General features: G+C 35.3%; 1 protein-coding gene across 2 annotated transcripts; it reads left to right on the forward strand.

Annotated features, from left to right (window-relative positions):
* The first annotated feature begins 7818 nt into the window (after positions 1-7818).
* LOC8288287 (polyglutamine-binding protein 1) lies at positions 7819-32996 on the forward strand. Of its 2 annotated transcripts, XM_015722593.3 has the most exons (12): positions 7821-8059; positions 8125-8159; positions 8270-8348; positions 8543-8621; positions 9234-9430; positions 9702-9740; positions 14155-14314; positions 15930-16146; positions 18297-18410; positions 30873-30998; positions 31157-31208; positions 32382-32996. In XM_015722593.3, the coding sequence occupies exons 1-12, from the start codon at positions 7946-7948 to the stop codon at positions 32532-32534; spliced, it is 1365 nt and encodes a 454-aa protein (XP_015578079.2). In that variant the 5' UTR covers positions 7821-7945; the 3' UTR covers positions 32535-32996. The 2 variants fall into 2 exon arrangements, with proteins under 2 accessions (XP_048236229.1, XP_015578079.2); XM_048380272.1 differs by lacking the exon at positions 18297-18410 and having other exon boundaries at positions 7819-8059.
* The last annotated feature ends 39093 nt before the right edge of the window (positions 32997-72089 follow it).

Genomic DNA, 72089 nt, shown 5'->3' on the forward strand with positions numbered 1-72089 from the left:
GTTGTTGTCAAAAGTAATCAGGGTGTAAGCAACTCCTACTTCTTGTATAACCATTCCTTAAAAAGAGAGAAGAAAGAAAAAGAAAAGAAATAAAAGAGAAGTAAAAATTAAAAATCACAAAAAGAGATGCCTGCTAAGTTAAAAACCCCTAAAAGGGGCGGTTTAGAAAAAAGCTAAGGCTAGCTTACTAGATTGAAAATCCAAAAAAAGGCGATGTAAGCAACAATCAAGGTGAAATGGCCTGCTGGATTAAAAACTCAAAAAGGGGGGTTTACGTAAAAAGTAGGGCAAGAAAGCAAAAAGGAAAAAAAAAAAGAAAAAAGAAAAAGAAAAGAAAGAAAAAAAATGAGGGTATGGCTCACAGATAAGTGCCAATAAAAGGCTTTTGCCCCATCTTTTTCTCATGCTTGAAAAACGCAAATACCTACCAAGCAAAGCACGGTCCCTAAAGGCTAAGTAGCCAAGGCAAGAAGCAGGATTCGACTTCATCCCATCAGACATACATCAATAAAGTCATAAGGCTTGCTGCCAAAGTACTAGTGTCCATACCACTAAAAGTAGTGAAAATCTAACCAAAGTTTTGGGAAGCTGCAACAAGGATAAACTATAAAAGGTTAAGTCTACATCGAGCACTCAAAAGCATTAGATCATGCCCACACTTAGAAGTTCTCGCAGTCTCTACATGACACCGCCCTTCTACCTAACCCAATGCAAGCATACCACATATAAATTAGAATAGACTCATGCATACATAAATAAACCTATGAATACAGGATATCTAAGGGCTTAAATGCTTAACACTCATAAGGGCTCGGACACAGGCTTCAACTTGTGCGGATTAGGATACCACGTAAACGAGCAATCTAAGTACAATCCTCTTATCTCCATTCGATATGGAATGCTTAGACTAACCAAGTGGAGCAATAGATGTTCCATTTGTCCTCTTCCTTGCCCTTTTCAAATGAGCCTTCTTCGTATCTATCCTAGCTTAAAATGCGTAGTTCCAACGAGTATTAAGATTTCCTAGTTTCATCCCCCTCAATCCCCTGTAAAGTAGTCCTCTTTAGAGTCTTCCTTTCCTAAAGCCTTTCTAATTGAGGCCTCTTTTTCTAAGGCGCTTGGAGATCCAATTTAAGTGGAAGTTCCTATTGGAGTGGAGTCTTTTACCAGGCGTTGCGCCTTCTATCATTTTATATCCGATAGAATTTGTAAAAAAGGCCCCGACTTATTTCCAGAATTAGAGTTCGATCGCAGCTACCCTTTTTTTTAGGATGATCAAGTTCCTTGCCAACTATCAACCCCAATCTCTTTTCATTTGTTTTGGGTATTATATTACCAAACCTAGCCTAGCCTTTGTCAATTACACTAAAGCAGAGCACCCAACTATGGAAAGACCCCCTTCCTTTAAGGGTTAGGTTAGTCAATTCGGCTTGAGACGCGTTCGTTAACAAAACTGCCAGTTTGTTTGGCATCCATGCCCCCTGCCCTTCAAATAGTATGCAAGCCTTTCAGCTCGTACTACTCACACTCCTAGATTTTCACGGCACCTCCTCCAACATAGTGTGAGCTGGGAGCAGCTCCAAAAAGCGAGGCCTAGTTAAAAATTCACTTCAACAACATCAAGAACACCACAAAAAAGTAAACTATGGTTGTCCATTGATCTAATCATAGGTGAAAACCAATCCTTCATTTTGCCCTAGGCTTAGAAATTGTAAGTCAGGCTCCCTTCGCCTCTCGGAAGCAAGAAAGCAAGTAGCAAGTTGAAAAAGCCCTTTCTCTTTTTCATAATAATAAGGTAAGCTTCATAGCTCCTTCTCATCGAAGTTATTTCAAAAAGACTTGTCCTGGTAAGGAAGAAGGGGAGAACAAGCACACTTGGAGAAATAACCTCAAGCCTAAGGAGTCCCTCCTTGAGGCACTATTGTCTTTTTCAGGTATAACACAAAGCTCGACCATGACTCATCGACCTCCAAAACACTAACAACCACCTTCAATAAAAGACCTCGGCATCACGCTTGAGGTACCTTCAATAAAAGACCTTGGTATCACGCCCGAAGCACCTTCAATAAAAGACCCCGGCATCGCACCTGAGGAACCCTCTAAAAAACCTCAGCATTGCGCCCAATGCACTTTCAACCAAAGACCTCGATGTTGCGCCTGAGGCACCTTCAATAAAATACCTCGGCATCGCGCCCGAGGCACCCTCAACTAAAGACCTTGGCATCGCGCCTAGGCACTCTCAACTAAGGACCTCGGTATCACGCTCGGGGCACCCTTTGAAAGACCTCGGCATCATGCTCGAGGCACCCTCTAAAAGACCTTGGTATCGCACTAGAGGCACCTTCAATAAAAGACCTTGGCATTGCACCCGAGCCACCCTCTAAAAGACCTTAGCATCGCGGCCGAGGCACCCTCAACCAAAGACCTCGGCATAGTGATTGAGGAACCCTTAGCCCGACACCTCGGCATAGCGATTGAGGAACCCTCTAAATGACTTCGGAATCGCGCTTGAGGCACCTTCAATAAAAGGCCTTGCATCGCACTCGAGGCACCCTCTAAAAGACCTCGACACTGCATCCGAGGCACTCTTAACCAAAGACCTTAGCATCATGCTTGGAGCACCTTCAACCAAAGACCTTAGCATCATATCCAAGGCACCCTTTAAAAGACCTTGGCATCGCACTTGAGGCACTCGTAACCAAAGACCTCGACATCGCGCCCGAGGCACTCTTAACCAAAGACCTTAGCATCACGCCCGAGGCACCCTCAACCGAAGACCTTAGCATTATGTCCAAGGCACCCTTTAAAAGACCTCGGCATTGCGCCTGGGCACTTGCAACCAAAGACCTCGACATCGCGCCCAAGGCACCCTCTAAAAGACCTCGACATCGTGCCTAAGGCACCTTCAATAAAACACCTCGGCATCGTGCCCCAGGCACCCTAAAGCAAGACCTCGGCATCGCGCCTAGGGCACTCTCAAGCAAGACCACAGCATCACACCCGGGGCACCCTCAACCAAAGGCCTTTGTATCGCGCCCGAGGCACCCTTCAAAAGACCTTAGCATCACACCCGAGGCAGCTTTTAAAAGACCTCGACATCGCGCTCGATGTACCTTACGAAAAACTCCTGATATGGCGTCTGCGGCACCTCCTAAAGGTCCACGGTAATGCACCAAAGCATCTACTAGAAGACAACAACAATTAAGGTATTATAACTCTTGCTTTGATCAAACTAAAACGCTCCATAAAAGCATTTTTCCAAGCATTCCTCCTCCAAAGCAGGGTGCCAAACTATTATCATTAGAAATCAAAGACTAGAGTTATATAAAGCCCGATGATTTAAAGGTTTAGTTGGCTGTAGAACCGAAAGCCAAAATGGAATTGTAGCCCTGACGTCTTAGGAAAATTGCCCAAGGAAAAATAAATATTAAAATGAATAAAAATACCACTAAAAATAATGGTGATGGGTTTAGAAGATTGTACTCGCGCTGGATCAGTCTAAGCTCGCACAAGCTCAACCTAAGCTCATGCAAGTCTGTCTAGATAGCGCCCGACCTATTACCTCACGTGTGCCTAAGCTAAACGCAGGCATGCTCAGCATGAACTCGCACGTGTCCAACATGTACTCGCAGGAGTCATGTAGTTGACCTAGGGGCATGGGCTCTACATGTGGCCTTACGCTTGCTCACCTTGAGCTCGCGCGTGTCCAGCTTGAGCTCGTGCGAGTCCTCATTATTACCTCGTGCGAGCTCAGCCTGAATAGAGGTTAGCTCTTAGATGACGTGTCGCTCATTTATTGGATGTTTAGTTTGGGCAGGATTTTTCCCTCCAATAGACAGGAAACGTTAGGTAAGCTCTATAAAAAACAAATGAAAGCTTTGTGACAAAGGTTGAAATTTTGGAGATTTGAGATTTGGTGTCAAAAATTAAGAGCTTTTGCGAAAAGGAGAATTTTTTAATTGGTTTTAAAAATTTATTGCTAAAACAATTTTTTTGGGAAAAACACAAAAATATAAAAATCTCTTCTTTGGGCAATTTTTCTTAGTGAAAGGTTATTATATTTAGAAGGTTAATTCGTTCTCAAAACAACAAAGGTAGCCACTTAAGAGTAAAAATTATTCTTAACTCCATTTTCACTTTCTTCATATTCATTACATCTAAATTTTATTTATTTATTTTTCTTCTTTTATCTTGTTTATTTATAATTGTTACTCATTTTATTCAATCCCATGCATTATCATTTTTAATTTTTATCCACGCACATCTTTCTATATAATAATTTTATTTAAGATAGACCTCTGCCATTTTTTATCTCTGTCATCTTCTAGGTGGGTTGAGCTCATGCGAGTTTAACATGTACTCGCGCGAGGTCAACCTCTTTCACTCACAGATTACTTGACGCTTCATTTATATGCTTCTACATTTTGAGTTAGATGATGTCATTTAACGGCCATAGGGACCTAAACCATTAAGCTCGTGCGAGTTCACCTTCTGCGTGCGCATGGTCAAGGAGTCCAAGGCCTTAAACTAATGTCGTTTAGCCCCTGGACTAGTGTTTGGTGTGTTATAGGGACTGAGTTTTAAGCGTGCGCAAGGTCACCCTCTACTCGCGCGAGTCTAGTGATTATTTGAACCCAAACAAAGATTTCTAGAGTTAAATGACATCGTGTTGATTGTGGTTAGAGCTTACGGTCTGACCTCGTGTGAGCTCACCATGTGCTCGTGCGAGTTCACTCTCTCTCTTCCTTAGCAAATGGATTAGCTTCAAAACGACACAGTTAGCCCTTTTTGTGTCCTAAGGGACTAATCTAGTGCGAGCTTAACTTGTACTTACGCGAGGTCAACCTCTGTGATGAGACATAAATATTTATAATTTTTATCTAATTTTGTTTCTCCTTGCTTTAATTAAATTACCTACCTCTTTAATTCACCTCATTGTGCTTTTATTATGCCTTAATTCTAATCCCTAAATACAGAGTAGTTAACCTATTGAGGTCCGCTCCCTAGGAGGACCGAGAGTTTATTTATTTATTCTTATGTTTGGTTTTGTGATTTATACTAAGGCCACTAGAGCCATTTGCATGTATAGAATTAGATTCAATTAATACTAGTTAATTAGATTCAATTACCTACTTTGATGGATTTATATATTTTCTCACATGTCAATAGATTTTCATAGATTTGCATATTCCTGCATGTTAATTAATAATTGGATTTTAATCATATTAGATTTACATGTTGATAACTGGATAAGCTGTTTTTGATAAATCTTTTTGCTTGAATCTGTTTACTCTCATATGATAGTAATTAATTAGTTTCTTTTTTTAGTTAATTATCTACTTAGATATGCTCTAATTAATTATTTGTTTTATCTGCTTTGATTAGCTATCTATTTGCTTAAGATTTGTGTACTTTATATGTTAATAGCTAATTAGGGTTCCTTTAATTAATCACTGGTTAGATATATTTGTCTCTCGTGTTAGTAGTTATTCCCATGAAAATAGTTAATTGACTTTTATTTCTTTTAGTTTTTATTGCCTGTTTGATTTTGTACAGTCTATTCTCACATGCTGATAATTAGGGTTATTCATAATGTTTTAATGTGATTTACTTCCTGTTTTATTTTATTTACTCTATTTTTATTATTTTACTGATTCTAGACAATAGGTATTAAAATTTGCTAGCCGCATGAAATTAATAAATTAATTAGGAAAAGATGATAAATTGGGTAAAATAATTAAAATTATATTAGACTTAGGTGGATTTGTCATACTAATTAATATTCACTCATTAGACAGTAAGTATTAAAACATTACCTGTTGTATGAAATTAATAGATTAATTAGGAAAAGTTGGTAAATTGGTAAATCAAATAAAATTGGGCTAGAATTAGTAGACTCTAATGACGTTGTATTGTTTACTTGTAGGGACGTATGAATTATTAATAGGGTATGAATTATTAATTAATAAAATTAAAGATAAAATTACATAATTAGGGAAGTTGGTTTCATAATCCATCTTTTGGTGTTGTAATATTTTCCCAAGGAATCCAAGTTTGCCCCAAGTTTTAGAAAAAGTGTCATAGTGATTACCGAGAAGGCAATCCCATTCTCAATGCCAGTCTTTGTAAATGGTTAGTATATTTCCGATTAGGTTGAAAAGTCTTAAAGCGTCGTAGTCGCTAGAGTAATTAGGTGCTCGCCTAAATTTTAGTTAAGATGTGCGTTGAACTTAACATTTTAGCTAAAATTAAGAATAATAATTTATCAATTTTTACAAGCTCCTTATTTTTGTTTTCATTAAATATATTCTATAGCTATTTATTAAAATATTTTGCATTTAAATTAATCCTTGGTGAATTTTTCTAATTCACAAGTAAATATATATGTTAGATTTATCAAAATTAAATCAGTTTAACTAAAAATTTAGGATAGTTTTGGTTCTTTTACTATCTGTAGAATTTTCTGTTTTAGAAGTTAGAAAGTCGCATTTTTCATATTTTTTTTACGTTTAACACACATTAAATGAGGTATTTCACCTTTAGCAGGTTTGATGGTTGCAATCTCACTTAGGAGTTGTTTGGTATAAGATAAGTATGATGAATAAGTAGCACTTTCTAAAAAGTAGAATTTTTAGTAGTATTTGGATTGCATAATTAAAAGAACTTATGAGAATTAGATTATTCAACTTTCTTTATGTGGATGAAATAACTTACTTAGGTGAGCCAAGTAAGTAGAAGTTAATTGACTAATGTACCCTCATTTAAATATCTAAAAAAACTAAGGTTAAAGTTCAAAAACTATCCTTTAGTTTAACTTTTTTTTATTTGAAGAGATATTTTTAAATCAAAAAACGTATTCTTTTAGCATTTTATAGGCACATATTTATGTTTTAATTATTTTTATATAGTTTTGCATATATCATTATGAATTATTAATAAATTTTGATTTTATAAGTAATGTAACATCTAATAATGGAGCAAAAAATTTATAAATATATTAAAATTTTATTTAAAAAATATTACTTAAATTTGATTAAAATAAAAAAGTATATGTTTTAATAATTGGTTATGGTCACAAAATATATAATCCAATATTAAATTAATTAAATATACTTATTTTATCAAATATTTATATTTTTATTAATATTTAAAATAAAAATATTAAATATATCTAAAAAAATATTAAAAAATAAAATATATATTACTCTTAATATAAAAAATATCTCTTTCCCTCGAAGGTAGTAACTTTACTCAATAATTTTTACTATTTTGATTTGATTAATTATTACGCTCGTAAATCTTCCGTATCATTTTATCATTAGTTCTTAGGTAAATATAATAAACTTGAAAGGAATCAAGAGTTTTATTTATTTCTAATTTATTCAATTAAGACTTTTAAAGGTTTTTATAGAATTTAAAAATCAGAGTATATTAAATAAAAATTTTGAAAAACTCTATATAAATCAAGAGGTATTCAATATAGACTTTTAAAAACTTAAAAAGTCTATAAAAATTAGAGATATTTAATTACAAATTTTATAAAATCAATAAGTTAATATTTAAAAAGTCATTAACTTCTATAGCATAGACTTTTATAGATTTTTAATGACTTTTTATACATTGTTATGAATAAAAATTTTCAAAATGTCTCTTTAATTTTTTTTCAAGAATTCATCTCTTTTTTTTTTTTAAATTTTCCTACATCATATGTTCTTCATTACTTTTACTATATCTTTTATTAGAAAAAGTAAAAAGTAAAAATTATTTATTAAATTTTTTTTTTTTATATTCATGCATAAAAAGAATGAATTAAAAGTTAACCAGACTTAACAGTAAACGATACGAAGAACCCTTTTTCTCCTTAGCATCACTGTAATTGTAGTTCCCAAGAGAAATCCAAAATCTATATTTATTCTTCTCAAAACCCTTTCTTTATTCTACCAAGATGGGTGAGGAATCGCAGAATCCAATTCCTCAAGCTTACCATAATAATTCATCATTATACACAATTGCAACGGACATTGAATCTGCTGCCCAGAATGTCCTTCTACGTGAACAAGTAAGCTTCCCCTTTCACCTTTCTTTTTACATTACTTAAGTTTAACTTGGGTATTTTCTTGATAGGAAATTGAAACCCAGAGAGTCATACAAGGTCAAAGGTTAGTGATGGTCTTCTTTCAATAAATCTCTTTAGTAGGTTTAATTTCACTTTAACTATGTTTATTTGCTGTTTCCTTTTTCTTTTTTTTTTTGTTCTTTTTTTTGTTAGAGAGGCAGCAGAAGCAGGTGCACTTCCAAAAGATGATAAAGATATTTTTGCTGAACGCCGTGATCCTAATGCACTAAAGGTATATATATGTCAATGATTCTTGTTTGTGGTGGCATATATATATATATATATATATATATATATATATATATATATATATATATATATATATATATATATACACATATATATGAAGCAAGTATCTTTTAACTGTTGTTGATATTGAAAAGTGCAAATATCCAATATGGATGTTTATAACTTTTGTTCTTGCAGGAGCATCTCCTAAAAATGACCACCGAACATCGCTCAGAAATGGCATCAAAGCATGGGAAACCTGCTGTTTCTGAACAAGGTTGATAATGTATTGCCTTCTTCTTGTTGTTATTGCACACTCACATCTTTCTTTTTCTTTTTCGCTCTTGAATGTAATAAAAGAAAAATTTATTAGTAACAATCTCAAGATTCTATGCTTTTGGAAAGATTTGTGATAGAGACTTCTAGGCTTACAAGATAAGGATTATCTAATGTCAATGAACTCTTTCTGTTATGCAATAGGGGTGTGGGAGTATATCAAAAGTTGTTATTAATGGTAATGCGTGAATAAACCTGTTGACCGGGACCTTGCTTGTATGTGTTTTGGTGATTGCTTCGATATACTTGGTGTATGTGAAGAATATTATAGTGACAAGAATGTCAATGCTAGTGTGAGCCACCAAATAAGCTTTTTCTCTATTGATCTTAGATAGTTATTTTGTCTTGCCATAAACCACAGACCAATATGTATAAAAATGTTAACTTATTGCAATGGCAATTGACATAGTGTCTATCGAAGATGATAAAAAATTTCCAAGTTTTCTTGCAATGTATTTGAATTGCTGAGTTTGCAAAAAGCTGTACTAGAACACGAGATTTGAGCAACTCAGCCATGGATTAATCTGATTCTAGTCCTTTGCCTTTCTTGCAGGTCATGTAGAAATTGGTAATGGTTATGGTGTACCAGGTGGAGGTGCATATTATGGTTCTTTGAGGCCTGAGCTTGATAGAGAGTCAGAAAAGAAGCCTGCTACTAGAGAACTTCCTGCGTACCTTGAGCAGAAGTTGAGAGCAAGGGGTATTCTTGATAATGACACAGAAAAAGGCTGTCTGTCAAATGATGAAAATGCAAGTTTGTTCTGATCATAGTTTCTTCATATTCATAACTCCCCCTTTACTTTCTTTCAGTTTGTAGGCAGCCTTGGACGATTAAGCCTGGGGCTGGGGATTTCCATTTTAGATGTCTATTACAAGTCTCTGATCTCATTTTCTTGGTTGCTTTAATCATAAGAGAAGTTTCATTATGCACTTCTAGTTCTAAGTTTTCTGATGTTAACTTCTTATGCTATTATTCTTCTTTTTTAAATTTCTTAAACAAGGCATTTTTTTTCCATTGCAGAATCAACCTGTTGAAGTTGGAAAGTTGCCTCCTGGATGGGTATGTCATTCTTTTTTGCTATCTTTCTATTTGTTGTTTAAGATTGAACAGATGTATAAAATCTTTATACTTGATAATTATACTTCTTCCAGTTTTATTTGCTATTATAAGTTTGAATATGCATGAAAGCTTGATAACTATGATGTAGGTCACTTTTTTAATTTTCCAACTGTGCCTATATGGTGGGTTACAGAGAAGAAACATTTAGGTATTACGGATTTATGACATAGGCTTAAATTTTATTTTCTATTTCTTAAAATTTAAAATGGACATAGGCTTAAAATTTAAAATGAACATTTAGGTATTACTGATTTATGACATAGGCTTAAGTTTTATTTTCTATTTCTTAAAATTTAAAATGGACATAGGCTTAAAGTTTGAAATGACATTTTTCAATTGGGTTATTGCATTGATATGGTAATTAAAGATTGATGACCTAAAATAACAATGACCACATAGAAAAATGGCCATAGTTATTATCATTTGAAATTTACCCTAGAAAGTGGTGACAAACTATTTAGGATGACAATTGGTGTTTAAATAACTTAGTTGGTCCATGAAAGATAGATATGTTAATTTTATTTTCAGATTTTTCCAATATTTGCAGTCTTTTAGAAGCTTAAAGATGATAAACAATTGGGCAGGTGGTGTGCTAGATGTAAGTTTTACTAAGATCTAGAAATGATCGGGGGAATATAGTGCTGTTCGCTTTAGGAGATTGTTTTATAAAATCTTGATTTTCAAAGTTGCACATGCTATTGTCATATTAAGCTTGCCAGCCTCATTATGAGATTTTGGGATTGCAATCTACTATAGATTTAAGGCATGATAATCATAGTTATTCAAGGTGCAAGGCGCACAAAGCTGTAAAGGGGTCCTGGAGCCTAGGTGCAAGGCATACTTGCAGGCTTGATCTGACAGACACAAGGCACAAAAATAAAAAAATTTAAAAAAAAATTAATACTAAAAACATATAATCATGACAAAGAAACACATAAAACTTAACAAAAAAGGTTTCTAAATTCAAAACAGATAAGGTTCCTAATACTAGTAATGCTTATCAAATTAATCATCTTCAAGATTAATAGTCTTCACTATCATCATCATTCATTGTCATCAAATTCCAGTTGATCACTTCGAATTTTCTCTATTCCTTCATATTCTTCAAAATCAATTTCTTCCTCGTCTCTAAGTACTAAAGGAGGGTTAGCTCTCATATGAGAAGATGCCTTTGTCTTTTCCATTTGTTTAGGCCTAACACTTGCAGAAGAGGATATGACATTTTTGCTTGTAGTACGAGACACCTCCTCTTCAACTCCAGTAGGTCTAGCAACCTGGCTGGTTGGAAGAGCCCTGCAACTTCTTTGTGATCACTTTCTATGGAAGAGATTGGCAACTTCTATGAGTCCCGCTTCCTTCTTTCTTTTGGTCATTACTCATCTTCTTTGCCTTATGTCTCCTTTTCTTATAATCTTCTTTTCTTTTGATTTTTTTTAATTGAAAGAATTTGGTGTGTTATGGCCTATCATAAGCCATTTTTAAAATTAAAAAGAATGGCTATATTTTTCCTCCACTTTATTTAAACAAATATCGACAAGATAATCAATTTGTTACAAAGGCATGCCTTTAGGGCGCCTCGTTTGCAAGTCAAGGCGCATCAAGGTGTGCACCTTTCTAACATTGCCAACCTCTGGCTGGCTAAGGCGCAAGGGCATGCACCTGTTGCACCTTACATGTCAAGCGTGCCTTAGCAAGTATGATGATTATACATATTGAAAAATCTATTCGATTTTCTGCTTGGGGGTCAATTTTGGAGTTTTATTTTTATTAATTTGTATTATTCTCTTAAGATTTTGGAAATTATAGACAAAAAGGAAATTTATATGCATATTTATATACTAGCAATTTGCTTATGCTATTGCATGATTATTTTATTTATTTTATGCTTTGTATATTATATAAAATTTAATTTATAATAATATTAGTATAAAATATAAATTTTACTTTTATCTTTATAATATTTCTATTTACATCTATATTAGTCATTTATAAAAATCATAATAATATAGTTTTGTGAAATTTTTTTATTTATTATATGCTAAGGCGAATAAACATGAGAAGTATATATATTTATCAACTTTATTTTTGTATCTATTTCATTGTACTAATAAGTTCTCATACGTCCATATAATAATTATTTTTAAAAATTCAGATTGTTAGAAAAGCTGCTATTTATTTTTTATTTTTTATTATTATTACTTTTTAATATCAGATACACATAGATTGAAACTTTTTTCTAATTATTATATTCAACCAATAAATTCTCAACCGTGTCATAAATTTCTTTTAACTTTTTTTTTATGATCCAAATTTATAATTTTTATTCTTTTACTATTTTATTATTGTTTTTTATTTTTATAAATATTAATATAGATATATATTTTATTAGAAAGATAATAAGATTTATCATTAATATGTTGTAGCAATGATAATTATTATAATTATTTTTTTTGAAACATAATAGTTTTATATTTAAATAAGTCATAAATTTTTACTGTATTCATTATTAGTATTTAAGATCACATTTAATTTTTTTATAAATATTATAATTAACACTTCTATAAATATGTCATGTGTCATTTTCTCATTAGAAGACAAGAAAACCTAGAACTTATGATGTAAATTTCTGGGAACACTGTGTTTGACTCATTTGAAACTGTGAACAACTTTAGCCCCAATGTATTCTGTGTAATCATTTATATGTTGCAACACCTATAGAACTGAGTTATCTGTTGAATAAAACATAATAGGTTTTTATTAAACAATGGGTATTTTGTTTTACGCCTTGTTCTTTAGTCATGTCCTTTGCACGTGAATATTAGTAGCTGGACTCATTATTGTTCACATAATAGAAAATAAAATAACTACTAAAATAAAAATAAAAATAAATGTTTTTAGTGTAATTAAATTAATAAAATTTTTAAATAGAATATTTATTTAAACTTCAGTTATAAAATAGATTAATGTGTTCACAGTTTGAATCCGGTTGTAATTTATATCCAACTCCAATTCTAATCCACCTAATTATATATTTGATATTTTAATCAAATTGCCAAATTTAAGTAAAAACATAAAATAAATACTTATATTAAATAACAATTAATGCTTGCTAATTCTTTCTCTAAATTTTAGTAATAATCTTAAGTTGTTAATATAAATACAGAAAATAAAGTGATAATTAATTTCTTATAAGAATAATTTTAAATTAAACTATGATTTGTCCAAGGATGCACCATAAATAGGATGAATGTATATGTAATACATACAAATTTACGTTTTTTATATATTTTTTGGACCTCTAAAATTAGACTTATACGTAATGATTGAAAATCCCACAGAGTTAAACTTCTAGAATTAGACTTAATATTAATAGTTAGGCTCGTTATTGTCTATATAATATAAAATAAAAGAACTACTAAGTTTTAAATAAAAATAAATATTTTTAGTATAACAAATTGAAAAAATAGCTTTTTTAAAAATGTTTATTTAAGTTTTAGATTGATGAATTTACTATTTAAATGCAATCTTAATGTAATGTTGTCAACTGTACCAAAGATTTTTTTTTTCTTATATAGTAATTACTATTTATCTACTCACATGATAAAATCTGTTAAAATAAAAGGAATAGTTAATAAAAATGGTAATTATTGAGTGATTGTTATTCTCTACAGTAGATATAAAATACACCTTTCTTTTAGTTTTGTTTTCTATAATTCCTTAATTATAATTATCTAGAGTTAATTATTATATAGTGAAGAGTAAAAGTAAACAAATTTTGGATTTTAATGTACGCATGTATCTTAGAAACATGAGTTTCAAATGTGATAATTCTTTTCTAAATTTTAATATTTATTCTAATTTAATTATTTATTGTAACTTTTTGTTTATAATATTTTAGAGTCCTATCTTTATACAAATTTTATCCTTATAATACTACTATTTATTATTTTTCCTATTTAATTTTATTTAATTAGTAAAAAACTAAATCAACCAATCTTAATAATACAGGCCCTTTTAGTAAGTTTGTCTGTCCCCCTTCCTTCACACTTTTATAGATGTTATGATATGACTATTTATTATTTTTTCTATTTAATTATATTTAATTCGTTAAAGACCAGATCGACCAATCTTAACAATACATGCCCTTTCAATAAATTTGCATGTCCCCTTTCCCTTCACACTTTTATATATGTTATACTATGATATGTGATGTCATGTATTCATTGATTGTAGAGGATAATGAAGTTAATTCTCTTGAAAATTTAATGTTTCGATGGGCTATGATTCTCCTTCCTTCTTTCATCTTCAAGTATCTCCTTGTCATTTCTTGATATCTTTGATTAGTTGTATTCAGGTAGAAGCAAAAGATCCCGCCACTGGTGTTTCATATTATTACAATGAAAGCATTGGAAAGAGTCAGTGGGAAAGGCCGATTGAATCATCTTTAATTACGCACATTCCATCACTTCTACCTCTTCTAGGGGACTGGGTGGAGTCGGTAGATGAAACTACTGGTATGCTGGAAATTGGACATTTATTTACCTATCTTATCTATGCATATCTCTTTAGCAGCCGGAATTTGTAGAATTATATTTTTGAATAACGTCAACATCTTTGGTGTTTTTTTGGAATATGTAGTAATTATCTATTTGAAAATTTTAACTAAAAAAAATGGTTTCTTGCATTATATTTAGAGGAGGTGACCATTATGCCAACTCAAATTTTAATGATTGCCAATTGGTAGATGATCTTGGTACTAGTATTACGTTACATCATAAACAAATAGTTATAGCGAAAAGGATAAAATACAACAATAAATATGCCATGACTTGTGAGATGGTAAAAAGTAAAAGAAGAGGGCCTTCAGTCCTATTAGAAATTGTGGCAAGGATACCTTCTGAAATTTCGCATAACAACATAGAGAAGCTAGAAGGGCAGTTTATCTTTTTAAAATTGCAAATCCTCAGTTTTTTTTCAAAATAATTTTCATGCAACAGACTTATGGGCCTATTTAATCTGTGAGGTTTTATATACTGTGATTGACAATGATTTTTGGTTTAGTGTAGGGGAGAGATCTGTAAATTACTTGCTATTTGAAGTGAGGAAGAAGCTTAACAAGACATCCTTGTTATTTGGTTTTGCCTATTGCAATGTTGATTGTTCAGTTGGTTAAAGCCTTAACAAAAAAAAAGAAAGTTCCTGGCTGCTGTCCTCATTTCTTATATTGACTTTGTTCTGCCTTCCTCTTAATGTTGGGAAATTTAAGCTAGTCGAATTTTGACATATTTGGGAATTACACAAAGGTTACTGCATTGAGGAATGGAAGTCATAAGCTTCCTACTATGTACATTCAGGGATAAGGAAGTCAACGCAGATAGTATATCATGTCTCACATTTTTCTTGAAAAATATTCTATGAAGTCCTTGACAAATCTACATCCTACAGTCTATAGTCATTGGTGCCTTCTCCATCCAAAACCTTGATCTTATGAATATCGGTACCATTTTCGTTATTGAGGATTTAGGCACTTTTGAGCCTCTGTTCCTCACCAAAGCCTTTCGATACTATGGTTTTCTTTTTTTTTTTTTTTTCTGCAGAAACTGAATTTTGAAGGTTATAGACTTGTGTATTTATTGTCTTGGAATTTCTTTTGGTGGGCTCTTTTACAATTGGTCTTTTGGATGATGTATCACTATAGCCGTAGTTTTGTCTTGGCAAACATGGTTTTGGTGCGAAAAAAGTGGGAGACATTTGTGTTATGCTAATTGGTAAATAGTCGGTAGATATTTCTGAATCAAAGACTTACCATGTCTGGGAAACTCAGAAATCATGCACCCTAGTAAATTACTGGAGGTTGTTACAAAGTTCTATAGTAGCAGGGTTGCCTGTTGTAGTTGCAGATTTTTTCTCAAGTTGCCTTTGCAAAAGCTTTCTAGGAAAAGAGAATTTTGATTCTGTGAGCCCTTGGTGTAATGATTAGTTATTGAATCATGCAAGTTATATCTGAGGAGCTAATAAAGAAGTATAATATAGATGGAGCTAGTGGTGACTAGATAATTAGCATCAAAGTTTCCTTTTTCTTTTTCCCTTTTCCTCTAATCAAAGCCCTTTTGTTCTCCATGTGTATAGGCTATAAATATTACTACAATACGAAGACCCATGTATCACAGTGGGAACATCCTGATTCATCTCAGTTTGTTGCCTCACAAAAACAATCTAACAGCACAGATTCCGGAAATTATCTTGCTTGGGATGGTCAATCGTCTGAGCTAAAGAAATGCATGGGATGTGGTGGATGGGGAGCTGGCCTTGTGCAGGCATGGGGCTACTGCAATCATTGCACAAGGTAAATTTATCAGCAGTCTAAGTTGGGTTTGCTTCCTTTGCCTTCTACATTGATAATATTTGCCCAAAGAAATTGTAATGTGTGAAGTGACTGAAAGTCGAATGATATACCCACTACTCATTCTGGAAATTATGATCAAGGATTACTATATCAACCATCATCTACTTCAAAGATCCCTTTGTGAAACATTTTTCAAATAGAAAAAGGCCAGTATCATCCCATGAATTAGTAAATTAGAGGAAGAGCTTATTTGTACAGAATAACATTCATAAATTTCATCGTGAATATGAAATGCTTATATTATACAAAAAATTATTATTAAATATAATTATACAAATAAAAATGTGGGAGGGAGACAAAGATGCAGGAGACACAAAGTCTCACATAAACATGTGGATATTCTCAATTTTCTTTTTACTTGCCAAGAAGCAGGATAGGTTGCTATTTAAGATTGTTTTTGAGTTGGTTTCAAAGCAAGGTAGAGTAGAAACTCAAGGCTGCATTTAGGTGGCTGAAATCAGCTATTCTTTGCAGACTTTCAGATCTGGGGGCTGTGAAAAGTTAATAAAAAATAGAAAAAGCTTAGTAGCTTTATACTTTCTTAAGCGTCACATCCAAAGTTCAATGGGTATCATTCCTAGTGCTGAAGTGCATCACAAATACGAGGAGTTGAACCATACACCTCTTCATTTCTTGAGCAAAGCTTACCAGTTACCAGTAGGTTGTGTTGCTTTTTCTGATAATACCAGTCAGTTTTTAATTGGTACTGCAGTTTTATATGTATTCCTCAACAAGGTTGAGGATGTACATTATATGTCCAAAATTGTTTCTTACATATGCTATATCTGTATTTAAAATTAAAAATCGTCATAATACATTTAATCTTCATGAAAACTTCTTTTGACCAAAATAACTTGCATGCAAGGGAAAAACATATAGATTTCACTAATTTTATAATTTCTGAAATATTCGTTAGACTAAACAATGATGACTAATTAATGGTTATTGTCTATATGAAAGGGACTAAGCATGATTTACAAAATTATGTTCTCAGTTGTATATTTTTTTGAGAAGGAATTTGAAATCTATTTATATGAAGGAAAAAACTTCCTATTTAGGATTAATTCAGTAAACTTCTGTTTACAAGGATGTGTGTTACTAACTTTATTAGAGCTATGTGGGCCTACCAATGACAGCTTGCATTGACCTGGAATATAAGTGGAATGACAAAGTTATTTCATTCTTTATGGAATGGAAAGGAAGATTTAGCTTGGATGGCTGAGAGCAGGTCCCTCCATAAAGGCTTACTTTCTTTTGAATATCAAGCATTTGTTTCGAAGATATATTGGCACTTAATCTTACCCCTGGAATATCTAGACCAAAACTAATCTACATGGCACACACCAATTGTAACTTTGCATCTACAACACTCTACACTTTATGGACATACACTCTTATGTGTGCACTAAGAACTCTCATATACTCATTTCTCATTGCACAAACACAAATTCATGACATCAATTCTCGTTACCGCTCTTCTTTTCTTATCTTACTTTATCCATGTTCTTTTTACCTAGCTGTCAGGTACCACATGAAGACTAGCCTATTCTGAACATGGTGGTATCTTACTAGGACATTTCTATTTTGAGATGATATATTTTGAAATGGGCTAATCAATGAAAAAATTCTAAATATTTCTAGAATTTGTACTTATAACCTGCCCTTTTAAAATAGTTTCCTCAATCGTTAAGGAAAATTGATTAAAGAATTTAACTCACTGGAATCCACATTTCATTGAAGTTGATTTTAAATGAAACCCTGTTACATGGACTACGCTTCTAAGTCACAGACATGAGGTCTAGGTGATATTCATTGGAACATTTTGTCTGACGTGGTGACCTAAATGTAAATATAGTAGAAAATATTTATTTTAGCTTGTATAAAAATATCTATGTACAATGAAGAGGCGGGGAAATAATAGTCCTTTTTATACAGGAGAAAACTTCATATATTCTTTTCTTTCTTCAGTCCTCTATTTTCTTTTCTTGTTTTAGCTTATAATGAAAGCATCTATAAGGTTTTTTTATATAATTTAATTTAAAATTTTTACTTATTTTGTACTTATTGTTAAAAATTTAAATCTAATGCAGAGTTCTCAATCTTCCAGAGGGTCACAGCTTAACATCTAGCTCGAACAACCAGCAGCAGAGCAGTAAAATTGGGAATATCAAAGTTGATATTGATAGAAAGGCTTCACAGCATAGGTACTTGACCCTACTAAATCTTCCTTGTTTATGTCAGGGTGAGTCTGCTCAGTGGGCCTCTCATGACCTTCTCATTTTTGGGAAACTGTCTGACACACATGCAATGGGGGGAGCTTCATTGTGAGGGTCAGACTGTTATAATTAGATCTAAGTGAGTAGGTATTGAAGTCCCATATTGGAGACATAAGACACTAGACTAGAGAGGATTACATGCGTCAATCCTAACTTTTTGAGAACTCCTTTTTAATTTATCGACTTTTTGAGAACTCCTTTTTAATTTATCGATATCAACAATAGCCTTGTAGGCTATTGTCCAACTGGGATTAGCTCTTTTCTTTGAAAATGAAATGGCCTGGTGCCAATCTTAGATGGAACTATATTGTGCGCAAACTTCTAGAATAGGTGAAAAATATTTGAGAAAGAATGCTGATTGAGGGGAAAATCTTGTTAGTCAAGACAATTGATTTAAAACATGTCTCTTCAGATATAGCAGATGATCTAGTCATCAGGCTGGTAATAGTTTAAATCTATAATGCTGTTATTGCTGGAAGATATTCGTGTGTTTATCAATGAGACTAGGGTAACAGGTATGCCTGATGGATATAATAATAGTGGCACTTAATGTTTAAAACTTTTTCTTTTTTATGGATCCTGATGTATTTTTGTTGTGGTGATACTTAAGTCAAATTTTAGAAAGGTACAAAGGGATTGTTGCTGGTATGCCTGTTGTAGATAAGACAAGCAGTTGTTGGAAAAATTAAGCCCCTTGGGGGGGTGGGGGAGGCGGGGGTGGAGGGGATTTCTTTTATTTTTTTCTCAAAAAGAATTTGGAGGGTAATTTGGAAAATAAAATAATGTTTGAGCACATCAAATAATTTTATTCGTCCCTTGTCCAATGAGCACACCCATCACACTACAAGGAGTAGTTATATCTAGCCATGTCTTATTCTTTTTTCTTTTTATTCTTTGGGTGCTGCATGCGGAATGAGAGCACAGAAAGAATGTTTTAAGTATCGTGTAGTTACTGTCATCTTATCTTTTTCTTTTTTTAGGTTATCATTAAAGGTTAAAAATTAAAATAATGTTTGAGCACATCAAATAATTTATATCGTCCCTTATCCAATGAGCACACCCATCAACTACAAGTAGTAAATATACAGTCATGTCTTATTTTTTGTTTTATTTTATTTATTGGGTGCTACATACAGAATGAGAGCACAGAAAGAATGAGTGTCATGCAGTTAGAGTCATCTTATCATTTTTTAGGTTATCATTAAAGGTTTAAAAATCTTGTTTGCCATGAAGTAGAGATCTGTGGTTCTTCGGGTTCACAAATATTTTGACAGTCAATCTGCTAAATACATATTGGTGGTCAAAATTGTCCTCCAATGAGAAATGAAAAAATAAGAGAAAGAAAAAAATGACTTGGCTTCCATGTTATCACTATTATATGGCACTGTCACCAAAGTTGAATCACCTGGCCTACATGTCAGTAAGAGTTCTTCTGTGTCTTTATACCAAGGAACGAAGAGAAAAAAAGAGTCATAGTAATGTTATGGGCCCTAGTGTAGGATCTAGTCATGAGTCGCGACACGGGAAGGAATTCTCTTTTTCCCTTGGCCGTGTTCCCACCTTTCTTTGAAGAACCTATGCTGGCAGCCAAGAGACCTGCTGTCCTTGACAGAGTCGAAGGCACGTCTGCAATTTTGATAAAGTTCTGCTTGCCTTTTATTAATGACAGTCTCTCTTTAAATAGGCTTAAGAAATAAACATTCCTAGTTAGGACTTCTAATTAGGTATAATGTCTATAATAGAATTATAATGAAACTAGGAACCTAAACTGAATGCAACTAGGAAACTAAACTACTGAAATAAAATTATTAAAATAAATCCCAACAGAATTAAATTAAAAATTAAAGTCCTCTTGTATTCTTCCGTGAGTAGACCTGGCCCACAAAGGCATCCTCAACATTTCTCCCCTCCTTGACTTTGAGCTTGTCCTCAAGCTCCGGATAAACTTCTTGAAGTGTTGCAAGGTCTTCCCAAGTTGCATTTTCTTCCGCACTATCTTCCCAATGTACCAACACCTCTTGTCCGCCTCTGTTAAGCATGGACTGTATAAAAGATTGAGGAGGTATCAAACAGCCATCATGAAGAGGTGGAAGTGGAGTGACCACAGTTGGATTCTCTCCTTGGAACATCTTCAAAAGTGAGACATGAAAGACATTATGAACACGGCTGCCCTCCAGTAACTCCAACCCGTATGCCACATTGCCCATCTTTTGCAATACCTTGAAAGGATCGAAATACCTGGGAGACAACTTGTGATATTCCTTAGGCCGTAAGGAAAGTTGTCTGTAAGGATGAAGCTTCAGTCATACCCAATCACCTTCGGAAAAGGAAACTTCTCTATGATGAGCGTCATGAGTAAGCTTCATTCGCTGTTGAGCTTGCAACAACCGCTCTCTTGCTGATCGCAAAACCGAATCCCTTTCCTGAAGAGCATGGGCAACCGCTTCCACTCTTGTTGATCCAGCAAGATAATTCAGCAAGCACGTGGGTTCCCTTCCATATACCACCTGAAATGGAGTAGCTCGCAAGGAAGAATGGAAAGTAGTATTATAACAGTATCCTGCCCATGGAATCCATGCAATCCAACGTCGCGGCCGATCACCAGTAAAGCAACGAAGATACATCTCGATTGTGCAATTGCCACCTCGGTCTGGCTATCCGATTGAAAGCTGAAGAAAACGCCATTTTTGTACCTAACAAACGCAACAATTCTTTCCAAAAGAGACTAGTAAAGACTTTATCTCTATCAGAAACAATTGTCTCAGGTAATCCATGTAGCCGAAATACTTCTGTAAAAAAACACGAGCCACAGAAGTTGCTGTGAAAGGATGAGCAAGTGGAATGAAGTAGGCATATTTGGAGAACCTATCAATGACCACTATCAAAATTGACTTTCCTTGAACTTTAGGTAATCCTTCGATGAAATCCATCAAGATGTCAGCCCATACTTGTTGAGGCACCGAAAGAGGATGAAGGAGCCCAGCAGGATGTAAATTTTCCCATTTATTGCATTGACATGTCGCATCATACTTCACTAGAAATTCTTTCTTAAAATTTGGCAACTTCAGAAGGGGAGCTTCAGAGGGAGCCCTCTTCTTCAAGAATGTTGAATTGGCTTCATCACCCCATTGATATGCATTTTTCTTCAACAAGCTGGTCAATGGTGCAGCTAAATGCCCATAATTCTTGATAAACTTTATGTAGTACCCCGTTAATCCTAAGAAGCCCCTTAAAGCCTTGGCTGAATGTGGTAATGACCCAAGTACGCCACTTGTGTCGCCCCAAATGTGCACTGGCACTGCTTAAGAAAAAGGTGGTGAGCTCAAAGTAATTTAAAAACCAAGTGCATATGCTGGATGTGCTCAACTCAAGTTTTACTATATATTAAAATGTCATAAAAAAAAACGAAGATGAAACTTTACGCAAATGGGTTTGGAACACTTCATTCATCAAAGCTTGAAAAGTAGGAGCATTGGTCAACCCAAAGGGCATCACCAGAAATTCACAATGCCCTTGATGTGTTTTGAAAGCGGGCCTTTCTATATCTCGGCAATCCATTTGTAGTTGATGGTAACCCAAGGGAAGATCAAGCTTTGTGAAATATTGTGCTTCGTGAAGCTCATCCAATAATTCATCCACTACTAGAATTGGAAACTTGTCCTTAACTGTCCGGCTGTTGAGCTTTCGATAGTCCACATAAAATCTCCAAGTCCCATCATGTTTCTTTACCAACAACAATGGCGACGAGAAAGGGGACCTACTTGGCCTTACTATTCGTTGCTGCAACATTGTTTCGCATTGCTTCTCTATCTCATCCTTTTGAAGATGAGGATAATGGTAAGGTCGCACTACCATTGGTCCAGAACCTGGTAGTAAGGGTATTCGATGATCACAATTTCGACTTGAAGGCAATCCTGAAGGTTCTTCAAATAAATCTGCAAATTCAGCAGTAGATTATCCATAGCTATGGAAAATGCATGTTGCCCCTCCATTAATGCCACCCTTGGTGCTGCACTATGATTCTGCCCTTTCCATTGCACTTGCTTCCCATCCAGCTCGAAGCTCATTGTGAGGTTTGCGAAGTCCCAAAGTATAGGTCCCAATGTACTTAGCCATTTAACCCCTAAGACAACATTAAAACCCTCTAAAGGAATAGAGTAAACGTCAGTAATAAAAGAATCAAAATTAACTTGTAGAGTTACTGCCTTGCAAATACCCAAACTAGGGACCTTTTTTCCATTAGCCACGGCTACCTGTGGTCCTGGCCTTTTACTTACTACTATACCAATCTTTGGGATCATCCTTTCCCTGATAAAATTATGGGTGCTGCCCGAATCCACTAATACCCACATCGGCCACCCTGCTGCAATAGCTTGCAACTGCATCATTTGAGAGCTTCGGGTTCCACTTATCGCATGTAAACTAGTTTCTGGATCCCTCACAATTTCCTCAATAACCTGCTCGCTGTTCGAGTCAAGTACTTCATTCCAGAAAAGTCTTTTGCACTTATGATCTGTTGTGTATGATTCATTGCAGTTAAAGCACAGCCCCTTAGCCCTTCTTTCAGCCATTTCCGCTCTTCAAAATTTTTTGAAAAATCGTGATGGAGTGTTGCCTGAACTGCTGGCTGCTGAACCTACCAGTTTGTCCCCTCCCTTTACCCCTTTGTGGCTTCGATTTTCAGCAAAGACAGCACTGGTAGCGCTGGATTTAGGGCCTTCCCATCCAGCCGTTACTCGGATATTTCCTGATGGCTTACATTGCTGTTTCCTTTATAAATCTCGTGCCATGTTCATTGCAATTCCCAAGCTTCTGGGTTGTTGCAGCTCCACGTCAATCAGAAGACTCTCCATAAGTTCTGCCGTGAATAAATTCACCTGCTGGTGGGGCTTTAGGTCTATAGTTCTTGCTAAGAGGGATTGGAGTTGCTGGTGATAATCCTCTACTATTCCTGTCTGCTTCAAGTTCGCCAACTTTCACAAAGGATTGTTGCTCATTGGTGGCCTAAACCTCACATTGTAATGCTCCTTAAATCCTTCCCAAGTTAACTCTAGCTCTTCTTGCTCCAATTGATAGAACCACAACTGTGCTTCTCCCACCAAGTGAAAAGCTGCCAAGAAGGGCTAAGGGGCGTATATTTTCCATTCCCATGTTGCATGTAATGTCTTCAAAGTTGAAAGTAGGCATTCCCTTAGTCAAGACATCTGCCAATTGATCATTTGATGTTATATATGGAGTGCAAATCATGCCGTTGTCCAGCTTTTCTTTAATAAAGTGTCTATCTACTTCGATGTGCTTTATGCGATCATGTTGCACTGGATTGTGTGCAATGTTGATGGCAGACTTGTTGTCACAATAGAGTTTCATAGGTCCTTCCCACTTGATATTAAGGTCATCAAGTATTATTTTGAGCCATAGCAATTCACAAACTCCATGAGCCATAGCTCTAAACTCTGCTTCAGCACTTTATCTTGCAACAACCGATTGCTTCTTACTCCTCCATGTCACTAGGTTCCCACCAAGAAATGTACAATATCTTGAAGTTGATCTACAATCTACAACAGAACCTGCATAATCAGCATCGGTATATGCCTCAATGAGCAATTCTTCATTTTTCTTGAACAAGATTCCTCTACCGGATGTCCCTTTGAGATAAGACAAAATTCTGTTGACAGCTTGCAAGTGTTTCTCTCTTGGATCATGCATAAATTGGCTTACTACACTTACAGCAAATGCTATGTCTGGCCTTGTATAGGACAAGTATATCAGTTTCCCAACCAACCGTTGATATCTTCCCTTATCTACCATGCTATCATCCTTCACTCAATCTCAAGTTAGGCTCAATGGGTGTGCTTGCTGCCTTGCATCCAAGATTGCCTGTTTCTTTAAGCAAGTCTAAGACATACTTTTGTTGGGAAATAAGAATGCCTTTACTTGAGTATGCCACCTCAATTCCCAAAAAATACTTCAGCCTCCCAAGTTCTTTAATTTCGAACTCCTTTGCCAAGCACTTTTTGAGTGTTTCTCTTTCAATTTGATCATTCCCGGTGATGATGATGTCATCTACATATACAAGTAGAGCTGTAACTCCTCCTTTTGAATGTTTTATGAACAAGGTATGATCTCCTTGACTTTGTTTGTATTTCATTGCTAGCATCACTTTAGTAAATCTTCCAAACCAAGCCCTTGGTGATTGTTTTAATCCATATAAAGCTTTTTTTAACCTGCACACTTTCTTTTCAATAGACATTTCATTGAAACCTGGTGGAGGTTCCATGTACACCTCTTCTTCTAAGTCCCCATGTAAGAATGCATTCTTAACATCAAATTGCTGTAAACACCAATCAAAGTTAGCAGCTAAAGACAAAAGAACACGCACAGTATTCATTTTTGCTACGGGTGCAAAGGTCTCTTGGTAAATTTACCCTATATGTCTGTGTGTATCCTTTTGCGACCAATCGAGCTTTATGCCTTTCTAATGAACCATCAGCTCTATATTTCAAAGTAAACACCCACTAACACCCCACCGTTTTCTTTCCTTTGGGCAGGTCTACAATTTCCCAAGTCTTATTTCTTTCTAGGGCATTCATCTCCTCTTTCATAGCTTGTAACCAGTTCTTATTTCTAAGTGCCTCTTGTAGTGTTTGTGGGACTGAAATGGAGTTGATGGTGGTAAGAAAAGTTCTATGTTGTGGAGAAAGTCTATGGAAGGAGACAAAATTTGAGATGGGATGCTTAGTGCATTCTCGTGTTCCTTTTCGAACAGCAATAGGCAGGTCTAAATCATTAAATTCATAAGGGGCAGAGTTAGATTGAACACACAAAGGAGCAAAATTTTCAATACCTGATTGTGGTTCAGATTCTTGGACTTGCACAGGTTCAGAAATATGAACTTTCTTCCTTGAGTAGACCTTGAGTGGTGTAGTAGGATTTAAACCAGTTTTTCCCTCAGCTCCAAGATCAGGTTCAATTTCTTTACTAGCATGTTCATCTTCAAATTCAAATTCAGGTTCAGGTTCACTGCTGGCATGTTCTCCTTTGGAATTAGGTGTATTGTCAAGTTTGAAAGACTTCAAGTTGGATGTGGGACTTTGAAAATCAAGGAGAAATTCCTTATCTTCCCAAGAACTCTCCCCCTGGGGATGAGGATTGGTACTTTGAAAGTAAGGCTCATTTTCAACAAATGTGACATCTATGGAGGTAAAATTTTTTTTTGAAGGTGGATGATAACACTTGTATCCTTTCTTTGTGTTTGAGTATCCTACAAAAATACATTTTAAAGCTCTTGGATCAAGTTTCCCTCTTTGGTGTGCATGAATATATACAAAAGCAACACAACCAAACACTTTTGGTGACAGTTTGCAAGAAACATTAAAATCAGGGTAAAAAACAGAAAGAGTAGCAATGGGACTCTGATTATTTAGCACTTTGGAAGGTACTCTATTTATCAAATGTGCAGTAGTTAAAACAGCCTTCCCCCAAAAAGTTTTTGGGACTTTACGTAGAAACAAAATTGCTCGTGTCACATTGAGTAAATGTCTATTTTTTCGTTCAGCAATCCCATTTTGTTGGGGTGTGTCTACATCAAATTTCCAAATTGTGTGTAAATCATTTTATGAAACATTGGAAAAATACTGCTTACTTCTGATTTTTCTTTCATAAGAAACAACCATGTAGTTCTAGTACAATCATCAATGAATGTGACAAACCATTTTGCTCCAGAAATACTAGGAACTCTACAAGGCCCCCAAATATCAGTATGTATCAAGGAGAAAGGTCTAGTAGATCTTGTATTACTCAATGGAAATGAAAATCTATGATATTTAGCAATTTTACATGTATCACAATGAAAACTACTAACATCTTCATTTTTAAAAAGTGAAGGAAACATGCTTTTAAGTAGAATAAAAGATGGATGACCAAAACGAAAATGATGAAGCCAAATTTCAGATTTATTAGGAGATAGGTTACTTAAGGAGCAGATGAGGGATAATTGCTTAAGGAGCAGATGAGGGATAATTGATTTTTGTTCTTCTTGTTGCCACTCATTTCCTCAAGGTAATAAAGCCCATTTTTTACCTTAGCAAGTCCAATCGTCCTCCCCATAATCAAATCCTGAAAAACACAAATGAGTAGAATAGAAGGTTACTTTGCAGTTTAGATCCTTGGTAATTTGATGGATGGATATAAGATTGGAGGACAATTTGGGGACATGCAACACATTATTTAGGGACAAAGAATTTGATAGATTTACTATTCCTTGGCCTGCAACAGTTATAGGAGATCCATCAGCAACAGTAATTTTTCTATTTCCAGGACATGGGTTGTATGTTCTAAATCTGATTGGGCTGTGAGTCATGTGGTCAGTAGCTCCTGAGTCGATGACCCAAGAGCCTAGAGAAGACATGCTTGAGGCACTTAAAGCATAAGAGTTAAGGTACTTACCTGTTTGAGCCAATGAACATGTACTAGACGACTTTTCAAGGGAATTTAGGAGGTTTCTTATCTTTTCAATTTCCTCCTTTTTGAATTCTCCTATACCAGCCTGGTTGGATTTTTCTTGGGTTTGGTCTTCTCCATCAGCTAAGTAGGCTTTTCCTCCTTTGAATCCTCCTTTACGGCTAAGGACTTGTTCCTTCCCATAGAGTTTGAAACAATCCTCTCGCGTATGGCGTGGTTTTTTGCAGTATGTGCACCAAACTGTGTCTTTATTTGACTCTGCACGCCCATTACCTATCCTTACTTCCTTATTGTTTGACTTTGTAGAAATCATTGCTGACCCTTCTAATGTTTTAGGCTCCAACATGACTTCTCGCCTATTCTCTTCAGCTCGGATCAAGGATATTGTCTCATTCAGGGATGGAAATCTTTCTTTCCCTAATATCTGGACTCTGACTTGATCAAATTCTATGTTCAAACCTGCAAGGAAGTCATAAACTCTATCCTTTTCGATAAAGCTTTTCAAGGTGGCTGCATCTTCACTACACAGTATCTGAACACACCGATATTGATCCATTTCTTGCCATAGATTTTGCAGAAGATTGGCATATTGGGTAACAGAAAGGTTGCCTTGTTTAGTGGCTGAGATCTTTGTTTTGATCTCATAGATTAGGGCAGCATCTCCTGCCTTTGAATAGGTTGTCGAATAGTAGTCCATATGTCTTTAGCTGTTCGCAGGAACATGCAAGTGTCGCTTATTTCAGGTAACATGGAGTTCCACAGCCATGACATGACCATAGAATCCTCTTCATCCCAAGCAGCGAATTTTGGATCACCATTTTTGGGTCCAGTTCCAAGCAAGTGGCTGATTTTTCCCTTTCCTTTGAGAAATGTTTGAACAAATTGTGACCACTACAAATAGTTTTTTCCGTTGAGCCTGTAGGCTGCCTGTATATTCTGCAAATCTCCTATATGTGGAATATTTGAGGTCTCTTCTGATTTGGTACTGGAGTTAATTTTTGATGTCTCAGTCATGTTGCAGCAATGAAGGCCTAGTGAAAATTTCAGCAATGACGGCTGGAAATTGCACTTGGCAATAAGGACTTGAAAAGAAGAAAGTACTCAGCAATGAAGGCTGACAAGCTCTGATACCATGAACAAAAAGAGAGAACTAAATTGCTTTTTTTGTTTTGTTATTTTCTATGCTCAGGCTGTGCAATATTTATACAAATGGAAGTTGACTTTTGTCAATTCCATGAAATCTGTAATCTCCCAAAAATTAGGAGCTAATTTATTCTATCCTAAAATAGAGCAGAAATCATGGGATATACATAGATTTTATAGCTGTACAGGAAAGATATTCTAGATTTTCAACATTCTGATTTCTAAAGAACTGCTCACACCTTCTCAGCCATCCAAGTGGGTCCTCTGTTCCATCAAAGGATGGAAATTCTAGTTTGGAGTACCAAGGCACTAGCTGACCACCTGTCAGCCCATCTGTCCTCTCCTCTGAACAGTCACGGCTCCCTTGGTTGCCACTGCTTGCACCACCAGTACCATTCCCTCCTGACTCCTTCCCTGATCTGCAGATATGGCGAGTGAGTTCCTCCATCTGCTCTTCTAGTGCTTGTTGTCTTCCTGCCATGGTCTGCATAAAGGCATCAAGCTTGCTTGCTAAACTCTCTAAGTCACCCATGACAGTAGGCTTTTGATACCAAGTTGTTATGGGCCCTAGCGTAGGATCTAGTCACGGGTTGCAACACAGGAAGGAATTCTCTTTTTCCCTTGGCCGTGTTCCCACCTTTCTTTGAAGAACCTATGCTGGCAGCCAAGAGATCTGTCCTTGACAGTAAGGCGAGTCTGCAATTTTGATAAAATTCTGCTTGCCTTTTATTAATGACAGCCTCTGTTTAAATAGGTTTAAGAAATAAACATTCCTAATTAGGACTTCTAATTAGGTATAATGTTTATAACAGAATTATAATGAAACTAGGAAGCGAAACTCAATGAAACCAGGAAATCTAAACTGAATGCAACTAGGAAACTAAACTACTGAAATAAAATTATTAAAATAAATCCCAACAGAAATAAATTAAAAATTAAAGTCCTCTTGTATTCTTCTGTGAGTATATCTGGCCCACAGGCATCCTCAACAAGTAACTGACGAGATCACTGCTGTATAGCACTGTCACCAAAGTTGAGTCACCTGAAGTACAAGAGTGCTTCTGGTGTCTTCATGTCAAGAGAGGAAGAGAGCTCTCTGTCTTTTCTTCTAAAGAAATTATCTAAAAAATTAGAAGAAAGAAAGCAATATAGCCTTGCTTATTCTAACTCCTCTTTCTGTACCTGTGAATAAATGTGTGTGCTCACTTACACTTGAAGAATTTATTTAGAAAATAATATGGAAAGAGTTGTTAGTCATTTCTGTCATATCTGGTTTTAATCTTGTTTGCTTCCTTCTTTTCTAGGGTGTAATTCTTTTTTCTTGTTTTCTTGCATTTGAAGGTGAAGCATTGTCCAATATACCTTCTTTTCATTAATAGATACTTATTAAATTTGAATTGTGGGTCTGAATAATGTAGAAAATCTCATTAGGAAACTATTTGATAATCTAAGGCTGATTTGTTACCAGATGCAGTTTGATTTGTGCATTGCTACCTTGAACATGGCCCTCATTTCATATCTTGGTATAGGTTCTTCTTTTCTTGCTTGCTATTGAAAATTGAAAATCTTCGATATTTGTTGTCTCATTCTCCAATGAAAATGGGGTTTTGTTCGGCTGGGGAGAAATCTGGTTGGTGAGTGGGAATTCTTCGAAAGTGCACTTAATAGTCTCTTTAGTTTGCAAAACAAAATCAAATTCTAACTTCTATATTGGCTTTTAACTTTAAAGGTAATTTGTCAAATTGAATTTGAGTTTGCACTTGCTAAGTTAGTATGCAAACCAAATTCATGGAGTCCTACTTCCCAGGGAATTAGTTTCTTGGTAGCTAAATCTCCATTTTCAATGTTCATACTCTTTAATAATAGAAGAGGCGTATCGACATGGGTACTGTTATGGGATCCTTCCTCGATCCTTTTTTTCAAAAGTGGATACAGCAAGTTCAAGATTGAAGGAAGACAACCACATAAACACCTATAGAGAAGATGACACATCTTCTACAGCAAGAAATGCAAAAGTGGTTTGCAGAAAAGAACTGTTGCTGCTTGGTTCTATGGAGAAGAGAAGTGTTCCTTTTTTTTTTCTTTAATAGAATAGAAGATGAAGACTTAAAAAGGAGCAAATCTCTTATTTTTGAATTAGAGAAAAAACTTTGTATGGAATTAGCATTAGCTATTGGGAAGACAAGTGTTATTACGATTGCCTTTGGAGTGATAAGGTTATTTTCATTATTGCATGTACAACACTTGTCATTTCTACTTCCAGAAAAAGAACACTACTTACCAATTCTCTTTGAGAAAACACTTGTCATTAATTTGGTATTGAGTTCAATGTAGAATTTCGAACTTTTAAACAATATTTAATTATAATTTGTCAATTTTTTGAAACAATTTCTCATGAAAAGAATCATTTCATGTACAACTTGTTACTTTCTTTAATTAAATTGGCTTAAAGTGTGTGTGTGTGTATATATGTACACAGCTCTCCAGGTATCCTAGATCTTAGAAAGTGAGAAGTCCTACTTCATATGTGCCCATATTGGTCATGTCCGAATCCAATCAACCATAGATTTCCATAAGTAGGTCATGGTGAACTGGACAAGTGTTCTTTAGATATGTTATCATGTGCATGCATGGAAGCAAGTTGATAACTGTGCTAATCTTCCACCTGAATCTTCTTACTAACTCATTAATCTGATATTGCTGAAGGATGCAGAAATGCACTTCAGAAGGAGAATTTGGCATAAAACAAAATGACTGATACTTAAATTGTTGATTTTGAGTTTCTAGGTTCAATTGGAAACCTTCTATGGGCAAAGGAAATATAAAGGATGGCAGAAAACGTGCCTACACTGAAGATGATGAGTTGGACCCCATGGACCCAAGCTCTTATTCAGATGCTCCCCGTGGTGGCTGGTATGTGTACATTTTAGTTGTCACCTAATAAATGCCTGTATATGGATTTTATCTCCTTATTTATCCAAAATTGAACTTCTTAAACCATATTTGATACATAATAACCATGGAATTGTTTGAGACAGCGTTATTAATTCCACCTGGTTCTGGTTCTGCAGGGTTGTTGGCCTGAAAGGAGTGCAGCCACGAGCAGCTGATACCACTGCTACGGTACACTCCCACTGCTGCAAGTCAAATATAAATTTCTATCTTATCCATCTTAAGGCATGTGACAATATTTTGTACAAATATTAGTGACATGGCAATGGGGCCAGCGACAGATTTGTTCTTCACTGAACCTGCCCTGCCAGACTCATGATCTTCTCTATACTTCACAATACCTGGGAAGTATTTGGGAAGATGCGGCCCTCAAGCCGGATGATGCATGGGCAATTATGGTTGTTTCCTAGGCAATATCTAAACAATCTTTGCACTTTTTAAGCTATTCAGGAAACTCCAGCCCAGAAGACATCTTCCATATGTATATTATCTGGGACTGGCTAAAAATAAAATCCGATATGCTTATCCTCTGATGCCCTTTAAGTTGAATTGGGACGCTGCCAATGGGACAGACTGGTAGGCTCAATGTAATAATGTGGCCTTTGATACCCTCACATAATTTAACTGCAGACTAGGGTTTTGATGAGGTCAAGTGAATAGGAGACCGGAAACAGTGAATTCACATTTAAAGTTCTTGATATTCTGCGTGTTAAGCAAGAGAGTAGGTGTACTAGGGAAGTATATGAGCTGAGGCAATTCGTGTGCTACTTGAGATTGACTCAATGTTAATTAGCTACTCGAGAAGATTGGCAAGTCGAGTTTGAGTAACCATGATACTCAACTTGAGAAGCTTGTGAGTCTTATCGAGCATTTACTATTTTACCTTTTGGTCCTTTATATTTCAATGTATTTACCATTCAAGCTCAATCGAACTTATTCGAGCTTGAATGTAGATTGTTGACAGCTTTTACATGTTAATTGAGTTGAGGCAAGTCGGAATTCAATATTTCATATATTCCATTAAGTCGAGTTTGATCACCAATAATTGAGCTCAATTTGAGTTTCGAGCTTCAAGCTTTAAGATAGATTAAAGCTCAATTTTGTTAGTGTTTATGCTCGATGGTGTCAATTGCATAACTAGTCAATGATTATTCCATGAAATGTCGTTACTCATAAGGACACATTTGGTTGAAGATATCGTACTCATTATCCATGCTTCTCTTTCTGTCTAAATCTCTGTATGCGGGACACAAATACTGACCCAGGGCTTCTTTAGAATCTGTTTTACCATTTCCATTTCTTTATTTGTTATGCATCATATGGTCTGTTTTGTCGGATTGTCAGGGTCCTCTATTTCAGCAGCGGCCATACCCATCACCTGGAGCTGTCTTGCGAAAGAATGCTGAAATTGCTTCACAAACCAAGAAATCTAGCTCTCACTATGCACCCATCTCCAAGAAGGGGGATGGGAGTGATGGGCTAGGTGATGCTGATTGAGGATCTGATGTGAGTGAACTGAATTTGGGGAAATGGATGGTCACTTTAGGGCAAGAATATCTGAGCAGAAGAACTATGTTGCATCTGTAAGAAAAGTATAATCTTCTGAGCTAGAGTGAAAAAGGAACGTAGTCCATGATGGTTATGTATTTATGTTCTCGAGTTTACCTAAAATTTTGCTTGTCTGGAACAAGTTGGAATCAGTTTCATGGCTGTCCAAATTGCAAGAGCATTAATAGCCTGTCTGTCTCCGGACAAAATGAAACAAATTCCAATTCTAGTCTGGTCAGTGATTTGATGTATTTACTTTCTTCTTTGATTTCTTTTTGTATTTGTTTTTTGTCTTCTATTTTTGTTAGTGTTTATCTAATGGCATAGTAGGTGTAAGTTCTGGTGTATAAAATTTTTCTTTTCTTTTTCTTTTCTTCAAACCAGATTAATGAAATTTAAATGAATATGATACATGCCTCTGTAAGAATATGTTTTCAAAGCTTTTTCATTATCAAACATGTCGCCTTGTGAGTTTATTGCTTTTAGGCTATGGCTACTTCATTGCCAAGTTCCTCGAACGCTAGTGCCCTCTTATTTTATTGTTGTTATAGTCTGATTAATGTCTAAAATTTGTAGTTTATATAATTTAATAAATTACTAGTTAATCTGTATCTTGCCCAGTTCTTATTATTATTTTAATTATAAAAATTATATATATATATATATATATATAATTTAATAAGCTTTTAATTTTTAATATTCATTTATAATATTTTAAAAAATAATAGTAAATAAATTATTTATAAATATTTTTAAAATTTTCAAAATTCAATTAGTGTAAAAATGTATGATTATTTTAAAAATATTTTAATACTATCAACATAATTAATATTATTATTTTTAGAATTAAAAATTTATTGTATAATTAAAAATTAATTTATTATTGAATATAATATTAATAATATAATTAAAGATGTTTCTTTTGAAATTAAGATTATTATCTTGGGTGAATACATAAGTTGGCACCTTAATTTGTAAAGAAAAAAATTCATTTAATCCTTCAACTTATACTAGATCTTATTAGCTATCTTGGCTTGGCTAAAACATAATTTATAATAGTTATAATCTATCTAATTTCCAACCATGTCTAGAATTTAGATCAAGAGTCAAACTCTTTTCTTAATCTAAATAATTACCTAGTTCAAGTGGATTCTAAAATTACAAGTCTTTGTCTTAAAGGATTAATAGTATATGTGAAGGCTCCTACTATAAATTTACTGATTAGGCCCTAGAAGTTAAATAGCAAAAGGAAATTTTCAAATTTCTAAGATCGGATGTCTTAGAACCGGAGGAGAGAGCGCTAACAACCTGTTCAGTTGATCTCAAAGAGCCAACCGAATCGAGCTTGATGGAAAAAGATTAGGTAAGCATCCAAACCAGCATCAGTCGAACTAACATATCCAGTTTATCTTGCAACATATCTAGTCTATCCTGAAGCAGCATTTCTCGAAATAGCGTATTAATTAAAATAAACTTTTAATTGATTTCCTAGTCATATTAGAACAAGTAATTATGCTCTAAGATAATTAAGATATGTCTTAAAATAAGGAGTCACATGCCAACTAGGGCACCTTATCTAGAAATCCCTACAAAAAAGGAAACTCCTTATTTAACGAGATTGAAAGATATAACAAAGCTAATTAATCACATTAATTGAGTTCATTAAGATTCTTCAAGATCCATCATCAAGAAAATTAAATTTTCTATCAAACAATTCAAGATAATCAAGATTCACATGACAATCATCAAGAAACAAGACAACTTGCAAGGAACATGATCAAGACTTAAATTAACCTTCAAGATTGTTTCAAGAAAATCAAACCTTAAATCTCTAGAAATATAAAGGTACATTATTTATCTTCTAAATCATATTCATTGTTGTTTAAAACCAAATTAAATAAAAACCCATACACAAATGTACATGTCGAAACCCTAGGATGGTATATGCAGAACTTTGCTTTGATCATCAAGAATTCAATTCTAAATTGTTTTGAACAAATTTTGAATATTAAATATTCAAAAGAAGTTGTTGTAACAATTACCCATACATTTATTTCAATTAACTTTCCCATCCAAATCTTATTAGAAATTGGGTGTTATTAATCATATCAAAGTTGTCTATGCGCATGGCATGGATTCCAACACCCAAACCATAATCAAACAAAATCCAAAAGTTCTAAAAACTTCCAGATCATAAGTTATATCCCTTAGGGTTCATATACAACAAGTATCATCCAAAATTCAAAATATAGCTATGGCAACCAACGAAATCGCTAAAACAACCTAGAAAGTCTAGATATTCATGTTTACGATTAATTAACAGTTATGCAACCATTATGACTAAATTAATCAATAGAGACTTCGATACCATTATTGGAGATTGAAATATAAACATAAGGAAAGGTACAATGGAAGCAAATTTTTTCTTCAATTTCTACCAAGGTTCTCATTCATGTAAAGTATCAAAACACAACAAACAAGTAAAAGATGAAGGCTTATAAAGGAAGTATGCCGCCAAATCCAAGGAGTGCTTCTAAATTTGTTAATTCTTCAAGGATGATTAATGAACTTCAAAGCTGCTCAAATGACCAACCTCTTTTAGTGATTAACATAAACTTCTGAGAAAAGATCTCTTAAACAACGTTTAAGAAATTGAGAAAATATGTATGAGGTTGAATGCTAGTTCCAAGCAAGGGGGATGAATCAATTAATCTTATTAATTAATTCACCTATGGTATATTTCTCAAGTAATACATTTTTCTCAAATAAAAACATCAATCACATGACGCCCCATGTATCTCTTTCTATATACATGACCTTTTAATCAAAGTCCTTAAAGGTTTAGATTACTACAAAACTCTAGCTTATATTAAGTTGGGCTTTTATTTTTCTTAATTGGACTTTTTTTAATTAAAATCTAATCCATAAATAAGAAACCCATTATAGGCCCATTAGCTCTTAAAAATTAATCTTTAATTAGGTCCAATACATATGAGCTTAAGCCTAATGCTTAAAGCCTTATTTTAATTCTCACTTAAAGCCTATTTGTGTCTGACCAAAAAGATTCCTAACATGTTGGCATTGAATATGGATTATTCTTTAATTAACTTAATCTATATTCACAAATCAAGATTGACATCTAGCGATACATCATGACCACCCAAATATGCAAGAATGATTAAAGTGCTTTAGTCAACCTTTGCAGTGAATAATCATTCAAAATGTTATATGTAATTATAAAAAATAAATATGATTGGTTCAATCATAGAGTTGACACTTGCATCCATACTCTATAATTGATTGGGATAAAAGTACAACGAATGGATTGAATTACATTTTAAATAAGATATATGAAACACTTTTCATAATCTCCATTCATACAACATTAGCCAAGGATTTCCATATTAAAGCATATAAAAAAATCATTGGGATAAGATCCCATGACATATTCCCTTGGGTAATGAGTTCTTTATTGATAACTTATTATCTTTATATGATTCTGACTATACCCAATGATTATTCCTTAAGCACTCCATGGATAGGAGGACATAAGATAGCATCAAAGTATAGTGATCCTCATATTAAGATAATATTATTATCTTAAGTCTAAGGATCATGTCATACATGACTGTCACAAGAGTATTGTCAACATACACTAGGGGTAAATTTCATATGGACTACTCAGCGGGATCATGTTCAATAAACTTGTTCTTGTAACAAGCATCCATATACTTATCTCAGAATCCTTATTCCTCAATCTTCTGAGACATATTGCTTACTTTATAAGTAAGTGATAACACATTATGGTAGTCTCGAGCATTTGATCAATATCTAATTCTTGATCAAATATCGACTATGAATAAAATTTAGGAACGTATGTAATGAGAACCTCATCAATTATAATTTTCCTTACATTTGTGTTTATATTCCATGGTGTTCATCTCTAATAGTGTGGATTATTCTTTGATAATACCATGAGTACTTGTACCATTAAGAGTCGAACAATACCTTTAGTATAATTATATGCCATCAATTATGATGTATAAATTAACACAAATCAGCTGACAATTCCTTGTCTTTAGGGCAATACTCTAACAGAAAAATAATTGGGGCCTTCCCAAATATCATTAATCCCCTTGTCAGAATTAGATTCCATGCCCTGGGTACGAAGAGCAGATAATTGAATTGTTAGGGTCTCTGATCCTCATTCTCCTTTAAAAGGCTTTCGTGGTCTTTCTATACAAGCCAATGGATTAGTTATGCATTGCATATGATATGAATCAAGGCTGCCATGAGATTCCATTGCAAAGGCATGCACCAAAAGGTCCAAAATGGAAATGCAACTCATGCATGAAAACAAGAGTCCAACCTTATAATGAAGCATCCAGTCCATTTTGAAGAATAAAATCCATTCGGCTATGATTAGGCCTTTGGGCTTAATTCATATTTATATGGGTTCTTATCTTTTGGGTTTTAGCTTAAGTAATTGTTTTAGTTTATTTTTATTTAATTAAGGATTATTTTATTAGGTGTGAGTTATATGTGCATTGTGTGGAGTTACAAATGAGTGCATATGTTTAGTTGTCATTTGGGAGTTACAAAATGAGGGCCATCAATGTTAAAAACAACCATTTTTAATGAGTTTTAAGGGGAATTCAAGGGAAAACGTGGGAAAGCTCAAAAGACATCTATTTAGGTTTCTTTGTCTTGTTTTGGCTATAAATATCAAAGCCAAATTCATTTGTAAAGAATAGAATTTTGAATGATAATCTTTGTTTGCTCTTTGTGAGTGTTTTTGCTTAAGTTCTTGCATGAACTTTGAACTTATCAAACTAGTTTTAGTTTTTGGCGTTCTCTAACCAAAATCTTATGTTTGATTCATAACTTATCAAATCATACTTGGTTTGTGGCGTTTGGAGTTGAATTCAAGTGCTAGTTTCATTGTTGGAACTAGTTTTTTCTAACTTCACTTGAGCAGATCCTTGGGTTTTGGAATCATCTTGATTGGAGGGTGTTTTCTTGCATTCCATATGGATCATAACTCATTAGTTATTGGGGTGTGTGGTTGCTAAGATGATGATTTCCTATCAGCATATCATAACATGTGTAACATGCATATTTATTTTGTTTTTGACTTACCATGCAGTCTTTGTCGACGATGAAGAACTGTATCCTAGCAGCAAAAAAAAACTGGTGCACATGCTCAAATTGATCTCTTTATATCTTTAAGTTGTATATATGTTGCTAACATTTCAAAAGCAAAAAGTACATGGAGAGCATCGAGGAAGAATCACTTATACGAGTACAACCATTAGAAAGAACTTGGGAGGAAGACTCGCCTCTAGTGTAAGGTGATGGTCAATTATTATTGGAACGGTCCACAAGACACAGTTGAATCAGGGAGGAAAGTAATGCTCCCTAGGATCATAATAGACATCATCAGATGATGAATCTCTAGGATAGAGATAATAGAAGAGCCAGATGCACAGGTGGTTATAGGATGACAAGACGGTCGCACGTCCTCTGACTCGGATATCCTAGACATGCCAGGCCTACCGAATTGAATAGAGGAAAAGACGAATCATAGGAGCAATAAAACAAGAGTAATAACAAAATATCTAGGCAATGGTGTCTCTGTCTAGAGGCACATATCCTAGAAACTAGGATATAAGGGATGGATACTCGCTTCTCCTTGACATGATGGTAAGGTCCTTAATAGGCTAAATTGTGTCAGCTACAATCTAAGGCAGTGTACCTATCGATGCAGTCTAGCACTAATGGCGAGTATCAAGGTCGTATTCCTCGGGAAAGCGAAAGCCCAGAGTTACTTCTTTGTTCTTTGTTATATTAACCTAAAATGGATGATGAATAATTTCTAAACTAACTATTAACTACAAGCTAAGTTCTGAGGGAGATGCAGGAGTAATTGATAAATGAAATAATCAAGACAAGAAGACAAACCCAAAGGGAATCTAAACTAGTTGGCAACCAAATAAAAGATAAAGGATCGGTGAGTCTAATTATGCTACCCGTGAATGAATTCTTAACCGAATTCGGTTTCTCTCTCTCGATAACCGAATTCCTAAACCTAATAACCTAAAGTTGGAATCTCTTCCTAATGATTGATTCTTAAATTAGCATTAAGCTTTAATCCGCCTCTATTAAGCTTTGTTAATTCTTAATCCGGCTAGTTAATTATTCTTATCTCTAAGCGATTATTAACCAGTTCTTGCTATTCAAAATTCCAATTGCCAAACGGATTTCTCAATCTCATAAAGCAATCTAAACATCACAATTCACAACGTCTCATGAATAATGCATTATCTTATTAATACTGAAAATAAGAAGAATACAAAACCAACTCAAACAATCCAACAATATAATATCAAGCCAACATAGTAAAGAAATCCCAATGGATTAAATCAGTCCAGCTAAACATGTTCATGTTTAAAACAATCTAGGAAAACAATTACAATGAAAGAATAATGAAAATAAAACATGTACACCCTTTTCTCTCGAATTGGATGAACAGCTCCAAATCTGGATCTACACTTTGATTAATCTCCCAAACTGCCTCTTGAATTGCTCCACTACTGTTTTGCACTCGGAACCTTGCGATTCCAGGATTCTTACTCACCGCAACTCTCTCTCGCACTCAATACTGTGCAGAAACTGAACCAACCGCCAGGGCTCTATGTCACTCTTTTCCCCTCTTTTCTTTCTAAGAAAAATTCATTTTTCTTATATATTAAACTCAGCACGGCCGTGGTCAAGGCCGTGCTGGTCAGCACGGCCAAAGTCTAGGCCGTGCTGAAATTGTGGATCTCACCAAGTAGGATTTCACCACGGCCATGTTGCTCCCCGTGTTGACCACCACGGGCCGTGTTGAAGGCCGTGTTGCTCCCCGTGTTGGCCACCATGGGCCGTGTTGCTCTTCGTGTTGGCCACCATGGGCCGTGTTGCTCCCCGTGTTAGCCACCACGGGTCGTGCTGAAGGCCGTGGTGGCTACGGAAACCGTGCCCAAAGTGCCAATTTCAAGAATCAAAGCCAATGGTTGAGCATGGCCAGAGTCCAGGCCATGCTCAATGTATGCATTGCGGGCTCTTGTCCGATCTTGATGAATTCTTGTCTGTTTCCGCACGTATTGATCTATAATTGCTTAAACACCGATGACGGTCCTATAAATGTTCCTAAAATGCAAAAAAGAACACAAAACACGGGTGATCTAGGAATAAAAGCACAATAATTGCTAAGAACATATGCAATAATATGCAAGCAAATATGTGTAAAACTATGCTCATCAGTCCTCCAAGTCGTCATAACCTTTTTAGACACTCCTCCTAGTCATCATAGAGGTTTGCTATTTAGAACATGGATAAAAGAGGTGATATAGGCACCTGGTAGAGGGAAGGCCCCTTCTCCCAGCCATAAATGTGCTCAACAAGATACCACATTCGACAAGCTGGCCTTAGAAGAGGAATCCTCTTGTTCTCAATCTCAGCTATAGACAACATATAGGGGTCCCACTTCCTCCTATCCCCGAGCCAATTAGAGTGGATCTACAAATATATAAGAATAAAGTAAGTCTCGAGACCTTAATTATTTAGAAATGAAATAATAAAGTCTCTCTTACTTGATCTCTAGTAAGGTGTCGATCCACATGCGATGTGCATGGATCTGAGCCCATTCTAACGAAATGCTATGGCTGGAGCCCTATCAATTCTAAAGAGGGAAATTCTTGGATGTACAGATGGGTTTGACACTTGTCAATTATATGAGCTCTAGTGCCCAAACCTGCACTCAATCAGTTAGTACAAAAAGTAATAACAAAATGCAAAAGAAATACAAAAGTAGTGGAACGTACATGAATCACATTCCAAAATCCACAAACCCTCTTGCTCCTTTAGATTGTGATGTCTAGTTGCTGGTATAAGTAAGCTAGGTAGCAGAGCCCTAATTATAAGAAGAAACTGCGTCCAAATCCTTCAATGGTGCTAGGTAGTGCAGGTTCAATGAATTCCCCAAATCACAAAACATAGTGGTCTCGAACAAATAAACCAAAAAGGCTCAAGCATCTGGTCTACCTTTTTGGCTAATTGAGGCGTGAATCCCCTGTAGTGGAGTGGTATGCACTGAAAGGCAAGACACTAGGTGTTCTTGCGAGTAGGCAAGAACCCAAGCAAGTCTGTAATATACTAGTCAAGAACAAGAACGTTGATCGTGAATCGCATCATTGAAAGGAATTGGGGTACTAGAGAAATTGATACTTGTAATTGCTGTAAATGACAATGGAGAGAAAGTCAGCTCTCCAACTAGAGTATGGAAGGTATGCATGGTATCCATCCTCCTCTCGACCAACACATTACGATCTGTCCTACCAACAACAAATGGTAGATTGGCCACAAACTAGTGGAACTCAGTATCTCCTATTCGAGCATGGAGAGATCCAAGAAAGTCATTGAACCACTCACTAGCTCCATAGAAACTGCCAGCGAAGCGGATAAAGACCATATCCATATGAAAAGTCATAGAAACTAGGTTTGATGCACAAACACACACATCACAAGTAAAATTCAAGTATACATGTCAAATCTTTTCAACTTTAGAGCTTTTAAGAGTGTGTAGAGCCGATCAATCGTTCATGCTATGGCAGCCAATTTCAACTCTAAATTCAAGTAATCTTTCACTAATTTTAGCATGTATAAGTATAAAAATGAAAGATAATTGATAATAATGGAGAAAACACCTTATTGATGGTAGAAAAGGCTCGATAAGTGTTCAATTTGGCCAAAAGAGGAATTTCTTGCCTTTCACCAAGCCCAGGTCATTTTGGTGATAAAGCAACGGTGAAAAGTCCAAGTTTGGGGTAGATGGAGATCGACTCAATGATCTAGATGAAGAATCAGCCATTTAGGAACTGATTTAGTGGAATTTGTTCAAGAAATGATAAAGAAATCAAGAAAAGAAAGTAAGAAAAAAGCAAGAAAGAATGGAATGAGAAAAGAAAAGAAAAGGATGTTGATATATGTACTAAAAGTGGCAAATTACAACTTTGGTCCTTGACCAATAAATTACCAGTTTTGTCCCTCGAAGAGCAATATATCAAATCACAGCTAAAGTGAGAAAAATATTATTCTCCATTCCATAAGAGAAAAGAAACTACTAGGTTAACACCCAAAAATGGAGAGTTTACTAAATTGTTTCCCCAAAGTGTAAATTACAAACTTTTCCTGAAGCAAAACTAGTTAGAGAATTTGAGACAGTCAGCGGCAAAAGTGCTCATCATTTAGCATTTTAAAGAAAAGGGTGAAGTCCCTAAATCATAGCCAGATAAAAAACTCTACAGTAGATCGGTTTTAGAAAAACCATAAAGCCAGAGGAAGTCTATGCATACAATATACTTGAAGGGAGGTCTTCAAGATGTCACAAGCTTATAGGGCGAAGCTTCTACAACTCTTATATTCTTTTACCGTAGTCTTGATATTTATGCTTAGTCTTGATTGATTTAAACATAAAAATGTGCAAAAATCTCGATAAATCGACGGCAAACTGTAAGCACTAGATTTCTAAATTTAGATATCAAGAAAATTATAAAAAACTTGATGATGAAAATTGTTGTTCCTCTAAAGTATCATGGAGGTTTGGAAGGTTAAAGTCTCGGTTAGGGTTGTGCTTGATTGAGCTAAAAAGATTATTTTCTAAAAATTGGGTCAAAATTGATTGGAAAAAGTCAAATTTAGGTCAAAATTGATTGAACGACCAAAATTAGGGACTAAAATATGATATTTCAGCTCTTGTCAGCCTTGTATAGCCAATCGGCTCTACACAGAGCCGATTGGCTGTAAAATGCATTTTTGTGGGTAATTTTCGATTATTATGAGTTTGTAACTATTTTTAATTATCATATTTGACTTTTTAAAGGGATTTGCTTAATTTTATTGATATTATTCGAGTTATTAAAGTTTTTAATTGTATCGATAATTAGATGGGAAGTATTAGATATTATCTCAATTTTTAAGGAAAAACCTTGTATTTATCATTTGAGAAGAAAATTTAATAAGCTAGTAATTATCTTTAATTATTTTTAATTATTGATAGTTAACTTAGCCTTTATCCTAGCTCATAGGATTTTGATGGGTGCTACTCGTGTTAGCTACAATCTAAGGCAGTGTACCTATCGATGCAGTCTAGCACTAATGGCGAGTATCAAGGTCGTATTCCTCGGGAAAGTGAAAGCCTAAAGTTACTCCTTTGTTCTTTGTTATATTAACCTAAAATTAGTGATGAATAATTTCTAAACTAACTAATAGCTACAAGCTAAGTCCTAAGGGAGATGCAAGAGTGATTGATAAACGAAATAACTAAGGCAAGAAGACAAACCCAAAGGGAATCTAAACTAGTTGGCAATCAAACAAAAGATAAAGGATTGGTGAGTCTAATTATGCTACCCGTGGATGAATTCTTAACCGAGTTCGGTTTCTCTCTCGAGATAACCGAATTCCTAAATCTAATAACCTAAAGTTGGAATCTCTTCCTAACGATTGATTCTTAAATTAGCATTAAGCTTTAATCCGCCTCTATTAAGCTTTGTTAATTCTTAATCCGGCTAGTTAATTATTCTTATCTCTAAGCGATTATTAACCAGTTCTTGCTATTCAAAATTCCAATTGCCAAATGGACTTCTCAATCACACAAAGCAATCTAAACACACAATTCACAAAATCTCATGAATAATGCATTATCTTATTAATACTGAAAGCAAGAAGAATACAAAACTAATCCAACACAATCCAACAATATAATACTAAGCCAACATAGTAAAGAAATCCCAAAGGATTTAATCAATCTAGCTAATCATGTTCATTATCAAAATACACAAGAATTCAATTACAACAATGAGCAAAGGCAGAGAAAACCCGATTACACCCTTGGATGAGAGTAAACAGCCCCAAATCCTTTTGCTCCAATTGAATCGATTCTTGTTCCTCTTGCTCGATTTGAAAATCAATCAATGAACCTCGCCCAATCTTTGATCTTTGAAGGGAATCCGATTGAAACCTTGATCCAAGTCTCCTTTTCTCTTGGTTTCAGCTCAGAAAACCCTTAGGGAAAGAAAAATTAGGGTTTGGGACGTTCTAACCCTAGTCACCTCCTCCTTTTCCTCTCTTCGTTCTTTTAATTAATACCCCCTATCGCCTCCAACACGGCCGTGTCCTTGGCCGTGTTGGGGATACGGGCTGGTGTTCCTGGCCGTGCTCCCTAGAAGCTTCTTTTTCTTTCATGTTTGACGCATCCAACACGGCCGTGTTGGTTGCCGTGTTCGTAACAAGGCCAGTGTTGAATCCAACACGGCCGTGTTAACCTTCCGCATGGGCATACTTAGCTCGTTTCGGCAGCTTTGACGTCCAATTATGCTCCAATTCTTTCCTTTATCATCCCTTGACCTTTTTTGGACCTAATGCACACAAACATATGTATAGGGTGAGTGTTGAGACCAATTCATATCCAAATGTCCATAAAATCAATCTTAAAAACCCTATTTAGATGTGTGTATTTTACGCACATCAGATTTCCTCATCTTTCTTATAAATAGAAAAAGGAAACCCTAAGCCTAGGAAGTTGGCAACTGTTGGTAAGTTTTTAGCAAAAAATAGAACTTACTATGATTTTGAGAAAACCTAAACACTTTGAATCACACTAATTACTACCCTGTCTCTAAATGTAAATCTCCTTTTGAGATTCGAGAGACTACTCAAAACAGTAACAATGAGGGTTTCAATCACAATTATCCGATCATATTTACTTTCTGCTTTTTTTATTACCTTTTATGTGTGTTGCTTGATATGATTAATAATGTTTTAGATATGATATTATTTACTATGATTAGGGTTTAGATATATTATTTTCAATGATGATTAATAAGAACTGCATGTTTAGGATTTTATTTGATTTTTCATGATTAAGATATGTAGATATGAAAATTGTCATTTTTTATATTTTAGGCTAAGTTACCATGTTTAATGAAGTATCTAATTAGATCTCTCTTTTTTCTAGTCTCTGCTTTTAATTATCAATATGCTTAGGTTCTTCAATTTCAATGTTTCTGTTAAAATTGTCTGAAATCATGCAAAACTGTCAAAATCGACCAATCTGCAACCTTGATCAACCTAGAGCCGATTTGACTTAGCTGTTCACTTCTTGGCCCAACCATTTTCGTCCATTTCGCCCGTTTTGACCAATATTCACCCGTTTTAGCCAGTTTTTATTTATTTTTAGTTATTAGTTGTAGGAGGGATGCAATATCTATTTTTTTGCTTTTATTTCTTTATTTTTGTACTTTGTAAAATAATGGACAATATTTGATTGCTATTATGATTGCTAATTAAAGCAACCCACATAGAAAATAGGCATAAAATATGACTTTGGCATGAAAGATGATAGTCCATTAGGTTAAAAAATGTGGTAAGTTGGGCTAAATAAATGAGACTGATTAGATTTAGATGGGTTTTGCCATGCTTAAGCAACAATCTAACCCGTCCAGACTAGGAATGAAAACAAGCTCTTGTATGCAAAAAGTAGCCCAATTAGGTTAAGAGGTGTAAGATTGGACTTGATCAATAAAATTGGGCCTATTTTATGATATATATATAGTCCATTAGGTTAATGAAAGATAAGGTTGGGCTGGAATTAATAAAAGTGGGCTAGAACTAAGGGGACATTTGCCATATTGTACTACTTATGTGTAGAAATTAGATGCTACATTTATAGAGAATAGATTACTAACTAATAAAATAAAAAGTAAAAACATAAAATTAAGAAAGTTGGTATTTGGACCCCTCTCTAGATGTGACGAGACTTCCTTAAGAAATCTAGTTATGCTAGAAGTACAAAAAGTGTCCTGGTAATACTCAAGTGGCGACTCCTTTCTCAGCACTAGTCTTTATGACTGGTTAGCATGCTTCTAACTAGGTTGCAAAGCCTTTCAGTGTCGTGGTCGCTAGTACACTTGTATATGCGCTTGAACCCACCACCCACACATCTTCTTTTATGGCAGTTTTGAGGCATCAAGACATTGAGCAACATGGTATAGATTAGAGGAGCAGTCTTTACAGCCAGCATTAGTGAGGAAGTTATCAATTTTGTAAAATTTTGTAAAATATTATACATTTGGATTGAGACATATACAATCATTTTTTCAGATTTTGCTTTCATTTTAAGCTACTTAGTAGGACTTATACAATCATTTTTTCGAGGAGCTCGAGAAACTCAAAGAACTTTGCTTTGTCGCTGTTTTTGAAGAAATTGAGAATCTAATGAAGTTGTAACGATAGTGGCATGTTGATTGAGGATCTAGTCCGAGAAGCCAAGTCGATCATAATGATCCTATGTTTTTTAGATAATTGTGGCTCAAGCATCACTAGTCTTTTCAACTTTCGAGGAAATTGTGAGTAATCATCCTTAAAGACAAGAAATCATGCCAATCACTTTATTTCTAGGATCTATATTATTTGTGTTAGTAATAATATCTTATAATTATTTATAATTTAGTTAAGAGGACGAAATCAAATAATATATATATTTATATATATAGAGGGATAAGTAAATTTATCGAAAGGGCCTTATAATTGGTGTTATTAAGATTAGTCGATTTGGTCTTTTACTAATTAATATAACTTAATAAAAAGATAAGACTCTAGAATATTATAAGTAAAAAAATTTACAACAAATAAAATTCTAACAGAATTAAAAGTTTAAGTCAATAATAATTCTGATCCTATAAAATAGTAATTATATTTTAATATTATATTATCTAATAAGATAATTTTTAGTTATACAAGATTTTTCAACCCTAAGAATTGTTATTTTAACTATATTTATGATGACTGTAACATATGAGACATAGTATATAGGATTCATGCACTAACTATGATTAGATTATTGTTTTGTGACTCTTCTATTTCAGACGAAATTAGTATCTCATTTCCTCATGTTTTTATTTGTATATAATTAGCTATCGAATAATACCATATGCGATTAGATGCTATCATATTTGATTCTCATATTTGCGAGATGAGAACTTAGTATTAAGAGTCTTATTGAGAATTAGCGTTTGCTTGATTATGTGAACGATCTTATTACAAAGACATCAATATTGAATACAGATTTTGGCACAAGTTAGCTACATTCTATCATTTAGATTGTGCATTAATGTAATACTCACAATTTTTATATATTTAATAATGAGTTTTTATTTAAGTTAATTTTAGCTTTATTTTTATTTGGTTTAATTTGAAATGATTTAATGCAATTTTAATATCAGTCAATTAAATGAATTATTTTTCTATATCCAATTAGTTTGATTTTTAAGGAGTTAATTAAGTAATATTTGAGGAATAAATTATATTTTTTTTTAGTTACTCAAATTTTCTCCAAATGCATATTTATATAAATAAAAATTTTATTATATATTGAAAAATTGTGGAGAAATTGTAAAGGATGTTTATAAAATTTTTTTGGAGAAATTGGTATTTTAATTAATTAGTGGTATTAAATTTTAAGTTGGAAATTTATTATTTAAATTAATTTTGTGTTATGACTAAATTGGAAATTTATTTTTGGATGAGGATTAAAAGTATAATTTTATTTTTATAGGGTTTTAATGAAAATTTGTGAGTTTGGTATTTTTTATAAATAAATATGTCGGTCAGGGGTATTCAGGTAATTATGTATTTTCAATAATTCTAATTTGGCCCAAATTGAATAGTTAGGGGCTAAATTGAAAGGCTAAAAAAAGTTTAGGGGTTAAATTGGAATTCTATAGGATAAAATTGTAAGTAATTAAGAAAATTCAGGGATCAAATTGTAATAATGAAAAGTTCAGGGGTCAAATGTCGATATTGAAAGAGGAAAAGAAAGGAAAGAAGGATCGGGGAGAGAGAAAGGAAGAATCGGGGAGAGAGAGGGAGACGTCGGGAAGAGGAAGGAAGAAGGCTGCGGCGTCGGAGGTGGCCGGGAGGCGGAGCACGGGAAGTGGCGGCGTGAGGCGACGAAATCGCACGAGGAGAGGTAGCGGCTTCTGAGCGTCGTTCCGGCCGTTTTCGGCGGCCTTTCTGGCCAATCTCGGTAGCGATCGGCTCCCCTTGGAGAGAGCTTCATTTTGGCGGTGGCGGCGTAGTTTTGGTGGCCGGAGGAGAGAGTTCCGGCGAAGTGGAGGCAGCCGCATTTTCTGGCTTTTCCCGCGAGTTCCGACGGAGGATGGATGATCGGAGGACGTATCCCGACTCTTCTCAGCTCAAGCTTTGCAATGGCACCATTTTTGTGGTGATCGGGCTTCGTTTATAAATCGATGGCCAATCCGTAAATCTCTCCCGATGATCGGGTGTCAGATCGAAAAATTGGAAGTGGGGATCGTCGTCAGCGCATCGTTTTGAGTCCGATGGTGAGTTCGAATCGTCGATCGGACTCTGGCGGTTGGAGGCGAGTCAACCGAGCGTCTCGGTAATTTTTCTGGCCTGAAATTTTGGAAATTCTTGGTTTAATTGTGTGTCTACTGGTTTATATTGAGTATTTGATGATATTTGTGATCATAAAATAATTGTTTGTCAGTTAGCTTGCGTTGTATTTTGTGTTGTGTGGCGTGGTCGGGAAATAGTGAAGTTTGGGGACCCGACTCCTGTTGTTTGAATTGTTGGATTTTTGAAGTATTTTTCTGGCAGGTCTTGGACCCGTTTTACGGGGGGTAAATGTCCGTGTTGTAGGGGAGGTTCTGCCGGATTTTCGGTAGCATTCTCCCGAATCGGGATTCTTAGACAGTCAGTCCTAGGAGTCTAGACCTAGGATTATGATCGATTGCTTCAGCATAATTGATAAATTATTTTTTCGTGATTAGATGATCTGTCTGTTCGGCTAGCTCCAACCGAGGCACCGTAGGAGAGCTAGGAGGTCTCGCCCAATTCTGTGAGTTAAAGTCATTTAATCATTGCACTATTGCTAAGTCTGATTTTAATATGCTATTTTAGAATTTATGCTTGATATGATTATTAGTATCGCAATATAAATGATTTCACTTGATTATTAATTATTGAAATAATATAAATATCATTATTAGTAACGTTATAATAATAGAAACGTTATTATTTTCCCTCACGAATTGCACATTGCTTTACCCTAAATGTTTAATCTTTACTTCGATAGGTGTTGGATGATTTCATTAGACAATGATATTTATTAAATGTGATGATTTCGATTTGGGGATGTGGCTTTCGTAGAACATGCCACCTGATGGGTTACATCAGGACTGCGTGCGCACTGGTAATGATCATGGACGGGTAATAAGATTATTATGAGTTTTGCCCTGGTCGAGCATGGCTCTTTAGGCTGATTTGAGTGAGATGCCGGAGTAAAGGACCCTAGTCGAGCTTTGCTCTCTGGGCGCCGGCTTATTTGAATATTAAGTGACCGGACTGGAGTTAAGGACCCTGGTCGAGCTTCGCTCTCTGGGCGCCAGTCCTATTGGAATGAGATGCCGGAGTAAAGGTCCCTGGTCGAGCATTGCTCTCTAGGCGCCGGCTTATTTGGATACTTAAGTGACTAGACTGGAGGTAAAGTCCCTGGTCGAGCATTGCTCTCTGGGCGCCAGTCTTATTGGATCAAGAGAGCCAAAAGGCTACTAGAATTTGGGGATTAGGGTTCTACTGAGCCACTCGTCCCATAAAAATAAAAATATATTCTATTTATTTATTTGGTATGATTATAATATGAGTTGTATTTACGTGCATGGTTGATATACTGATTCGAATGATTAATATTTTCTATGAAGACTGCAATAGTCTCTAGATTATTTGATTTTAACTCACTCTCGAGACTGACAGTCTCAATTTATTTTTTTTCAGATGCGTGACTGTTAGTCTTCCCGCGACTCTTATTCAGTAACCCGACTCCTTCATCATCGGGTGATGTATTTGATTTGGTATGTAAATTGGTAAATCTTAGATTCTCCGCAGTAGTAATAGTAGATGTATCAGTTGTAAATTTTCTGAGTTTCGGGTCTTGCCTAGTTCTTCTGGCAGACCAATTTAATTGTGTAAAATTTAATGTTACTGTAAATTATGGCGTTAATAATAGTAAAAGTTGAGATGAGATTTGTTTAAGTTGTGAGTGTCAGGCTTACTACGGGATTCGGTGGCCTTATGCCTACCCATTCCCTAGTGCCGGTCACGGGCCCACAAGTGGGGTCATGACAATTAAATGCACTACTAGAGCTATCGTGATCGAGACAAGGAAATAGCGATCACTCTTGCTCTTTTACAATCGTGCTTGCTGAAACCCGATTACGACTCTTAAAGTTGCAACAGCTCTTTTCCACGTGGCACTGCTTCATTGAACTTCATGAATATGACTATTTGAGGCCTTCTAATGGTTATGAATGTGGCAATCACAAACTTATATAGCGTTCGCGATTCTATACATTCCTTAAGAGCTTTATTGCTTCCAAAGTTGCGGTTGCATTGAGGGTTGCAAAACTCTCGATGATGAACTTCAAGCTTATTGGAGTCATGATCTCTTGGTGGTTAATGGGCTCTTTATGCAACCTACACCTAAGGCAGTGAACCTACCGATGCAGCCTAGCACTAGTGAGTATCAAGGTCGTATCCCTGGAGATCGGGTGAACCTAGAGTTACTACTGTTTACTATGTTATCTAGTCTGAAATAGGGTGTGAAAGTTCTAGCATGCCGGTAATGGTTATGAGTGCAAATAAGTAAATGAAGGACAACGAACAATCAAAAGACAATTGCAAGGAGAGAAACAAATCCAAAAGGGAGCTTAAGTGATGGAATTCTAAAGATGGATTTTATGGATTGCCGATCTTGCTTACCCGTGCCTAAATCCTGAATTGAATCCCGGTTCCTCTCTCGAGCTTACCGAGATTCCTAAACTGCACTAATCTAATGGAATCTCTTCCTATCAGTTACTACGGATTAGCATTAAGTATGATTTAAAACTATTAAGAGTTATTAATTCTTAATCCGTGAGTAAATCAACCTTATCTCTAAGTGTTAACTACCGGTCCTTACTATTCAATGTCCAGTTGTAACAAGCATTTATCAATGTCAAGAAACAACCCAATAAACAATTAATTCAACGTCTCAAATTAACTGAATCAAACTTTTATTACTAAATAGCAAGAAGATTGCAAGAATGACAATTATAAAACTAACAATTAAGCATAATCCATCAACAAAGGTGAACCCCAATGGGTTCAAAAGATCTAGCTACTCATGTTCATGGTTAAAGCAATTGGGGAACAAAATAAGGAAAAGAAAATTAAAGGCATGTACACCCTTCTCTTTCAAGCTGAATGAAAAACCCTAAATTTGCAAATTCAAAATCTCAAACCCTAGTTGCCTCTTGCTCGATTTGAGAACCAATCAGCGAACCTCGCCCAATCTTCAATCTATGAAGGGAATCCGATTGAAACCTTGATCCAAGTCTCATTTTTTCTTGGTTTCAGCTCAGAAAATCCTTAGAGAGAGAAAAATTAGGGTTTTGGACGTTCTAATCCTAGCCTCCCTTTTTTCTTTCCTCTCTTTGTTCTTTTAATTATTCCCCACATCGCCAACACGTACGTGTTCTTGGCCGTGTTGGGGACCGTTCGGCCGTGTTACTCTCTGTGGCCGTGCTCCCTAAGAACTTCCTTTTCTTTGATGTTTTGATGCACGCAACACGGCCGTGTTGATGCCCGTGTTAGAAACACGGCCAGTGTTGAAACCAACACGGCCATGTTCAGCTTCCTGATGCTCGTACTTAGCTCGTTTCGGCAGCTTTGATGTCCAATTATGCTCCAATTCTTTCCTTTTTCATTCTTTGACTTTTTTTGGACCTAATGCACACAAACAGATGCATAGGGTGAGTGTTGATACCAATTCACATCCAAATATCCATAAAATCGATCTTAAAAACCCCATTTAGATGTGTGTATTTTACGCACATCAGTGGTGGTCACAATTTCATCTCTATTTGGTATATTTAATTTTCACAATCGTGATCTTAATGTAGCAGTTGCGATTTAAAGGGTATAAATGATTTTGTAAGTTTGACAACTTCAAATATAGAGGACTTAAAAACCTATAAATGAAACATTTAGAAACATCATTAATACTACTCAATTTTATTGTCAAGATCAAAATTAGGATTTCATAAGTTTATGAAATAATATAGGCTAATAATCTTCCACTTTTTGATTCTGATAATTACATTGAGCAAAAATAATATACTCCCCCTTAACCTATAGGCAATATAATGTTAAAAAGACTATAATTTATTTTTAGTTATTTCTCCCCTTTAATGAGATAATTAATTAAATCATTTTTACTTTCAAGATAAAAAAAAAGGATAAACAAAAAAAGAAACAAAGAGAGAGATAAAGCAAAAGTATAATGAGAGAGATCTAAGATAAAGATAGACTTTTCATTAAACAAAGAAAAACTTAAAAAGAAAACATAGACCTATATGATCATAACAATAAAGTGCTAAGGATGAAATGCAAAGATGAAATTTAAAAGAAATAAATATGAAAAACAAAAAGATTTGGCATGTTAGTACCCATTTTTCGGATCCAAGTATCAAGGGAATTACGAAAAAACCGATGATAAATGTTATTGCCTTTCTCGAGTCTTGAAAGATTAAGAGATGGATGAATTTAGGTTACAGTTGAGACCAATTGAACTAAAATTACTTGTTTAGAATTAATTTGGGCCCAATTGGTTGAAAAAATCAAGTTTGAAGGATAAAACGGAAGTTTTTGTAAGTTCATGGACTAAATCATCAAGATTTTTAAAACTTTTACCCTTGAAGCCAATCAACTTTGCGTATAACCGAATTGGCTCTACACAGTGCCGATTGGCTATTTTCTGAAATTAGATGCCATTTCACGGGTATTTTTTTACCTAAAATGCCAAAATTGATAAAAATGAAGTTTCTAGAAGATATTTGTGATAATTATCAGGACTTTAATTACATTTAATGATAATTACTGAATTTTATTGAATTTTAAATGGATATTCATTTAATTGAATATATAATAAATTTAAAAAATTTAATTAATTATTGATACTTATCTAATACATCTAGTGATGGGAATTGTAGGTTTCATCAATTAACTCCCCAATAGCAAAAATACTATGATAAGTTGAATTAGAAGAAAACTAGAAATTACCAATTTAATCCACAAATTCGGATCGTTCAAAGATTGAAGTAAGAAGATGGATGCTACTTAACCCCTTTACCAACAAGGATAAAGATACTAAGATAGACTTTGAATTTCCTCTTATGCCACAAACAAGAAAGTTTGATAAATAACAAGAAAACAAAGATTTAGATTTTGACACCACAAGCTAGAATAAAGCTTGATAAGTCGCAAAGTTCAAGCAAGAAATTAAAGACAAAATTCCTCACAATAAAACTCAAACAAAATTTCATATATCAAATTCAATCATGCTCTCAAAGAAAGAGAAAAGGACTTGTTTATATAGAGTACAAGTCCATGCACACACTACTAAAATAGACTCACACACATAGGATTACTTTTACTCTTAAATGGCCTTAGTAACCACTATCCACACTAATAGCCATTACTTGGTATTGATTACCCCATTAACTTGTATATGGTGGCTCTTAATAACTACTACCCACATTGATAGCCATTACTTGGTATTAATTACCACATTAACTTGTATGGTGGCTACATGTAACCCTAATTGTTATTAACATGAAAACAAGTTAAATATTATTCCTTGGGCCTCCATGGATGCCTTATTGGGTTGAAGTTCTTGGGCTTTCCAAATGTCCCTAATTAAACCCAATATGGCTTGTTGAAGCTTCTTGGATTTGGACCTTGTGATTGGGCCTTCTTGTACTATTAATGGATCTTGGATCTCTTTAAGCTTTGAACTTGGATTCACATCATCTAGGGTTTCCTAAAACCCTACCTCTATAAATACATCATTAAGTCCTAAGTCCAGGGTTAGCTACATCGATTATAGGCTACTGTTACTGAAAATACTAAAAACCTATGTTCGATTAAGTAGAGAGCTTTTTTGGTAACTAGAGAGATAAGTCACTAAGAAAGAACTCAAGATTCAAAAATTTTTCTTCTTGAACAACAAAAGTTTTTCTGAAGCCCAAAAAAACACTGAATTTTCATCCAATCTTCAATTCAACTGCCTCATTATCTCTAGAGACTCGCAGGTCAGCATTCAACGGTGATAACCTGAGGGTTCCCTAAATCCAATATCATCATCCACATCTTTGCAAATTAATTATTTTATTTTATATTTTAAAAACATGATTAGGAATGGGTTTTTTTTTTTAGTTATTGATGTATGATTCACATGATAATATTAGGATATTCTTTGAATTAACATTGTTTTTAATTTTTATTGAATTTTGAATATGATAATATAAACATATTGGGTTTTGAATATGATAAGATGTTTTTTATTGGATTTTGAATATGATAATTAGAATAATTTGGGTGATATGCTAGATTTATTTTTTTAATTATGAGCATATTGAATACCTAAGTTTGCATGATTGAAAGCATAATTTATTTTCCTTCTATCATTTTTTTTATTTTCTAGGTTTGTATTATTTTTTATAATTTCTAGCTTAATTTGATTTGTTTCATTATAATTCTTGCTTCATTTTTTGAGTTTTAATTATGTTTTTATCTCTTGTGCAGGTCAAATTGGCTTTTGGGTGAGGGAGGATCAAGACAAGATGCAAAACTAGTCGTTGGCAAGCCCTAGAGCTGATCGGCTTTGTGCTAAGCCGACAAGCTCTACACCAATTTTGGCCCTATTTCTAAATTTTATGCAATTTTTGAAAATTTTTGTACACTGTAACTTAGTTTATGCATTTTTCTTTTTAATTTTCTTAGGTGTATACTTTTGCACTTTTTTTTTTGCCTTGTTTTGAATGAATGCTAAATACATGTTGTATGATTGTCTAATTAAAATCGAATATATAGAAAGTAGACCTTAAAATTGGACCTGGCATAAAAATTGTAATTTATTAGGTAAATTGATGGTAATAGGCTTAAACTCTAAAATCAACATAGACCTAGTGGCTTTGCCATATTATAATTAGGTTAATTGAGCTATATTAGATTCAAGATCACTTAATTGGGCTTTTCATAAAAAGTAGTCCATTAGGATTAAAGGATGGAAATCAAAACATAATTTATAATTGGGCTAGACCAGAAAGGTCTTGTACATAATTAACTAGTAAATTAGATTAATAACTTTGAGTATGGTTTGGGCTTAATAAAATGGGCTAAACTTAGGTGAACCTCACATGCTGTACTGCTTGATGTGTAGAAATATAGCTGTAATTAAAAACAAAAATACACAAATAAGGAGGCTGGCTTCCGGATCCATCTTTGGATCTATGGTGTAAAGCTTACTTATGGAATCCAGAAACGCTACTCATTAGTAAAAGTGTCTCGGTGAATTACCAGGGTGGTGACTCCCATCACTGTGCTAGTCTCCATGACTAGTTAGCATGTTGCTGATTAGGTTGAAAAGCCTTACAGTGTCATAGTCGCTAGAGACACTTGGATGCGTGCTTGAAACCGCTACCCATAGTGGCGACTCTGTTGGAGATAAAAGAAGTTGATTCTAGTACATGTTTGTCTTTAATTTTATTATTTAACAAATAATTCTTGCATCACTACACCATTATCACACATTGTGCACTTCAGTCGTTATAGCCCTGATGATGTCGGTTAGTGGTTCTTTTGTTCCACTTGAATCTTAGAATTACGACATTGGCTAACTATCACTCACAAGTAATAAGTGAATTTTCTTCATTCATGGGCCCTTGAGTGGAGAGACGAGCCAAGGAAGAACACGTTTTACTTGCAGTAGCCTTTTATCCTTATCCAGGACTCAGCTCATGGTAATGATAGTAGTAATCTCCCTTAGGAACCCATTTTGCTTGATATTCTAGATTTTTTTCCTTATAGGTACTTAAGCCCACATAGTGGAAAGCCTTGGCCCATAAACATGTGGAATCAGGCCTTCGGCCTGAAAAATATGCAAGCTTTATACTTATATTGAAAAATATCACCTTGTTTGCTTTAATATGCTTTGAGAGCTTATAGCATGCACATTGGGCCTACTATCCTATGTTGATAATAAGCCCGGGCCCAAAATTCTAGAAAAGAGAGACTTACCTTGAACCTTATGCGAGAGTAATAAGGTTGGAAGGTTGATTGCATAGTACTTTGTAAATTTCTTTATGATTGCTAACCTTTGTACATCTCACGTGCATCATGCATACCATGTATCACTTTAGTTTTGGATAAGACAAGAATGGACATCAAGAGGGCCCATTTCACCAGCAACCAAGACAAAAGACCAAAAAGTAGCACTTTTAAAGTTGAAAAGAAGATAGCCCACAAGCAAGACATTGATGCTAACATGGCTAACCTAAGGATTATGATCCAAGAGGAACTCCATCAAGCTTTGGCTGTGATTTTTGGAAATAAACTATCCAAAAGACTACTACTTCCCTTGCAACTACTATTGCTTTTACCTATGATATGGAAGCACGTGGTGAGCACCTTTAAAACTTAGATGAGTACATGCTAAAACAAGCTAAGAAAGAGTGTGCTCTTACTGTAAAAGTCATTATAGTAACTAGAGAGACAACTCACTAAAAAAGAACTCATGATTAGAAAATTTTTCTTCTTCAATGACAAAAATTTTTCTCAAGCCCAAGACAATACTGGATTTTCATCCAATCTTCCATTCAACTGCCTCATTATTTATAGAGACTCATAGATCATTATTCAACGGTGACAAGCTGAGGGTTTCCACTAATCCAATATCATTAACATCCCCATCTTCACAAACTGATTCTTTTATTATATGTTTAAAAATATGATTAGGAATGTTTTTTTTTAGTTATTGATATATGATTCACATGATTAGATTAGGGTTTTCTAGAATTAATATGTCATTTTTATTTTTATTGGGTTTTAAATATGATAATATGAACATATTGGGTTTTGAATATGATAATATCTTTTTATTGGGTATTGAATATGATGACTGGAATAATTAGGGTGATATGTTAGATTTATTCTTTTGATTATATGATCATTTTGAATGTCTAAGGTTGCATGATTGAAATTTAGAATCAGCCATGTGAAGTTTTACTTACTATTAGTTTATTTTCTAGTTTCTAGGTTTGTATTATTTTTATGATTTCTAGCTTAATTTGATCTAATTTTTTATGATTCTTGCTTCAGTTTTCGAGTTTTAATTATATTTTTATCTCTCGTGCATGTTAAATTGGCTTCTGGGTGAGGAAGGATCGAGAAAAGATGCAAAACTAGTTGTTGGCAAGCCCTAGAGTCAATCGACTCTACACAGTGTCTGATGTGCGTAAAATACACACATCTAAATGGGGTTTTTAAGATTGATTTTATAGACATTTGGATGTGAATTGGTCCCAACACTCACCCTATACGTCTGTTTATGTGCATTAGGTCCAAAAGAAGTCAAAGGATGATAAAGGGAAGAATCGGAGCATAATAGGACGTCAAAGCTGCCGAAACAAGCTAAGTACGAGCATGAGAAAGCTGAACATGGCCGTGTTGGTTTCAACACTGGCCGTGTTCCCAACACGAGAACCAACACGACCGTGTTGGACATCAAAGAAGAAGTAGATCTATGGAGCACGGCCATAGAGAGTAACACGGCCATGAACCCCAAACCGTGTTCCCAACAAGGCCAGGAACACAGACGTGTTGGAGGCGACAGGGGGGATTAATTAAAAGAATGAAGAGAGGAAAGAAAAAAAGAGCGCGGGGGAGAACGTCCCAAACCCTAATTTTTCTCTCCCTAAGGGTTTTCTGAGCTGAAACCAAGGGAAAAGGAGACTTGGATCAAGGTTTTAATCGGATTCCCTTCAAAGATCGAAGATTGGGCGAGGTTCGTTGATTGATTTTCAAATCGAGCAAGAGGAACAAGAATCGATTCAATTGGAGCGAAAGGATTTGGGGCTGTTTACTCTCATCCAAGGGTGTAATCGGGTTTTCTCTACCTTTACTCATTGTTGTAATTGAATTCTTGTGGTTTTTGATAATGAACATGATTAGCTAGATTGATTAAATCCATTGGGATTTTCTTTACTATGTTGGCTTAGTGTTATATTATTGGATTGTTGGGGTTAGTTTTGTATTCTTCTTGCTTTCAGTATTAATAAGATAATGCATTATTCATGAGACGTTGTGAATTGTGTGTTTAGATTGCCTTGTGTGATTGAGAAGTCCATTTGGCAATTGGAATTTTGAATAGCAAGAACTGGTTAATAATCGCTTAGAGATAAGGATCATTAACTAGCCGGATTAAGAATTAACAAAGCTTAATAGAGGCGGATTAAAGCTTAATGCTAATTTAAGAATCAATCGTTAGGAAGAGATTCCAACTTTTAGATTTAGGAATGCGATTATCTCGAGAGAGAAACCAAATTCGGTTAAGAATTCGTCCACGGGTAGCATAATTAGACTCACCAATCCTTTATCTTTTGTTTAATTGCCAACTAGTTTATGTTCCCTTTGGGTTTGCTTTCTTGTCTTGGTTATTTTAGTTATCAATTACTCCTGCATCTCCCTTAGAATTTAGCTTGTAGCTATTAGTTAGTTTAGAAATTATTCATCACTCATTTTAGGTTGATATAACAAAGAACAAAGGAGTAACTCTAGGCTTTCACTTTCCCGAGGAATACGACCTTAATACTCGCCATTAGTGCTAGACTGCATCGATAGGTACACTGCCTTAGATTGTAGCTAACACAAGTAGCACACATCAGTGCCAATTGGTAATGTTTTATGATTCGATGCCGTTTTTTGTGTACTTCAACTATTAAATGCCGAAAATGAGTTTCTAGAAGATCTTTTATGATAATTATCGAGATTTTTTAGATTTTTTATTGCATATTGTTGACTGAAAGTAAGAAAATATTTTAAAAACTTAAAAACTTATCATTCTCCCTAGCTCTATATATACATCATTAATCTTAGGTCTAGGGTTACTGATTATTAGCAATTATCAACAATTATTAGCAACCTAAAAATGATTTTGAAAAAGAGCTAAAAACCCCACGTTCAAAAGCATAGAGAGCTTTTTTAGAAGTCACTAAGAAAGAACCACACATTTTTAGAATGACAGTAGCTTTTCCAAATTTCATGTAGCACTGGATTCTCAACCCATCTTCGATTTAACCATTTTATTATCTCCTAAGAATCGTAGAATAATAACCTATGGTGATAACCTGAGGGTTCCTCTGCATCCAACATTATCAACATCATCTTCTCCATTAAATCGGTTCTTGTATTCCTTTATGATTTTAGAAACATGACTAGGGTCTTTCTATTTATTATTTATTTATGTGTTTAAAATGATTAGGATAGGATTTCTTATGAATTACTATGTTTATAACATGTTGATAATTGAATCTAATAATATAAACATGCCAGGAATTGAATATGATAATAAGAACATGTAGAGTTTTGAATATGTTAATATGTTTGCTTTTGGCTTTTAGATTTGATTAGTCAAATAATTAGGGTTAAATGTTGGGTTTATGATTTCATTTTACTTAAAATTGGTTTTAGAGTTCCATGATTAAAAACTAAAATTTGCCATTTTCATTTTCTATTAGTTTTATATTTTCTAGGGTTTGTATGATTTGCTTAGAATTTCCACTTATTTTTATGCATTTTATTTAGTTTGACACATTTTTAATTGATCTTTTGTCTCATGTGCATGTGGAATTGGCTCTAGGGAATCGAATCAAGGAAAAACTACCGAAAAATTGCTAACTAAAGCCCTAGAGTTAGTCGGCTCTATGCCCCAAGCTGATCGGTTATTCACCTCCCAGCCCCATTTTTTTTAGCTTCTAATGTATTTTTGGGATATTTGTTTACTATACTTAGATTTTAGGTGATTTCTTTTATTTCTTAGTTGTAGGATGGGTTGTAATAGTTAGATTTACTTTATGCACTTTATTTTTTTATATGTTTGATGGATGCCAAATACTTGTTGTTTGATTGCCTAATTAAAATGAGATATATAAACAGTAGGCTTTACAATTGGACTTGGCATGAAAATTGTAGTCCATTAGGTTAATTAATAGTAATTAGGCTTAAATTCTAAAATCAACATAGACTTAGTGGGATTTGCCATATTTTAATTAGGTTAATTAGGCCATATTAGACTTAAGATCACACAATTTGACCTTATCATAAATAGTAGTCCATTTAGGTTTAAAGGCTGTAATTCGAAAGCATAATTTATAATTGTAGACTAGGTGGGCCTTGTACATAATTGACTAGTAAAATTAGGTTAATAACTTCAAACATGAGTTGGGCTTAATAAAATGGGCAAGACTTAGGTCGATCTCACAGGTTGTAGTGTTTAATATATAGAAATATAATTGTTGCATTTATAGGGAATAGCCCGTTAAATAAAAAAATTAAAGATAAAGATACACAAATAAGGAAGTTAGCTTGTAAATCCATTTCTAAATTTGTGGCGTAAGCTTCCTTATAGAATCGAGAAACGTCACTCATTACTAAAACTCTCATATTTTCATGCTAGTCTCTTTGACTAGTTAGCGTGTTTCTGATTAGGTTGAAAAGCTTTGTAGTGCCAAGTCTCTAAAGACACTTGGGTGCATGCCGGAAACTGCCACCCATAGTGGCGACTCCACTAGGGATGATAGAAGCTGATTCCAGTGTATTTTTATTTTTTATTTTATTATTTAACAAGTGATTCTTGCATCACTACACCATTTTTACACATTGTGCATTTTGGTTCATATAACTTGATGGTGTGGGTTAGTGGTTCTTTAGTTCCACTCAAACCTTGGGATTATGATACTAGCTAACCATCACTCATAAGTAATTAGTGAATTTTCTTCATTACATGGACCTTTGAGTGGGGAGACAAGCCAAGGAAGAAACCTTTTACTTATGGGATCCTTTTATCCTTAACCAAGACTCACCTCGCAGTAATGATAGTAGTAATCTCCCCTAGGAACCTTATTGCTTGCTATTTGAGATGTTTCTCTTTATAAGTACTCAAAGCCCACATATTAGAAAACCTTAGTCTAAGAACGCGTGGAATTAGACCCCAGGCCCAAAATATGTAAGCTTCATACTTATACTAAAAAACATTGCCTTGTTTATTTTTTCTACTTTAAGAGCTTATGGCATACACCTTAGGCCTACTATCCCCCATTAATGGAAAGCTTAGACCCAAAATCCTAGGAGAGAAAGACTCACTACGAACCATGTGCAGGAGTGATAAGATTGAAAGGATGATTTGTATATTAATGTGTGTTTGAAAACTTTTTCTCTTTATGCATAACACGTGCATCATGCATGTCATGCATCACATGCATAATATTAACCTTTTATTTTTTAGCCATATAGATACTCTTTTAGATTGGAGGAGAAAAGATAGTGGAAGGTTGGAAAGAATACCTATTTCACTAAGGATTCAAACCGTGCTAGAGCTCCTTGAAAGACCAAAGTGTCAAGCATTTCCCGAAGCTACAATTGAAATGGCCAACAAAAGAGCTAAAAAGTAGGATGTTGAGATCCTCAAGAATGCCTTCATTGATGATCTGAGGGGTGTGATCTGGGAGGTACTCCAATAAATTTTGGTCAGGATGGCTATAAATCAAGCCCCACCAACTGCTCTGATTGAACCAGCTAATCCTTTCATCTCTATTGAACCAGTTATGGTCATTATTGAAACTACTACTGCCACTGCCGTTGCTATTCATGTCGATGCCAAAGACCCTACTAGAAGAAGGGTATCTTAAAACTTTTGGGATTTTGATGAATATGTATTGGACCAAGCCAAAAGGGAGACTGCCCTTGCCCATAATGAAGCTGTGAATGACTTGAGCGCTAGACTTGATAAGATGCAGGGCATGCTGGAAATCAAAGGTTTAGACCTGACCTATGATTTCAAAGAATTGGTGTTGAGAGGTGAAGACAAGTTGCCTATAAAGTTGAGGATGCTCGAGATGAACAAGTTCAACTGCACTAGTGATTCAAAAGTTCATCTAAAGCAATATGTAACTATCATGGGAACTACTCAATTGAGTAGGACCCAAATTGTCAAGCTATTTGTATTGTCGCTAAAAGGACCTGCAGTAAATTGGTATCATGGTTTAGAAAAATCTATCAAAGTTGAATGGTGTGTAACTCATTTGTTAAATAATATGACTATAATACTCAGTTGGAGGTATCGGTTAGATACCTGAAGTCCACTAAGCAGAAGTCAAATGAATCCTTCTCTAATTTCTTGACCAGGTGGAGGAATAAGGTTGGATTAATGAAAAATAAGCCCTTTGAGAAGGACCATGTTTGTATGGTGGTACGAAATGTTCTTCCTAGTTGGGCTGAAAGACTTCAGATGATGAATCTAAAGACTTTCATGGACTTATATGATGATGGGCTTCAAGTTGAAGAAATGGAGATTAATAAACGGAAGATTGTACGAACTAGTTGAAGGCCAAATTATCAGGTTGGAGGGGGCAGGATTTTAAATGTGAATGTTGTCCAGCAACCGAGAAAGTTCTCCAACTTCATACAACCTCTCTCAAAGATTTTTGAGAGGTTAGTGCAGAACGGCATTATGCTCTAACCAACCGCCCTAAAAAACACACCTAACCCTAATGCACTTGGCTATAAACCTAACACCCACTGAAAGTTCCACCAAGCACCCGGCCACGACACATGAAATTCAAGACCTCATCGATGCTTGAAAACTAAACCACCTAGACCAACCCAGTACTAGAAGAAACCCCCTACCAAACTATAACAATACACCACTCCCAAACCAAGTGTCTATGATCACCTTTGACTTCAGTGAGGAAGAGGTCATGAACTCTTTTGAAGACATATCCCAACCCAATCTAGGGACAGAGCTAGAACCAAATAACCCACAAAGAACCTTCACCGAGCTGGGGGCATCATTATCTATGGTGTTCCAACACCTAAAATGGAGCAGAAAACTCAAGCCCCATTCACCTAATAACAGTCCTAGACCTCAAAATGGTCAGTATTGTGAGTATCACCAAGCTTTTGTGGATGTGACGAATTAGTGCAATTGTCTCTAGCATGAGACTCAGGACTTGATTAACTGTGGGGAATGGCAAGTTAAACAACTTTCTCAGTATAAATGTGAAGACCTATTGGGATAACTGTCGAGCAAATTTGATTTTAAGTTCCACAATTTAAGCCCTCCTTCAGCTAACATTCGAATTCAGGATATTGTGCTAAGCAGTTGGGGATCAGACAATGATCAAACGACTTATGAGCTTTGTCTTCTAGAAGTTTGGAAGGAGGGTGAGACGAAGTCAGTTATGGCCATCAACATCTGTTACAGTTCTAGGGACGAGTGTGAATTCCAAGACATTGGGCCAAGGATATCTTGGCAGACAATAACTCTAACAAAAAAGTCGAGCTAGTGGGAAAGAGTGAAGATATAGGGGTACAAGAACTAAAGCAAGTCGAGAAAGCTCCTGAAGGGGATAATGGGTTACTAGAGCAGTTGAAGAAAGAGAGAAAGATGGTTGAAATTTGGGAGCTGCTGATGCACTCATCGAATCACATAAAAGCTCTAATATGGGTCTTATTTAGTGATGTGCATAGTTTTACACATATTTGCTTGCATATTATTGTGTATTTTCTTAGCAATTATTGTGCTTTTATTCTAAAATCACCCGTGTTTTGTGTTCTTTTTCATTTCAGGAGAATTTATAGGTCCATCATCAGTGTTTGAGCAATTTTAGATCAATACATGCGAAAATGGACGGGAATTCATCAAAATTGGACAAGGGCTCGCATTTCAAACATTGACCATAGCCAAGGTCAAGGCCGTGCTGATCAGCATGGCTTGGACTCTGGCCGTGTTCAACCCATTAGCCTTTGATCCTCAAATGTCGTGTTTTGGCATAGTTTTTGAGGCTATCACGGCCTCCAGCACGGCCCGTGGTGGCTCAACACCAGCGAGGGCATGGCCAGGAAGAAGACCTAATTTACGAGATCCGATTCGAGAGAAAAGGGTGTATATGTTTCATTTTTGTTATTCTTTCATCATAATTGGTTCCTAGTTGTTTTAAACATGAACATGTGTAGCTAGATCGATTAAATCCATTGGGATTTCTTTACTATGTTGGCTTAGTATTAAATTGTTGGATTGTTTGAGTTTAGTTTTGTATCCTTCTTGCTTTCAGTATTAATAAGATAATGCATTATTCATGAGACGTTGTGAATTGTGGTGTTTAGATTGCTTTATGTGATTGAGAAGTTCATTTGGAAATTGGAATTTTGAATAGCAAGAGCTGGTTAATAATCACTTAGAGATAAGGATAATTAACTAGCCGGATTAAGAATTAACAAAGCTTAATAGAAGCGGATTAAAGCTTAATGCTAATTTAAGAATCAATCGTTAGGAAAAGATTCCAACTTTAGGTTCTTGAGTTTAGGAATTCGGTTATCTCGAGAAAGAAACCGAATTCAATTAAGAATTCGTCCACAGGTAGCATAATTGAACTCATCAATCTGTTATCTTTTGTTTGATTGCCAACTAGTTTAGGTTCCCTTTAGGTTTTCTATCTTGTCTTGGTTTTTTCATTCATCCATTTATTCCTGCATCTCACTTAGAACTCAGCTTGTAGTTATTAGTAAATTTAGAAATTTTTTATCATTTATTTTAGGTTAATATAACAGAGAACAGAGTAGTAACTCTGGGCTTTCACTTTTCTGAGGGATACGACCTTGATACTCGCCATTAGTGCTACACTGCATCGATAGGTTCATTGCCTTAGATTGTAGCTGCATAACTAGCCTATCAAGTTTTTAGCGCCGTTGCTAGGGAATGTTTGAAAACTAAAGTGAATTTGCTATTTGTTACTTTAGCCATTTATTTTTATTTATTTATTTTTTTTGTACATATTTATTTAGTTTAAGTTTATGATTCAAGTAGTGAATGATTAGGGTTCAATGCTAAATTCAAACTCTTTGTATGACGCGTTGGAGAATGGGATCAGGAACCAATAGAGTGCTAAAAATTGGGATACCCGTGCAGCCTTAGAAGCTCGAGCGGAATTGTTTTGCAGGGCGACCGATCAACTGTCCACTCCTATCCTTTCATCTCAAGTTTTTTTGTGAAATTTGTTGTGGTTTACATTCGATTAATGATTGTCCTTTGTGCAGTGATTTTGCTCATTGTTCTTATAACTGTGAACAAGTGAATTATATGGGAAGCTGGCTAAATAACTCGTATGAAAGCACCTACAATCAAGAATGGAGCACTGATTCACTCTTTGGATGGAGCTTAGATGGCCAAGAACTACCAAGATTTCAGCAACTACAACAACAGCCTAGTCTTGCACCTTCAACTCAAGATGAAGAGTTAGTTTCAGAGGAGTTGACGATGAGGTTCTTTACAAGTCTTGAGGATAGATTCCAACAAGCAGAGAGCATGCCTAAAAGTCAACAAGCCTCGATTAAGAACATAGCACATCAAGTAGGTTTGATCTTCAAGTTACTAGCTGCAAAACAAGTGGGAACTCCATCAGACACTACTGAATTCGAGGAACATCTGAGTACCATCACTTAGCGTTCAGGTGAGAATTTTTCTGGTTTATCTACTATGTTTGACAAAGATGCTTATGTGCATGATGACTTCTTAAACATGGAGATAGAACCAGAAAAGGAAAAAGCAAACATGATTCCTCTAAAAGACTACCAACAGGAATGTACAGTTGATGATGCTAAGTTGCAGTTATAGGAATTTTTGGTGGATTTTCCACAAGTCCCTTCAATGATGGAAGATGAGCACGAGTTATCCAATGAAGAAGTCTTGGAGCAGCTCGGGCTTCTTCTAGCAAGTGAACCAAGCCAAGGACTGCAGAAAACCATTGACATTCCTGAAGAAATTGCCCAACCATTGATCCTTCCAATTGGTGAAACTTCAGCTTTCAAATTGGAAGAGCCCCTAGAGCATCATGACCACGTGCAACTATATGAGGAGTGAGTTTTACCCATCATATTAGCAGCTTGCTTGACAGTCAAGAGGAGGAAATTCACAATTATCCATCTAAGTGGATACTTAAAGCCATTTGCTTGGAAGAAAGATGGATGGTCGTCGATCACACCTGTTTGCTTTTCACCATGAGTCCAGCTAAGAAGACTCATCATATCAAAAAGAAGGCTTTTGGGAGGCACCCCAAATTTTATTTTTCATTTTTAATATTCTAACCTTTCATTTTGAAACATTTTATTAGTTTTAGTTTTTGTATTTAATTTAATTTTTATTTTTAGTTTCGATTATTTCTTTATTTTATTATTTTCCGCTTCTACCGAGGACGCACTGAATTTCTACTACACCAGCCTCGGTGGATGATTAGGGCAGTCCCCTAGATCTTTTATTTTCTGCATTTATTTACTTTATTTTTTGTACATGTCATGCACTTGGATTGTATTGCCTTTGTTTCTCTTAGTTGAACATCCTATGCAGGGTATCCATATCATCTTACACTGAGGACAGTGTGTTCTTCAAGTGTGAGGTGGTTGTGGGTAAACCTTATGATCTTTCTCTCTCCTATGGTTTTTAGATATATTTAAAATTGCTATCACTAGATGTTGTGTATTGTTAGGATGTTAGGACACCGTGTCTTTATGCACTTAAGTATGCTATTTTTGAGCTGATTGATGATTTGATTTGTAGAATTGTAGTTACTTTTCTTTGTTGTTCATTGTCCTTGGAAAACAATTGATGATGTTTTACACATCAGCCCTGCCGGGTTAAACCAGTCTTATTTAATTATTTTTTGAAATTATCAAATTTTAACTTAAAACGTTGATTATGTCATATGCATGTGTTTTGTAAGTAATGATTCAATTAATGATAGTGCGAACCAATTGCACCTAATACCACACCTCAAAGTGATATTTTGAGCCAGTTGAGCATTCATTATACTTATGCTCTTTATATTTCTTGTTTGAGTGTGCATTGTCCTTGACTTTGCTTCTAGAACTTGCTTTATAATGCTTGTTCAGGTTACATGAATATTGTGAATACCATGAGATGATTTGGGCGATTTAGGATTCACCACATTTGGCCAAAAGCCTACCCCTTTATGTTTCCATTAGTTAGCCAGTTTTGAGCCTTAACCTTTTCTTCATAATTTACACCTATACACTTCAATTATACCATTCTTTACATTTGTCTTTCCCCTACCCTTATGCTGGAATTTCTTTTTGAGATTTGCTCACCCTTATGTGGGATTAAAATGCCAGTTGCTATGTTGGTAAATTCATTAAGCCTTTTTTTGATATTTTAGATGCTCCTTTCGATCCAAACTGTATTTTTATTCTTTACGTTATTCAAGTTGTATGCAGCGGTTCGCTTATAAGCTGTTAGTTTATTATTCAAAAAAAAAAAGAAGAAAATAAACAAAATTCTTTAATTATTTATCTCTTTATTAGATTTAGAGCATTTGCAAGCGTTATACTACGAAGTAGGGATTTTAGTGAATAATTCTTTTTGTATTTTAGGCATTTAATCCTTTGAGCATATATTGTTGTTTATCGCACGAATTCCAACATTTTCACACTTCTTTCCTAAATCTCCATACCTTCACCTTAGCCCCATTACAACCTTGTAAAGACCCTTTGATTTTGGTATTTTCTTATTCACAGTAGCGAAGATATGATTTATGAACAAGCTTATGGTGAGCGGGTTTTGTGCATTTGTTTTGAGGGATTTGTTTTTCACCTTATATACACTTTGAGTAACTTGAGTGATCCCTGTGAGGCATTGGTTTATGATGTTTGTATTGAGTTGTCATTTAAGTTATTCATGCATTAATATTATTTCCATTCTCTGTTAATGATTTGTAGTTTGGTTTATGATTGAGTATTCTTTGAGATGTGTTGAATACTATGTATTGTGGACTCGGGGCATAAACTGTAAGGAATTGCTGACTGCAGTTTTGTGAGGTGAGTTGTTAATTGCTTGAGGACAAGCAATAGCTTAAGTGTGGGATGATTTGATGTGCACAGTTTTACACATATTTGCTTGCATATTATTGTGTGTTTTTTAGCAATTATTGTGCTTTTATTCAAAAATCACCCTTGTTTCGTGTTCTTCTGCATTTCAGGAGAATTTATTTGACCATCATCAGTGTTTGAGCAATTATAGATTAATACGTGCGAAAACGGACGGGAATTCATCAAAATTTGATAAGGGCTCACATTTCAAACATTCAGCACGGCCTAGGTCAAAGCTGTGCTGATCAACACGGCCTGGACTCTAGATGTGACCAACCATTAGCGTTTGATCCTCAAAAGTGGCATTTTGGGCACAGTTTTCAAGGCTATCACGGCTTCTAATTCAATTACAAAAAATGAGTAAAGGTAGAGAAACCCGAATACACCCTTGGATGAGAGTAAACAGCTCCAATTCCTTTTGCCCAATCTTGAATCGATTCTTGTTCGTCTTGCTCGAATTGGCACCAATCAACGAAACTCGCCCAATCTTCAATCTTCAAGGAAAATCCAATTAAAACCTTGGTCCAAGTCTCCTTTTTCCTTAGCTCCAGCTTAGAAAACCCTTAGAGAGAGAAAAAAATGAGTTTGGGACGTCCTAACCTTACTTGGATCACCTTTCCCTCTTTTCTTTCTTTTAATTAATTCGTCCAGCTGCCGCGAACATGGCCGTATTGATGCTAGTGTTGGGAACACGGCCTGGTGTTCCTGCCTGTGTTGGGAATACGGCCCCGTGCTGATGGCCATGTAACTCTCTATGGTCGTGCTCCTTAATGCAACTTTTTCCTGTTGTCAAATGCACCTTACACGGCCGTTTTGGTGCCCGTGTTGGGAACACGGCCGTGTTCAGCTTCCTCATGCGCGAACTTGACTTGTTTCGGCAACTTTGACGTCCAATTCTGCTCCAATTCTTCCCTTTATCACTCTTTGGCTTCTTTTGGACCTAATGCACACAAACAGATGGATAGAGTGAGTGTTGGGACCAATTCACATCCAAATGTACTTAAAATCAGCCTTAAAAACCCCATTTAGATGTGTGTATTCTATGCACATCACCCATGTATGATGTGGATGATGGGTCAGCCATCAATTTGTGTCCTTCTCGTATACTCCCTAAGTTGGGAGTATGGTTATAAGAGCCTATGGTGAAACAAAGAGAGATGTGGAAGGGCATTTTTAGCACTGGTAAAATGGGTCACATTGAATTCCTGGATGGAGTTCACTGTCTTAGACATCCTAGTACCTTTTGTACTATTAATGGGAAGGCCATGGTTCCATGCTCTAGGATGAGTTCTTTCCATTGTGCATCAGAAGGTTAAGTTCCCTCACGAAGGCAAAATAGTGACTATCAACGCTAAGATGGTAAGGTTGTCTCTGCCATTCAAGAAGCTATGAAGGAGCTAGAAGCCCCTATTAGATTTCAAGTTGTTGTTCTCTATGAGGACTACATGGATCCTAAAGTAGACAACATGTTCGAAAAGATGGATGTCATGCCTAGAATGAGCGAAGGAAAGAACTAATAAGGTACTGCAAAGTTGCCAGACTTCAAGGGTTAGAAGACCTCAAATAGGTTAGTTACCATGAGGATGAAGATAAGGGTAAACCAAAGGGTAATACTCTAAAAGACGTATTCAACTAGGAGTACAAGCCCTACTTTGGGGAGCCTGAACCAGCTAAGACCGAGATTTGAGATATTTAGAAACCTGATCGTCGACAATATGGTTGAGCCGAGCATCAAGAAGGTTCATGAGAAGGTCACCACTAAGGTTGAGGAGCTGAAGTTGGAAGAGTTCATCACTCTGCCTAAGAAGCTGAGTCAACAAGAGCTAACTGTACTGATAGCATAGCATATTATTGATGTATTTTATAATGATGTAATAACATCTAATCTTTATGAGGATGATATTTCTTTTAGTTCAAATTTCAATAATATGAACAATAATTTTACTTACTTGTGTGATGTTTAGGAAAGAAGAGATGTGAATAATAGAAAGGTAATACAACTCACATTTGTGAACTAGTGCTCTGTCGCACTGTCAGGTTTCCAGTATGTGACCATTGGGTTCAGAAGGAACGATATGCTCACTAGAATCACATCTGACGTAGCCATAGGAGGTGCCTCAAACGTAATACTAGCAAAAGAACTAGAGATATGGGAAAGCCTAGAGCGCCGAATAGATCGGCCTCTGTCAGCTCAAAAGCAATAGAGGTACACCAAATAAACTACAACCAGAGCAGTTGGGTAAAAGAGCGTAATAAAGAGGAATAAAGATTCAAGAAAGTAAGTCAGAAATACCCGAGCCATATTGTTATCGTCAAAAGGCACGAGCCCTAGCAGCTAAAGGATGAAAGAAGAATAGTCCATCCTCCAAGAACAAATTATGAGATCCTCGGGCTCATCATACCCCACCAAGCTCGACGCTAGCTCCTACCTAGCAAAATCAGTTGTCCAGAACATGGAGAGCGGTGGAGACAAAGGGAATCGGTGCCTGTTGGGCTCTGATGGGCTCTTTATGCAACCTACACCTAAGGCAGTGAACCTACCGATGCGGCCTAGCACTAGTAAGTATCAAGGTCGTATCCCTGGAGATCGGGTGAACCTAGAGTTACTACTGTTTGCTATATTATCTAGTCTGAAATAGGGTGTAAAAGCTCTAACGTACCAGCTAATGGTTATGAGTGCAAATAAGTAAATGAAGAACAATGAACAATCAAAAGACAATTGCAAAGAGAGAAACAAACCCAAAACGGAGCCTAAGTGATGGAATTCTAAAGATGGATTTTATGGATTGCCGATCTTGCTTACCCGTGCCTAAATCCTGAATTGAATCCCGGTTCCTCTCTCAAGCTTACCGAATTCCTAAACCTGCACTAACCTAATAGAATCTCTTCCTATCGGATTACTACAGATTAGCATTAAGTATGATTTAAAACTATTAAGAGTTATTAATTCTTAATCCGGCGAGTAAATCAACCTTATCTCTAAGTGTTAACTACCAGTCCTTACTATTCAATGTCCAGTTGTAACAAGCATTTATCAATGTCAAGAAACAACCCAATAAACAATTAATTCAACGTCTCAAATTAACTGAATCAAACTTTTATTACTAAATAGCAAGAAGATTGCAAGAATGACAATTATAAAACTAACAATTAAGCATAATCCATTAACAAAGGAGAACCCCAATGGGTTCAAAAGATCTAGCTACTCATGTTCATGGTTAAAGCAATTAGGGAACAAAATAAGGAAAAGAAAATTAAAGGCATGTACACCCTTCTCTTTCAAGCTGAATGAGAAACCCTAAATTTGCAAATTCGAAATCTCAAACCCTAGTTGCCTCTTGAATGCTCCCAAAGTTTGTCTTGATCTTCAATTCGATGTTGGAACAAGTGAAATCCCTCCTTCAATTGATGAAATTGATCTCTCAAGGTCTACAATTGATTAAGTGTGTGTCTTGGAATTGAGTCCAAAATTTGTCCCCTTTTCCAAAAGAATTCAAAATTGCCTATATAGTTGATTCAGCATGGTGAGATCCGGGCTCGATGATTCGGCATGGTAGGAGTCTAAGCGATCTGAATCATGGGCTCTTGTCTTGACTCCTTCTAAGCCATGCCCAAGCCGGTGCTGATCCACCACAGGCCGTGCTGGAGGCCATGGTGCCTTCGGAAGCCGTGCTAAAATAGCACAATTGGGGATAGCTTTTTGGCAATTCAGCACGGCCGGAGTCCAGGTCGTGCTCAACCCTCAGGGTGCTAGTCCTCGCCCAATTTGATGGATTTTGGTCCGTAATCACACGTATTTCCCTCGATTATTGATGGTGTCCTTCGAAAATGACCTGAAATGATAACGGAAATAAAAGACAGGTGATTCTAGCATAAAACGGGATAATCATGCATAAAAATGTAAACAATCGGGCATGAAAACATGTGTAGTATGATGCTTATCAAATTACCCCATACTTAAACTTTTGCTTGTCCTCAAGCAACCAACAACTCACTCCTCAAACAGATATCAAATAGCTCAATCAGATGCATTACAGGAAGTTAGCTCAAAACAAATTTCAAAACTCCGTAATAATTTTTCCCAAAATCCCCAAATGACTAAATCCTTAAGAGAGAGAACAAACTTAATAAAGTTGCTAAAGTTAAAATGATAAACCATCTAATTTGAGAAATTGAGAACCATGCCTCACAAGATGTCACTCAAAACACACAAGTGTATATAGGTGAAAGAAGATCGCCAAGCTCTCAACGCAAAAATACAGAAAAAGTGCTTACCATATAAGACCCTTAAATAGTTCACCTAGGATAGTTCACCTAATCAAGCAAAGAAACTCTAACTCCCAATAAGACCCTTAA

This window comes from Ricinus communis, chromosome 10 (genome assembly GCF_019578655.1).
Source record: "Ricinus communis isolate WT05 ecotype wild-type chromosome 10, ASM1957865v1, whole genome shotgun sequence".
Classification (NCBI taxonomy): Eukaryota; Viridiplantae; Streptophyta; class Magnoliopsida; order Malpighiales; family Euphorbiaceae; genus Ricinus; species Ricinus communis.

Bases quoted from the DNA above. Each gene is read 5' to 3' on its own strand.
- LOC8288287 (XM_015722593.3), top strand. From the start codon at position 7,946: ATGGGTGAGGAATCGCAGAATCCAATTCCTCAAGCTTACCATAATAAT. The intron at 16,147-18,296 runs GTAAATTTATCA...AATCTAATGCAG, and splicing joins TACTGCAATCATTGCACAAG to AGTTCTCAATCTTCCAGAGG. The intron at 18,411-30,872 runs GTACTTGACCCT...TTGAGTTTCTAG, and splicing joins AGAAAGGCTTCACAGCATAG to GTTCAATTGGAAACCTTCTA.